Consider the following 72,089-nt stretch of genomic DNA (forward strand, 5'->3'; position numbering starts at 1 on the left):
AAAAATAAATATTAGATAAAGCTGATATCTATTAAGAAAGTTGTAGTGGTCGTGACAAGGATTACGGATATATGAAGAATACCAAAATCCGAGTTATAACGAAGAAGTTATGACCTGTCGAAGTTTCACGACAAAACCGGCATGGTGCAGAATGTCGTAAAAAGTGAGCTTTTGATAAACAACTTTTTAGCCTTAGTGATCTAAACGAAACTCGTAGTGTTCGTTAAGCCGAGAGTATGTATAAAAAGAACGCCCAAATCTGACTTCGTATGAGGAAGTTATGATTTTTCGAAGTTTCAGCTTAGCAATAGACAGCTAAAAACTCGAATTTTAGATCGAGTGATTTTTAGCCGACACGACCTAAACGAGAATCGAAGGTCACGTTAATTGTAGTACAACGGTAAAAAGTCTGACGAAAACGGACGTCGGATGAAGAAGTTATGAATTTTTAACGGATTTCCTGTCCCGATCTGTTAAAAATAATAATATAAAAATTAACGTCAAAATTAGCCGACGAAGTCTAACCAAAAGTTGTAGAGCGTAATTTTACCTATGCGTGCATATAAAGAACGTCAAAAACGGAGCTCGTATGCGAAAGTTATGGATTTTAGAAGTTTTAGCGCGAAAACCGAGAAATTTCGCATAGGTGGACTTCGGCCACGTGTCCTCGCCTCGCATGTGCCACGTGTCCGAAATTGTGCTGAGTCATCCGAGCTGCTGAGCTGATCCGAAGCGGTCCAATAGAAGTGCGACGCGTGCCCTTTATCACGTGTCCGAGCCTCGCAATGAGCCACGAACCCCCCCTACTTCGGACCCTAGACCTCGGTCCAATCAGGAGCTGCCAGCAGCCACTTCGCATGCGCAGCCACGTGCGAGCCCATGTGCGAGCAGGTGCTGTGAGCCCTCGGATCTGCGCCACCTGGAGCCTTCTCAGCCATTGGATCAGGAGGCTCGCGCCTATAAATAGGAGGGTGCGAGACCTCCCGGGTATATTTTGGAAAATTGTCACTTTTAGCCCCTAAACTCATATTTCTTTCATTCTAACTTCCCCCAAAGCCCCGGTATCAATTATAAGCCCCGGAATACGCCACGAAGTGCCCGAGAAGCCCGGAAAATTTATCTTTTCGGTTTCGAAGCCCGACCTTCGCAGAGCCCGGTTTCTGAATAAAACTCCCGGTTTTATTAGAAACGATCGTTTTAGGAAACGAATTGCTGCCCGATTTTCATCAAATCATGTGAGTGTGTAGTTACTTTCACTTACACATAGATATGAAATATTTACCTTAAAATACATGTTATGTGTAAATATATTAATTGTTTATTTGAGGTGACTGTTGAACAGATGTTTTATACAAGTTTTAAACTGTATATGTATTTTATCTACAAATATGTTGGGTAGAACATGGGTAGACGAAATAGTTGGTGTGTGTTAAAATGGTGAGAGGCCTCGGTGTCGGTGTTGGTGTTGTTGTTGTTGTTCTTGGCGAAGTCGTCTAACGGAGTATATATGACAACCACAGACTTTTCTAGACAGTCCAGTGGCACACTAGCAGGTTCGCAACTTGTAGGTGTTGGTGAACTAAATGTTCGCTGGCGTACTCCAATCCCCCTCATGGTTGCCTTTAGGACAATAATGGCTGAGGAAACCCCTTAGCAGTAGTGTCCATCCCGATGATATTCCTTAGGCTAGGTCCCTTGTGATAGGTGTTTAGGGACGTAAAGTGAGGACAACGGGAATGGGTAATCAGGGTTATTGTTGATTAGTGAACTTAATAAGTTTATTATTATTGTCGGTTGAAAACCTTATATGCTCACCAGGCTCCCAAGCCTGACCCACTCAGCTTTTTATGTTACAGTTAGTGGACCCCGAGCATATTCGGAGGACGATGAGAGATTTTTTTATTATAGGCCAGTAGTTGTAAATAACTCTTGAAAGGCTTATAATGTCTTGTTTATGCTTTTGATCTGTATCGGAACATGACATCCCGAGGTTTTGATATGAAATGAAACTATACATTTCTTAAAGAAAGTGTTTGATAAACGTTTATCATGTTTTGTTTTGGGGACCAATTCCGCAACATCTTTTAAAAAGATTTCTCTGATTTTATTTTAAAAAGCATAAATTAAATCGGTCTTTTCTGGCCGAGAAATTAGGGGATGTCCCAGTAAGAAAGTCAATAAGTATTGATTTCTAGACGTCCAGCTGATGTCTGGGTACATGTCAAAGCTAGTTGGAGCACAAGTGTTATGCTAGTAAGATAATAATGATTATGCTAGTGGGAGCATAATTATTATGGTAAGCGTTGCGAGTTTGCAATATTTATTATAGAAACAAAGGTTTCAATTCACAAAGTTGTAGGGTTTGAAAAACTGTTTTGCTATAATTAAGGGAGAGGAATTCATACTTCATTTCAATTCTAAAAGCTTAAATTGAGATTTAATCAAGTTTAGTCAAAGATATATATGAATGTTATGCTGAAAAGATTCGACATAAGGAAATTCTATATATGAATGTTATGTTGAAAAGATTCGACATAAGGAAATTCTATATGTGGAAATATTATAGCAAAAGACTGATAAAGTATCAGGTCTTTATGTGAGACATTATGAATTATATTCCATATGCTTCGGATAAAGGATCGATTACATATGCTATAATATGAATTTGTTCTAAATTTTCCAAATGCCTAGGGCATTAAGAGGGAAAAGGGACTATGACAAGATATGACTATAATGGTTAAGCAATTGTCGAGGACAATCTGAGGTTTACCAAAGATTGGTTGCTTATGGACAGTTGGAAGTATGGTATAAGTTTTGGAAGGTCCATATTGACAAGTTCTGAGAAGAGGTAACTCTTGTTCGGAAGTGCTTGCTATATGGAATTATGGAAATGTTCCATAAGTGGAAGTTAATTGAAAAATCTGTTTAAGATTAGAAACCTTAATGCAAGACGGATGTTCAAAGGAATGTACTTTGAATATGAGACTTCGCTTCCATGGAATTGGTTCAATAACCAATGTCCAAAGGGAATACTTTATAATATTATTGGCATAGTTTTTGTGACTTTGTGCATTGACATTACAAAAGGATTATTGCATTTAAGTTTAGAATCGAACAGATTATAGAAAAAGGCAAGAATCTGGTATTCTTACACTTACTATAAGGATTTGGTATTGTGAAATGAGAATCATTGAAATGTTTTCAATTGATCTATTTCACAAAGGAAGGACCATAGGTAAACATAGTGTGCATGCTTGGAGCGTGGTATAACTATTGTTTTAATTCAAGTATAAAGTTGATAATTCGAAACATTATACAATGAATAATGAGTAATCAATATGGCGATTAAATAAAAGGTGTTTTATTTACTCTGTAACATCCCGGAATTCAGGTGCGTTTCTTTAACTCTTCTTCTTTTCCAAGTTGTCAAGTTTAACCCCTTAAAGGAAATATTAAGGAAAATGAGTATGCTGGGTGTACGGAAGAGTACGTTGCGCGTACTCATGCGCTTAAGTTGGACGCGGACCCCACCCGGTACGCTGGGCGTACCTTGGGCTACGCTGGGCGTAGCTATTCTAGACTCAAAACCCTAATTCAAACTTGAGCCCTATATAAAGAAGGCTATGGCCTTATCCTCAGCCACCATTTGAGAGAGTGAAACCCTAAAAGAGAGCCAACCTTCGTTCTAAGCTTGTGTGAGTGTTTTTGGAGCTAAAAGTGCCTTTGTGTGTTAGTAAAGAAGAAGAGGAGATTCTTGTGAAGGCTAGAAGTTGGAGTGCAAGCTTGGATCTAAGTTCTACAGAGGGAGAAGCTCCACTTTGAGGTAAAAAGCTCAGAACGTTCTTTGTTATTATTGTTGTGTGCTTCTTGGACCAATTTTTAGGGTTTTTGGTCCCAAGGTGGAGACTTTATGAGCAAAAGGTCTCCATAAGCTTAGATCTTCTATATTTCAGAGTGTTATGAGTTGTGGGTTCATAAAAATCCAAACTTGGACGTGGATCTTAAGTCATGCATGAGATCTAAGCTTTATGAGGAAAGAGGAGAGGTGTTAGAGTGATTACTGACCTTTACAGCCATGCAAAGGCTTAAAGGTTCTGACTTTATGGAATAAGAGGCTTAGAGGAAGTCAGATCTGATAGTTGGATGAATGTCTGAACTGTTTAAGACCCAAAATCAAAAGGAGTATGAAACTGGGAATTACGCGAGGCGTAATCCCAGTACGCGCAGCGTAGGGGGTCGCGTTCCCCGATTCTGTGAAGTCGCCGGGTACGCCCAGCGTACAATCTTGGTACGTGCAGCGTAACCCGGAGGGTTGACTTTCGTTGACTTTTAGGGTTTTAGTCAACATGTGGACTTTTGGGTCAAGGAGGGGTAAAATGGTCTTTTACCCTTCTGTGGGGTTGTGGAAAGGGATTTAATCTAGCCTTTGAGAGCCATTATTTATTTGAGGATATTGTTTATGTGATTAGGCGGGGGCTAGATCAGTATATCCGTGTGCGAGATTATCCAAGTTACCCGAGGTGAGTCTTCTCACTATACTGTACCTGGAAAGGTACCTATGTGTGACCGGAAGGTCATGTATGCTATGAGGTGTATGTACTGTATGCTGTTATGTGATATGTATGTGTTATGTATATTATGATGTGGGCCGGAAGGTCAAGAGGATATGTACCGGAAGGTCAGAGTGATATGGACCGGAAGGTCACTACAGGTAGGGCCGGAATGTCTACCAGGGTTATGGGACGGAAGTCCCCTGAGACACAGAGACCGGAAGGTCTTATAGCCTGGAGTGGCGTATGTGCGTATGTGGTATTTTGGGGAACTCACTAAGCATTTATGCTTACCGTGTTGTGTCTTATGTGTTTCAGGTACCACTGAGGATCGCGGGAAGGCGCCGGCATGATCAGTACACACTCATAGAGATTATGTTGAGATTCTGGGAATTGTTTTGTAATGATGACAATGGATACATTATGTTTTGATATTGTTTTATGATTTAAAGTATGATTTAAAAATGAAAAATTGTTTTGGAAATTTCACGTTGTTACAAGTTGGTATCAGAGCCTTGGTTTGAGGGATTCGGATGCACCTTCGGGCGTATCTGAACTCAAACTGAGGGTTTGAGGAAGTTTTTCACAAAATAAACAATTTTTCTAAGGAAGTAAAAGAATTTGAGAAAAGCAAAAGGAAGCAATGGGTACGATCAGCCAGCGCCCGAACGGTGATTTCCTAAAATACCCTTACATTATGTGTTATGAGATATGTTATGATATGTTATGCATGCTAGAGTAGGCTAGGTATTCATATTAGGACTAGAGTGGCCTGATTTGTGATGCCTTAGCCTAGGAAGGTTTCTGCTGCCATGAGATGCTTGAGAGTGAGTAGGTAGCAGTGAGGAGATTATGAGAGGTCTACCGAAGGGTAGCCTATGCTAGCGAGATGTAGAGTACTTATGATCTGGGATCCAAGGAGGAGGACTTGGGGTGAATACTGATGCGGTGTGGACGGTAGTATAGGGCCCGTACTACTGTAGACACCGGATCAGTGCGCATTCCAAGTAAGAATCCTTAGGGTACTAGGAAACAAGTAGGGTTGAGTTATCGAGTGCGAGTATGCTTGAGCGAGTCTCTGATATTTTTATGTTGTATTTCAGAGACATCATGGTTGGGACACGCCACAGACCAGAGACGAGCGGCGTGAGTGATGAGGAGCTTCATCAGATGATCCACGACGAGGTGGCTGCGGCGATCCGGGCCGAGATTCCGGAGATGTTTGGGTCTATCAAGACCACATTGATTGAGACCTTTGATGAGCGGTACGCAGCGGTTACTGAGGTTGCGGCTGCTGCAGCTACTGCGGCTGTGGCTGCTGCTAGACCTCAGGGGGTGACTCATTGCTGTTTCGGGAGTTCAGCAACACGAAGCCACCAGAGTTTGATGGGACGCGAGATCTGATTGCTGCGATGAGATGGATCTCTGATATCGAGGGATGCTTCTACACCTGTTCGTGTCTGGAGCATCTGAGGGTTCGGTTCGCGCTGAACCAGCTTCGCTTGGGGGCGAAGGATTGGTGGAAGTTCATGACGGCGAGCTTCACTCTTGCGGAGATTTCAGAGGTGACCTGGGAGAGGTTCACCACCATGTTGAGAGATGAGTATGTTCCCCCGGTGGAGAGGGAACGGTTGGCACAGGAGTTTTTGTCCCTCAAGCAGGGGACGGAGTCAATGACCGTGATCACACGGATGTTCCATGAGAGGGCGATGTTTTGCCCTGAGCACGTGTCGTCTGAGCAGGCATGCATGAGTCGGTACTTGAGCATTTTGAGTAGGGATATCAGGGAGTTCGTGTCGAACTCGTCATACCGGACATTTGCTGAGCTCCAGGAAAATTCTCGTAAGAGGGAGATTGAGCTGGAGACTCAGGCCAGGGAGGAGGCCGAGTCTCAGAGTAGGGACAGGACACCGATGCAGGCGCAGCCGGCTACCAAGCGGATAAAGTCTGCTAATATGAGATCTGGAGGCCAGAAGGGCCGCACTTGTGGGAAGTGCGGCAAGGGACATGATGGAGTCTGTCGATCAGGTGCTTGCTATAAATGTGGCAAGGAGAGGCATATCGCCAAGGATTGCCCCAAGGGATTTATGGTTTGCTTTCATTGCAACCAGACTGGCCATCGGAAGGCCGAGTGCCCGCAGTTACATCAGGGATCAGCACAAGGATCTTCACCTGCGGCTAGGGCTACCGAGGTTCAGCCAGTGAAGGCCGAGGCACAGAAGGCTCGCGGGAGAGCTTTCCAGTTGACACCGGAGGAGGTCCGCGCAGCGCCCGATGTTGTGGCAGGTATGTATTCTTTATTTATTTATGCTGAGATGAGATATTGTGCTTATATTATGATGTGCGTAGGTACTTTTCTTGTGAGTTATGTACCTGCTTTGGTGTTATTTGACTCGGGTGCGAGTCGGTCATTTGTGTCTCTAGCGTTTAGTCAGCACATCAGTATCCAGCGGGAGGCGTTGAGTCGACCGCTACGGGTTTCCATAGCTAACGAACGAGCGGTATATGCTACGGATGTGATTCGAGGTTGTGTACTCGAGATCTTCGGTGTTGAGTTCCCGATAGATCTGGTCCCGATAGCGATGGGGGACGTGTATGTCATAGTGGGCATGGATTGGTTGAGCCGGTTTGGGGCTGTTATAGACTGCGAGCGACAGTTGGTGACGATACGAGACCCTAGTGGGGGAGTACTGGTGTACGACGAGGGTACCCGTTCTGGGTCAGCATTTTGTTCAGCTGCTAGAGCGAGGCGGAGTCTACAGCAGGGCTGTAGCGGGTTTGTGGCATATGTGATGGATTCACGAGTGGCCGCCGAGGGGCCAAGTTCGATTGATGATGTGCCGATAGTGTGTGAGTTCCCGGATGTGTTTCCTGAGGAGTTGTCGGGTGTGCCTCCCGAGAGGCAGGTGGAGTTTCGCATTGATTTGATTCTGGGGGCAGCGCCTATCGCCAAGGCGCCTTATCGCCTTGCGCCGCCAGAGATGCAGGAGTTATCCTCACAGCTTCAGGAGCTGCTGGGGAAGGGGTTTATTCGACCGAGTAGCTCGCCATGGGGAGCGCCGATCCTTTTTGTCAAGAAAAAGGATGGTTCACACCGGATGTGTATTGATTACCGGGAGTTGAAAAAGTTGACGGTCAAGAACCGTTACCCCTTACCGAGGATCGATGATCTGTTCGATCAGTTGCAGGGCGCGTCTTGGTTCTCCAAGATAGATTTGAGGTCTGGATATCATCAGATGAGAGTGCGGGATGAGGATATCCAGAAGACGGCGTTCACGACTCGTTATGGGCATTACGAGTTCGTGGTGATGCCTTTTGGGCTCACCAATGCACCGGCAGCGTTCATGGATCTCATGAACAGGGCGTGCAGACCGATGTTGGACCGATTGGTAATTGTGTTCATTGATGATATTCTGGTGTATTCGAGGTCCCGAGAGCATCACGAGGAGCATTTAAGGGAGATCCTCGAAGTTTTGAGATCGGAGAGGCTGTACGCCAAATTCTCCAAATGTGATTTCTGGTTGCGAGAGGTCCAGTTCTTGGGGCATCTCGTCAATCAGAAGGGGATATTGGTCGATTCGGCCAAGATTGAGGTGGTGATGAGTTGGGAGGTGCCGAGATCCCCCACCAAGATCAGGAGTTTTCTGGGGTTAGCCGGCTACTATCGGAGATTTATCAAGGATTTCTCCAAGATCGTCGTGCCTCTCACCAGGTTGACCCGGAAGGGCGTTGCTTTTTCATGGGGTCAGGAGCAGCAGACCTTGTTTGAGACTCTTCGCCAGAGGTTGTGCGAGGCCCCGGTGTTATCCCTTCCAGACGGAATGGAGGACTTTGTGGTGTACTGCGACGCATCGATATCGGGGTTGGGTGTGGTGCTTATGCAGAGGGGGCATGTGATAGCGTATGCATCGAGGCAGCTGAAGCCTCATGAGATGAGGTATCCCACCCATGATCTGGAGTTGGGGGCAGTGGTGTTCGCCCTCAAGATCTGGCGTCATTATCTGTATGGGGTTCGGTGTACCATATACACGGACCACAAGAGTTTGAAGTATCTGATGGATCAGCCCAACCTGAATATGCGCCAAAGGAGATGGTTGGATGTGGTAAAGGATTACGACTGTGAGATCCTGTACCACCCGGGCAAAGCTAATGTTGTGGCTGATGCTCTGAGCCGTAGGGCAGGGATTGCCCCGATTCGAGACCTTTGTATGCGATTAACGGTGATGAATCCGGTGTTGGACACCATTCGGGAGGCCCAGGCAGAGGCCGTGATGCCAGAGAACCGCAAAAGGGAGCGGGTGATCGGGCAGGTGTCCGAGTTCGTTACCGATAGCCGAGGGCTGATGACATTTCAAGGACGGATTTGGGTGCCATATGCAGGCGGGGCACGTACCATTCTGATGGAGGAGGCGCACAGATCGAGGTTCTCGATCCATCCCGGGGCCACTAAGATGTATTTGGACCTGAAGAGACAGTATTGGTGGCCCTGCATGAAGAGGGATGTAGCGTGGTTTATTGAGAGGTGCTTGACCTGTCGCAGGGTTAAGGCCGAGCACCAACGTCCGCATGGCAAGTTGCAGCCACTTGAGGTTCCCCAGTGGAAATGGGAGCAGATTTTTATGGATTTTATCACCAAATTGCCGAGGACCGCGAGGGGCGTCGATGCAATTTGGGTGATAGTCGACCGGCTGACGAAGAGCGCCCACTTCCTTGCTATCAGTGAGAGCTCTTCCGCAGAGAGGTTGGCCGAGTTGTATGTGAGAGAGGTGGTATCGCGTCACGGAGTGTCGATCTCGATTGTATCAGATCGGGATGTGCGATTCACTTCCAGGTTCTGGAAGAAGTTCCATGAGGAGTTGGGTACGAGGTTGCATTTCAGTACCACCTACCACCCACAGACGGACGGGCAGAGTGAGCGGACGATTCAGACGCTCGAGGACATGCTTCGGGCATGTGTGTTGGACTTCGGAGGAAGTTGGGACACGTATTTGCCGTTGGCTGAGTTTTCCTATAACAACAGCCTCCATTCGAGTATCGGTATGCCTCCCTTCGAGTTGTTGAATGGGAGGAGGTGTCGGACTCCCATTTACTGGGGAGAGGTAGGGCAGCGCGTGATGGGCAGCACTGAGATAGTGCTTCAGACGACTGAGCAGATACAACAGGTCCGACAGAGGTTGTTGACAGCCCAGAGTCGCCAGAAGAGTTATTCGGATAGGCGACGGTCCGAGCTTGAGTTCCAGGTGGGAGACTTCGTACTCCTAAAGGTATCTCGTTGGAAAGGAGTGATCCGTTTCCGGAAGAGGGGCAAGCTGGGAACGCGGTACATTGGTGCTTTCAGGGTGACCGCTAGGGTAGGCAGGGTAGCCTACCGTTTGGATCAACCTGCAGAGCTGAGCCAGATCCATGATACCTTCCACGTGTCTCAGTTGAGGAAGTGTATTGCCGATGAGACTGCAGTTGTACCACTTGAGGACATTCAGGTAGATGCGAGCCTGAATTTCATTGAGAGGCCAATCGCGATTGTGGATCGGAAGATCAAGGTTCTGAGGAACAAGGAGGTGCCCCTGGTTCAGGTCCAGTGGTAACATCGGAGAGGGTCTGAGCTGACTTGGGAGTCGGAGTCAGAGATGCGGGAGCAGCATCCGGAGTTGTTTGCGGCATGAGACTTCGAGGGCGAAGTCTGGTTCTAGTGGGGGAGAATTGTAACATCCCGGAATTCAGGTGCGTTTCTTTAACCCTTCTTCTTTTCCAAGTTGTCAAGTTTAACCCCTTAAAGGAAATATTAAGGCAAATGAGTACGCTGGGCGTACTGAAGAGTACGTTGTGCGTACTCATACGCTTAAGTTGGATGCGGACTCCACCCGGTACGCTGGACGTAGCTGGTCCAAACTCAAAACCCTAATTCAGACTTGAGCCCTATATAAAGAAGGCTATGGCCTTATCCTCAGCCACCATTTGAGAGAGTGAAACCCTAAAAGAGATCCAACCTTCGTTCTAAGCTTGTGTGAGTGTTTTTGGAGCTAAAAGTGCCTTTGTGTGTTAGTAAAGAAGAACAAGAGGAGATTCTTGTGAAGGCTAGAAGTTGGAGTGCAAGCTTGGATCTGAGTTCTACAGAGCGAGAAGCTCCACTTTGAGGTAAAAAGATCAGAACTTTCTTTGTTATTATTGTTGTGTGCTTCTTGGACCAATTTTTAGGGTTTTTGGTCCCAAGGTGGAGACTTTATGAGCAAAAGGTCTCCATAAGCTTAGATCTTCTATATTTCAGAGTGTTATGAGTTGTGGGTTCATAAAAATCCAAACTTGGACATGGATCTTAAGTCATGCATGAGATCTAAGCTTTATCAGGAAAGAGGAGAGGTGTTAGACTGATTAGTGACCTTTACAGCCATGCAAAGGCTTAAAGGTTCTGACTTTATGGAATAAGAGGCTTAGAGGAAGTCAGATCTGATAGTTGGATGAATGTCTGAACCGTTTAAAACCCAAAATCAAAAGGAGTATGAAACTGGGAATTACGCGGGGCGTAATCCCAGTACACGCAGCGTAGGGGGTCGCGTTCCCAGATTTTGTGAAGTCGCTGGGTACGGCCAGCGTACAGTCTTGGTACGCGCAGCGTAACCCGGAGGGTTGACTTTCGTTGACTTTTAGGGTTTTTGTCAACATGTGGACTTTTGGGTCAAGGAGGGGTAAAATGGTCTTTTACCCTTCTGTGGGGTTGTAGAAAGGGATTTAATCTAGCCTTTGAGAGCCATTATTTATTTGAGGATATTGTTTATGCGATTAGGCGGGGGCTAGATCAGTATATCCGTGTGCGAGATTATCCGAGTTACCCGATGTGAGTCTTCTCACTATACTGTACCTGGAAAGGTACCTATGTGTGACCGGAAGGTCTTGTATGCTATGAGGTGTATGTAATGTATGTTGTTATGTGATATGTATGTGTTATGTATGTTATGATGTGGGCCGGAAGGTCAAGAGGATATGGACCGGAAGGTCAGAGTGATATGGACTTGAAGGTCATTACAGGTAGGGCCGGAAGGTCTACTAGGGTTATGGGACGGAAGTCCCCTGAGACACAGAGACCGAAAGGTCTTATAGCCTTGAGTGGCGTATGTGGTATTTTGGGGAACTCACTAAGCATTTATGCTTACCGTGTTGTGTGTTATGTGTTTCAGGTACCATTGAGGATCGCGGGAAGGCGCTGGCATGATCAGTACACACTCATAGAGATTATGTTGAGATTCTGGGAATTGTTTTGTAATGATGACAATGGATACATTATGTTTTGATATTGTTTTATGATTTAAAGTATGATTTAAAAATGAAAAATTGTTTTGGAAATTTCACGTTGTTACATACTCTCAAAAGTTTTGGGGCCATATAGGATTAGTATTATTCTTGTGTTTCACTTTGCATGTTTTGACTTCCAGAATAATAAGATTATTCAAACTATCCACAGTCAATCATACTTTGGAAGTAGGTATGAAGAAAGACTGTCATGAGTTGGCTTGTAAGATTGTCTAAGGTGTTAGACATAGCAAAAGTCTGCTACACCATTCATGAGTGCTTGTGAAATAAGATTTGAGCATTGGATCAACCCGCACTCACCTGAATCACTTTATGGAATTTATCACGAGTGATTGTGAGATGATAATATCATATAGTCTTCAAACCAAGATATATGAGTTATTAACTACAAATTGGTTGTGCATTGATGATATGAAAACGCATCAGTAACTTGATGTTATAAAACGTATCGTTGTACATAATTCAACGAGTAGTTAGTACAAGCATATAATGTCGAAGTTTATCTGTTCCTTTTATCGTAAGAAGATTAAAAGTGATATCTAGGCCCCTCAATGATTTGTTTTGACTTATGTGTCGGGCCCGGTCAGAACTAAGTTGATGTGTTCAATTATGTTCTATGTCAAACATATCGGAAATTGGGAAACAAACTGTTGGGAAATAAGTATGACATTGTTCCATGTATTTGTCCGGCTGATATCTTGTAGAACAGAGGAATATATGATCCCTTATCTAAGTACGCATCACTGACTGGGTCAGAGGTCGACAACGGTTTTTCAAAGCTACGATTGCTAATCGGTCCTTGAAGTCGTACTTGCATTTATAATTATTAGACTTATCCAAGTGAGAGACTGTTGGATTAGGTGTCTAAGCCCATAACTATAATTGGCATGTACTTGAACCGATAGTAGCATGGTCCTTTTGGGTTGCCTTCACCAGTGCAATTTGATAGGATGGACTTTTGAGAATAAGGCTATTTATGATTTATTAATATATTATAAGTATAATATATTAATTGAGGAATCATATTATTTAATTAGTATTGATCAAGAATTAATTTGGAATTAATTTAGTGATCAAAAGAGATTGATTAAATATACGGGGACCGGTTAAGTAAATCAATGATTCTTATAGTGTGGGCCAATGGTTATTTAGGATGGGCTAAACCAATATGGTAGTCCATGGATAGTCATGGAGGTTTAACCCATGGAGCCTAAGTAATATTAAAGGTCATGGGCATTAGGGTTTGCATGGATGTAACCCTAGTTTTTCCGCACTATAAAAGGAGTCCCTTAGGCACTAAAATCAGCCCTATGTGTTCTTTAGAAGGATACAACCGATTTTGTGATAGGTAGATTATTCTTTCAATCCTCTTCTTGCATATGGTGTTTGTGACACATTAGAGCCATCACATTTGAGGTGATAAAGCTTTTGAAGGCCAAGAACTACAAGTCCTACTAAGAGGTAAGTCATATAACTAGTAGTATTGTTCAATTGTCATATTGTATGCTAGTTAGGATGTATGCTTTGGAAAATTGAAATTGCATGTATAGTTAGAGAAAAAAATAGATCCAAAGCATCTAGGGTTGCATATGCACCATAAGTGTGTTATAGTGCTCAAAACCCAATAGTTTCGAATGTCGAATCAGTTAAGAGGAGGTTCAAACTTCAGGCATCCCTGCGAATATATTTAATATGGAGACACATGTCAACACGGGTGATGGACTGTCGACCAACGAGGCCCAAGGTACATCTACTCTTATCATTTCCTCATCTTTCGAAACATCAACCATTAACACTGCCACTTTTCTACCACCATTTCACTCACTAACTTCAACAACATTACTGCAATCCACACAATCACCCACATTCGAAAACATCATAAATCAACCCATCACTTCCTTATTTCCATCACAATCCATCGAAGTCCCCAAAACAATTCCAGATGATGATACCACTAAAGATGGTGAATTTATAGGATCTTTTGCTAACATCCAGTTTGATCCATAAGAGGAAAACATACCAAATCACATGTTAATTTCTGGTAAATAATTCAAGATTCTCAACAGGAAGCACAACTCGTTATTGCAGCTTCAGGCGATGCAGGGGGTCGAAATGCGGTGTTTGGGATTGAAGTCGATGTTATGCTTAAGGCCCAAGAGATTCTGTTGCAAAACAAAATGGATTAGATGGATAAGTGTAATGAGTTACGAGTGAAGGCACAATTTAGTTCTTTTGATCTTGAGCTCAAAGAGTTGAAAATGTGAATTTTATGATTGAGGAACTCAGAACTGATATGGCGAAGGAGATTGCAGCTTTAGATCACAATTATTCCTCTCTTCACACAAAAGTGGATATAATTGTTGATGTTGTAACAAAGGTGGTCGAATGGTACACTTCTTTTGTTCCTAAGTTTGATAAGAAGTCTAAGTCTGATACTCATGAAGTTGCGAACTTACATGAACTTATGGTTACTCTCACGGAGTCGGTTTCAAAGCTTGGTTCTTCCTCATCCTTGCTTACTCCTGAATTCTTGACTCAGAAGTTTCTTTTATTGGAGACTACTATTCATACCGATTTAGCACTACTTGCGAAGTTGGTTAACTTGATTCCAACAGATGTCCCGCCTATTCACACAGGGGTGAAAGGGGGAGAAAAGGTAAGTGTTGGCATGGGTTCGAAAGTATGTATGGGAGAAGATGGTTCAGGAAAAAGTGGTGGTGATGCGAAAGTGGTTGGAAAGGTCATGTCTACTTAGATTCCCACTACATTGCCAAAGACTTCATTTACAACGGCTTCAACAACAGTTACAACGAAGCCTGTAACGAAAGGAATTTTGATTGGTTCTAGTGTTGGAGGATTAAGTTCATCGAAGCCTCCTCCATCAACAGAATCTGTTGAACCTACTATCGAAGAGAAGAAGGCAGCTATTGAGAAAGAGATGGAGAAGCAGAGGCAAATCCAAAGTATACTTCGTCAATGACAAAGTGATCCACCTGGTTTGGAAAAAGGTGATCCGACGAAGCATTACAGTTATGAAAACATTGAAGCCCTAGTTATAAGTGAGGAGATGCATGATTTTGAAAAGATTCCCAAGAAGAGTTTTTCTATAGAGAATACTGACTTTAATCAGTTGGATTTCCCAATCAACAAAATGATGTTCATCTCTGCCCAATATCAAATTGTTGATAAATTAGAAGACAAAGATGAGTATAAACGGTTGAAGATTCATATTCATGCAGTGCTTGGAAAGAGGGAGAGGAAATTTGGTACTTAGTGAATATTTTAAGAGTTTTGCATGTTTCCAAGGATATCTTGTTTGAAGGCATGTTACAAAATTTTCGGTTCCAAGCAGTTCGAGCAAACAATGTGGTTTTCAATTTCTTTATGGCTGACTTCCTATTGATGAATATTCACGATCTCATCACTGTAGCAAAAATCATGAAAGGAGTGGATGTATCGAAACTTGAAATGACTACCAAGGAAGATTTTTTGATTGGTTTTGCTCACATCAAATTGTTCATTGACAATTACTATGATTTTCTAGCGATAACGGATGTGGAGTTAGCATTGGCAATTGGAAAACAAATCAATATACCTTAATCTTTATTGAAGAGTCAAGCAGATTTGAAATCATATGTTGATGGTGAAATTTGTTTGAAGCCATTGGGTATAGTATTCGTTGGGAAGAATAAGAAAGGAAAGAATACTAAGTTTTTGTTTCAAGCTTGTGACGTGGAAAGATATACTACTTCTCATTATACTAATCTTCTTGTTCGTATGAATAGATGTAAGAAAAATAATGATGGTGACAAGGCAGAGATTAAGAAGATAATCAATTGGTATGCAGAAATTCGAAGGGTGTTACATCAAGCTGCTCAGATGATGATGAGTTAGATTTGACACTTCTCACAAAGGGGGAGAATGTTGAGGTCGAAAGTAGTTGTGAGGTGTCGAAGTTTGTCTGAGTCTGTATTAGTATCGAAGTGTGTTTGTTTGTTTATTATAAGGGCATAGTTGTATCGAAGCTTAAATATTGTAGTACCTTGTATCTTTTGTACGCTTTTCTTATCCCTATAAATATGGGATGGATACTAGAGTTAGAGAATATACTTTTTGCTTACTTCGACTTGTACTCTCTAAAACTTCTTTGTATTCCTGAAAGCATAATTGAGCCAACCAGATTATATTACATCTTGTGTTCATGATTCTTTCTATACTCTGATCTCATTTCTTATACTCGATTAATCACAACTACAGAATCCCACATGGTTCAACCACTGATACCTTGGCTCAAGTCTTAATTAACCATCATTTCCCTACAAAAGGGCTTAAAAACCATGAAGAATGGACCTTCAATAATAATAATAATAATAATAATAATAATAATAATAATAATAATAATAATAAAACTCAACTCGGTATTATGTACTGAAAAAAATGAAGAGTGTTAACTCTAATTGTAAAAAATGTCAACGAGTCATCCATCATAAACTATTAAAATATTAATTTGGTATATCTATGAGCTATCCATCAATAAGATTGAGTTCCAATCTTTATCAAAAAGTTCATCATTTATCGGATTTTTCTTTCCAGAATAGACTAAAATGTAATATTGACAACCACCGGCAAGTATTTCCTTGGTGCATTATTAATATTCAAATGAAAAGGAAGTCATTCACGTACTATAGCATACGATGGTAGTTTATCAACCCCCACCAATGACCAACGTAATGCTAAATGGAAGAAATCAAGTCACGCTCATAATCAAGGAACATGTTCAATACACTCTGGTTGCATACTATAAATCAAACACAAAAATGTGTTAACATCAATTGCAATTTTGCCACAACTATTAGGGAATGAATTTTTAAGGTGGTGTGGTATCCCAACTGGGCAATTTTCTAGAGTTGTGAATTTCATTGACTATGCTGCAAAGTGAGGCAATTGCCTAAGAAAATGCAAGATCATTACTTCCATCTTATATTTTCTACTTTGGTGTATATGGATGGCAAGAAATAACAAAGTGTTTACACAGAGTTTTGTTGGATTAGGTGTCTAAGCCCATAACTATAATTGGTATGTACTTGATTTGATATGTAGCATGGTCCTTTTGGGTTGCCTTAACTCATCCAACTTGACAGGATGACAAGTGGAGAGAGAGAGAGAGCAGGATTTATTATATGAATAATAAATTGGTACTCAGAATGATTTTATTAATATATTACAAGATTAATATATTATTTGGAAATCATATTATTAATTAGTAATTAATCAGAAATTAATTTGATATTAATTTTGGGATTAAAGGAACTGATTACTACTTGAGGGACTGTTTTGTAAATCATTGATAGTTGCAAAATTGGGCTGATGGACTCCATAGAGTGGAGTGGACGAAATCTATGGGTAAGACCATAAGGATTTCGTCCAAGGGCTCTAAAGAAGGATTCCATGGGCCGCTTAAGCCTTAAGCAAGGAATTAGGGTTTCCACCTAAAAACCCTAGCAGCCACAGCTATATAAGGAACCCCTCTATATGGAATTTTCGGCCCCATGCTATTCTAAGAGAATCCTAGCCAAAAATCCTACCTCTCCTACTTATCCTTTGCATTGGGTGTTTGTGACTCCATTAAAGGTGCAACACTTGGTGCACTAGGCTTTCAGAAGTCAAGATCAAGCAAGGATTGTTCTTGTTATTACAATATAACAAGTGAGGTAATCTTCTAACTGTAATTTACATATGAATTTTGAAATTGTATGCTAGTCATAGGGTTATTGCTTTGGAATTTGTATTTGCATTTTCAATAGAGAAAACCTTACATCCAAAGCATTAGTATTGCATGTGCACCATAGGAATGATGTAATGCTCAAAACCCGTCAATAGTATCAGAGCCTAGGATGTTTTCCAATTGAATTGATGCAAGAGTAAACTACCAAAAGAATAAGAAATCAAGTTTTCTGCAATCTACAACATGAACTCGACGAATTCAACATAGAACTCAACGAGTTGGGTGAACTCGACAAGTTCAGAGCCCAACTCGACGAGTTGATTCGTCTGGCACCTAAGATTTCGATTTTTTGATCAGATTTTGATTTGGATAATTACCATAATTCGTTTTTAATGCCTAAAATCGATTTTTCTGATTAGTGTAATCATATCCTTATCAAAATTAATGGATTTGGTTAAGTATGGATAATATAAGATTATTATGATTCAAAGATTTAACCTAGATTTTGAAAAAGTTTCAAATTACACCTTTTGGTTTTATAGTTTAAAGTTGAAATTAAAATTTTTGATTTTTGGTAATTTAAATAGTTAAAACCTTAGTATTTTAATTAGTTTAAAAATACACCCTCATGGTTTTGTAATTTAAAATTTGATTAAATAATGTTAATTTTGAAATCTTAAATTTAGAACCTTGGTATTTTTAATAGTTTAAATTACACCCTCATGGATTTTATTAATTAATTAATTAAGTGTTTTAATTAAAAGACAATTAATAAATCCATAGATAGGTTTAAGTCTAACTGAATTAAAAGTTTAATTTATTAAAAGATTAAACCTTAGTATTTTAAAAGTATAAAACACACCCTTATATTATATAGAATTAAAAGTTTAATATTATATATGTATAAGTAAAAAGTCAATCTTACCATTAGTAGGCCTCATTCATGAAGTTGGTCTATAAGGGGTGTTTAAGGAAATGGCCTATAAAATGACCGCCATTGGGTATCCACTCTTACCCACCGCACCCTTGACCAGTAAAGGGTCGTTAGCCGAACGGGTTTAATAGGACACTTAATCCTCATTATAAGTATAATGAATATATAAAGTAACTAAATCCTTTTATAAAATTCTCAATCTTAGTTACTTTAAGAAAATCTGAATTTGGTGCTAATCCATGAAATTGCACATTGCACCTTATTGGTCGTTAGTGGAGCGTGAGTGGTTAACCGGCACACTAATATGGGACTAATGAAGGATGGCAATGGGTAGCTCATAAATTATTGTTGATCGATGGAGCGTGTGTGGTTAACCAACACATTGATTAGATGATAAATGACATCGAGAGTATCAAGCTAATTTGCATGGTTATTCACACCGTATTTGTGATTCTCGGCATCCTAGTCACAAACTTGAAGGGCATAATCGAGATTAAATGTGACATTGAAAAGTTCAATGAATCTCAAAAGATCTAGGAGTTTCGCCTAACAATCTAATTCGTTAAAATTTTGTTTTCGTGGTGGAATTGGTAAATCATCATTTACCTACCTTCAAATAATTTGCAATTAGATTACGGCATCCCTCTTCTTAATTGTGAATTATTGTGAAGGGTCCTAGCCTTGTGTGACAACTGTTAAAATTCGATTCGGTTCTAGAATTGATAAACATAGTTGCAGGTGTAGGCACGACACATTCTAGACTTTGTAACTAGAAGCTAAGTTATAACCTACTAGAAACTTAGAAACAATTAGAAACAATGGATAGTATACTTAGGTTTTACATTGTTATGTGAATTCTACAACTACTTAACTGCAGTGACTATCCATATTCGGGTCACTCTTTGACTCGAACACCTTTTCATGAATCATACACACACATCATGCACTTGACCTAGTAGTAGAAATTAGGTCGAATCCTCATAGAAAATTAAGTCAAGGTTGAAGACTAGGATTAGTATACTTGATTCCTCAATTTCGCTTGAATCTTGGAATCACTACATAGAATGCCAATAAACCGATAAAATAAATTACAAACATTATTTATAACTATTAAAGAGTTATAATATCATAATATAATTTGAAGTCTCAAAGATTCTATTTATTTTGATATCCAAAGATTTACAAACTCTCAAAAAACCCTAAATGCCCTAAAAACCTAAATTTATAGAATTTGACCTCTAACATTCAATTAAAATAATTATGAACCTTATAATATCACTTTAAGATAATTAATTTCAGGAATATATCACCAAGAAGAAATAAAATTTAAGTCACTAGTATTTAATCTTATTTTCTAAGCCAAAATTTAGGGTTTATAAATAAAAATTTGATTAAAATGCATTTTATAAAAATTTGGTATTTTTATAATGGAAATTTAATTTAATAAAGATAAAAGAGAATGGGAGCCTCTCTCTTACTTAGAAATTCGGCCCCCTTCTCCTAAGAAAGACCATTCCCCAAAATTTGAATCATTTCTCTCTTCTCCACACTCCACCTCCCACTTCTCTCTCTAAAAACTTCTCTCCTACTTCTCTCTAGAAATGACGAACTTAGAATAACAATTTGTGGGAGAGATTTAGCCATACCATTATTCATAAGTTGAAATACGTGTCTGTAGCTTGGTGGCTGATTTTGGTTATGATTAACCCCAAAGAGATGACGAGGGAGATGAGCTATCCAGAGAGATAGAATCTCTCTTTTCTCTCTTTTCTTCTCTCTAAAACCCCCACACATTTTCTCTCTTCCTTTCTCTATGAACCACGAAATTTTTCCAGAAAATGAAGCCAAAAACACACCTTAAACTCTAAATCTTCATCATCTAGGGTTGTTCTTCAAGGTAATCACGAAAATCCTTCAATCTTCCTTCCAAATCTCAAGTTTTCTTACATATCTTCTTCTTCTACACCATTCTATGGATGGATTATGAATCATATGTTCATAACCACTATTTTTATAATGTTAGAGGTAGTATTTCACCCAAAAAACAACATGCAGGTGATGATCTTCAAGCTTAGAGGCTTGATCATCAAAGTATGTTGTTAAAAAGCTTTCAAATAGGTTTATAAAGAAATTATTCCCAAATAAATATCTAAAACAACTTTTCTGATCAAATCCTATTTTTCCCAGTATTCCTCCTACAAAATGAGATGTTCTGCAAATTTTCAGAAAATAATTCATTTTTCTCGAATTATTATAATTATTGCAAGAAAATAGGGCAATAAATCATATAAAATATTTTCTGAGGTCTATAAATCCTAGGTAAATTCGTGGATGACCCCTAAAATAAATGATGACATCTCAGTAAGTTTCATCGATTTTGGTAACCTTTTAGTATGGTTTTGAATTTTCTTTTTGTTTAATTCAAATAAACCATAAAACCACTTTAGGGAAATTTGAAAAGGCTATCTAAGATTTTTCACAGATCCTAACTCCTTTGGAATACCCAGAAAAAATATTTTTAGAATTTTTCATAATGAATACCTATTTTTCCCCCATTTTTGTATATATAATAAACTAATAATGGGAAAAATAGTTCTGCTCATCAAAAATTAATGAAAATTCACCAAAAGACCTTAAAGTATATTAGACCGCTAAATAATAATTTGGATGATTTTTATATTCATTATGCTATTTTTTCTAATTTCTAAGATTAAATACACTTAAATCCACAAAATCGGATTACACTATATAAAAATCAACATCGGTATTTTTCCCAGATTATGTACAGTGTAAATGAAGTTGACAAAAAATTTGGTAATTTACCCTAACTGTTTGATAATTATTCACTAATTAATGATTATTCAAGAGAATAAAACAAAGAAAAATAGCAAAACTAATTGCAAAATATCTTTTATATTTTTCACAGCTTCTATATGTATAATAACAGTGTTACGAAAAGTTTGGGCAATTTTGAAAACTGTCTTGTATTTATTTCCATTTTGGTTAGAATAAATGCACAAAAATTATAAAATCGGGTTAAACTATTTAGAAACCCATTTTTATATTTTTCCCAGCTTAAGTATGTTTAATGGCAGTATTATAAAATGCTTGGGGAATTTTATTAACTGATTGCTATTTTTCATGAATTTCTATCTATTTAGAGAATTAAATATAAGAAAAATGGTTATACATATCTATAATCCATGATAATCTATCTGGAAGTCTTCTAATGTAGTTAGAACCAAAATCTGAAGTTTGTTAATTTTTATTAACTGTTTAGTATTTTTCATGATTTTATGGTTATTCAAGAAACTAAAATGGTGAAAAACAGTTAGACAAATCAAAAATTCAATAAAATCTATCTTAAGATCTTTGACTTCAATTAAAACTAAAATGCAAAGTTTGGGAAATTTTAGAACTAAATTGATTTAGTTTTTGAATATTTAATCATTGGAACACCTCTTAAAATGTTAAATATCAACAGTTCAATAATGAGAATTTTCCACTTAAATTGTTATATAACAATTGATCCTTTGAAATTTAATTTCCTCATAAAAATGTTTGTAAATTATCAATATTAAAGTGTGACACAATATTGGCATAATTCTATTGTAGTAGTAAGTATACTAGTGTTAGATTTCGATTAGAGACTCACTAGCGAATACCATTATTGTAGGAATCGGTAGTGGTGCAAGTGGAGCGTAGTTCAAGGCATCATTTGCATCATCTCAATGTATTGTGAGTATTCATGCATCCCCCTATTTTCGGTTTTTATGTTTTGGGGTGGAAAAGCATGTCCGGAAAACTATTTATTGTTCGTTGTATTTGAATTTATTTGCATCAAACTTGATTGCTATATATTTCTATGTATGTCTATGCAACTTGAAACATAAGGCCTTATCGTCTTAAGTCCCTTCTCTTACACTTTAATCCAACCATTAACTCTTTGAGCTAATGGTCATTATCGATAGCGCTATTAGGAATTGACAACTCATCACTCGCCCGATTGCTTGAGTGCATGATACCCTATAATCTATGGAACAATAAGCATAGATCTTGATAGGGCATCAGTCATAGGCTTGGTTGTGAACTCATTGTTTGCTCATACACATACAAACTTGTTACTTATTATAGTAACAAACTTGTTTATTAATTATAGCAATGAACTTTGTTTCTCATTATAGCAATGAACTTTGTTTCTCATTATACCAATGAACTTTGTTTCTCATTATAGCAATGAACTTTGTTTCTCATTATAACAACGAACTTTTATTACTGGAAACTTATATACATGTTTTAGCAATGAAATTGTTTGCTCCTTGTAGCAACGAAATTGATTGCTCATTTTAGCAATGAAACTTGTTTACTCGTTTGAGTAACGAACTTTATCTTCCATTAGAATATGAACGTTGCATCTCATTTGGGCAACATACTTTATCTCTCATGATGACAAAGAACTTTGTTTTTACAAACTTATTTACTCATTTTAATAATATACTTTTATTATTGGAAACTTTTATCAAAACTTTGATTTCAATTCATGGAACCAATAATATTTTGTTTATCTGTGAGTACTCACCAACTATTTTTATACTTGACGCTCGTTTTACATGCTTTTTCAGGAATCATCGAGTAAGTGACACTTAGGGACACATCACTGTTAGGAGCATTCGCATGTGTTGTATTTCAATTTACATTGTAATTTCTTTTCAAATTTGTTCAAACCTATTGTAAATTTGTAATGATTTTTAATACTATGGTTGGTGTTGTCTTTTAACTTTTGCTATGAAACCCTTTATACTGCCACGCCTCGTGTTTCCGCTTTAGCGGGGTGTGACACCTTGATATTTCATTTGGGTGTTATATTAAGGATTAAATCAACTCGCTTGAATTTCTCTCTTTTGTAGATGTCTAGTTCTGACAACTATGGTCTACCTTATCCTTTTGGAAAAAGCTTTCCTCATGAAGATGATATTCCACATGTCGATCGAGGTGAAAGATCAATCCCTTTGTCGTGCATTGGTAGATCTAGAAATCATACTTCTCTTCCTCCTCCAGTGATTCTTCCTGAACCACGTTTTTTTTGATTTGAAAAGTTCAAGGTTACTCAAGCCCTATTGGCATGTAAGCATCGAGATGGAACTTCTGTGTATGCACATGTTTTGAACATGAAGCTGCACGACAGACTGAGAATGTTGGGTGTCGCTTTGCCAAGGAAGTTGGCTCTTGACTTGGTTCTTCAATCACTTTCTGATTCGTATAGTGAGTTCATAAAAGACTACTATATGACAGAATACGACGTGACCGTTATTGATCTGACATATTTGCTCATTGTTGCTGAATCAGAAATGATTTGGCGCACTGGTAAAGCAAAATTGATTGTAAGATCTACCTCCCAAATTTCCATGGACGTAGGTAATGACAATGATAGTCCAGAAATGATTTCTTCTCCTAAGGGAAAGAAATTAGCCATGATCTAAAGGTTTGACCATAAGTGAAAGGCAAGTTCTGAGATAGTTCCACATGTCACTCCTAAAGAGTCCACCTGTTTCTACTACCAATTGAAGGGACATTGGAAGCGAAGCTTCCCTGACTACCTAAGAGATCTAAGAGATGGTAAAGTCAAATTGTATGGCTCTACTTCAGGTACATCCACTATCTAACTCAATTAAGTTCCTATTTATAGATTCTTAATACATGATGTGATAAGATTGCATTTTGATGTTTTGCAGAATCCAAGAAAAGAAGGAAGCTTAGAAGAAGAACCGAGTTGAGTCTGATCGTGAAGAGATGGATTTCGATCACATGGTTTGATGATCAGATTTTTGAGCTGGTACTTAGGAGTTATGATAGATTGCTTAGGAATATTTAGAAACATAGTTTTCATATGTATTTGCGTTGTAAGGACAAGTTTTTCCACATTTTATAAATAAATAAAAATTTTGATTTTGTCTTATTTTATGTTTCCTTGCAATTGCACTTGTGAAAATTGGTGTTTATATATTATTAGCAATATTGAAAATGAATTTGATTCTAGGTTATATCGATTGTGGTAGTGCCATAATTTACCAAGTGAGGAAGGATTCTCATCTCCCAAGTTTCAGTTGGACATAAACTTGGAGTCATGCGATATGAATTGTGTGATGTATGAGAATCTTGATCTTTGGAAAATTGAGACTGGTTCCTTGTTCACATATGTATGTGAGTCATGTGAAGGACTAAAGGATCTAGTACACATTGATTTGAACTGGTCAGATCCACCACAAAGGGCGATAAAGTCTATTCGTCATGATTTACTAATGGTTCGGTAAACATGGTTATACTTACAAGATTAAGTGTAATTCTGATACCTTGAAAAGATTCAAAGTATAGCAGAATGAATAAGAAGAATCAAATTGGGCAGAAAGATAAAAGTTTCTCCAAGTTCAGTCCATATGAGTTGAATTTTTCATAAACCTTGTCTTATGATAGTGGTTGGAAATGACGAATTCACATGGTTAGGAACACATACACCATAAAATCTAAGTGGCAAGAGGTTTCTCTCTACTTCATGAAAATGATTGTGAGGAAACGCTTTCACTTGTAGATTTTAAAGGTTTGAGTTAGCAGTTGTGACAATTGCGTTCTCAAATTCGAGTATGATTACGACATCCCTTTTCATAGTTCGAATTATGAGAAATGGAAAATAGTTTGAACATTCGGGACTTCTTGCTTTAAGTTCTGAAAAGGTTTAAACACACACTTATGCTATTTAATCTGAAAGGTGTATGAGCTTGATAAGTCTAGACAAAGACTTATCAAAGCACCACGTATCAAAAATCTGAACTTTGGTATGAAAGTCAATAAGTATTGATTTCTAGAAGTGCGGCTGATTTCTGGGTACATGTGAACGCTAGTGGGAGCATAATTGTTATGTTGGCAAGAGTATATTTGTTATACTAGTAGGAGCGTAATTATACATAGTGTTGCAAGTAGGCAATCCTATTTATAGGAAACAAAAGTTACAAATTTCCAAGGTTACAATTTTGGATGTTGTTTTGCTATAAAAAGTTATAGGGGGAAAATACTCGTACTTCATTTCGAATATAAAAGCTTACATTGAGATTTTAATGGAACTTAGTCATGGACATATATGAATATCGTGTTGAAATGATTCAACATAAGGAAATTTTACATATGGAAATATTATAGCAGGAGAATGATAAAATATCATGTCTTTATGTAAGACATTGTGTATCAAATCCCATATGCTTGGTATATAGGATTGATTACATATGCTATAATATTAATCTATTCTGATTTTTCAAATGCCTAGGGCATTAAGAGGGAAAAAGGACTAGAACGATATATGACTAAAGTTGTTAAACAATTGTCTAGGACAATCTGAGGTTTACCAAAGATTGGTCGCTCGTGGACAGTTGGAAGTGTAGTACAATTTTGGAAGGACCATATTGACAAGTTCTGAGAAGAGGTAACTCTTGTTCAAAATTGATAGTCATATGGGCATATGGGAATGTTTCCATATTGGAAGTTGGTTATAAGAATCTATGTAAGATTAGTAACTTTAATACAAGAAGGATCTTCAAGGAATGCTCTTTGAATTTGAGACTTTATTTCCATGGAATCGGTTTTGTAACCAATCTCCAATGGAATGTTTTGTAATATCATTGGCAAAGTCTTTGTGACTTTGGTGCCTTGACATTACAAAATGATCATTGCATATAAGTTTAGATCTAACAAATTCTAGTAGTGACAAGAATTTGGTATTCTTACACTTGTGACAAGGATTTGGAATTGTGAAATGAGCATGATTGGAAAAATGTTCAATTGATCTATTTTACAAAGGGAAGGACCATAGAAAAACATAGTGTACATGCTTGGAGCATGGGATAACTGTTGTTTTAATTCAAGTATTAAGTTTATTAGTCGAAACATTATACAATGAATAATGTCTAGTTAATATTGTGATTAAATAATAAGTGTTTTATTTATATTCAAAAGTTTTGAGACCATATTGGATTAGGTTATTCTTGTCTTTCACTTCGCATGTTTTACTTCCCGAATAACTTGGTTATTCAAACATCCACAGTCGGTCATACTTTGGAAGTAAGTAGTGAATTAAGACTATCATGAATTCTAATATAGATGTTTAAGTGCTTAGACATATGTAACGCCCGCAGATCCGGGCTAGTCAATTTAGAGACGATGAGCATCAAAAATGAGTTTTTGATGGAATATTATTTAGAATAAGTAATCTTAACCAATTTGTAGAATATTTCACAAGGGTTCCGTACAGATAACGAACGCCGAAATCCGAGTTATAACGAAGAAGTTATGACCCGTTGAAGTTTCGCGACGGAACCGGTACGGCACTACGCGACGTAAATAGTGAAATTATGATAGAGGACTTTTTATCCTTGGTAATCTAAATGAAAGTTGTAGCATACATTAAACCGAGAGCGTGCATAAAAAGAACGCCCAAATCTGACTTCGTATGAGGAAGTTATGATTTTTCTAAGATTTGGCTTAGCAGTGCACGACCTGAAACTCGAATTTTAGATCGAGCGGTTTTTTGCCAACGCGACCTAAATGATAATTGAAGATCTAATTAATAGGAACTCAACGGTAAAAAGACAGACGAAAACGGAGTCCGTATGTAGAAGTTATGAATTTTATGTGGACATTTAACAGTATAATCTCCTCGTACTATTAAATTTCATAACGGTCGAGAATTAGCCGACAGAGTCAAGAAGAGAGTTGTAGATCTTATTTTTACCTACGCGTGGATATAAAGAACATCGAAAACGGAGCTCGTATGCGAACGTTATGATTTTTTGAAAATCGGCTGATTTACACACTATATGTGATGCCACGTGTCAGCACCAGGCTGTGACTTGGTGCCCAAGCCAGTTCACGACGTGAATTTAAGGTTCACGACGTAAATTGACCCCAATTCAGCCTATAAATAGAGATCAAGGTTTGCCGAGTTATTCACACCTTTCAAGCCATCTCTCTCTCTCTCTAAAACCTCTCTTTAGCCTCTAAAACCCCCCCTAAAGCCTAGGTAAACCCCCCTTGCACCCGAAGGAAGCCCCGAGGCTCCCGGAGCCCCGAGAAAAGAGACTTTCGGCTCGGGAACGCTACTCCAGCGAAGCCCGGTTTTGAGAAAAACCCTCTGTAAGTGAGCTACGCCTACCCTAACTTTAGTATAGCTTATGTTTCAATATAGTAATGTTATTAGGACCGTATAATGAGTATTTGGGCTTTTATTATGAGTTATATAAGTGTCGTTATAATATCTTTTTAACCACTCGCGGTACGCCGAATCTGGTTTGGAGGGCCGCTTGGGTTGCTGGATTTCAGAAGTGCTATATGCCAAAATGATCTTGCCCTCTGGTGTTTCATGTCTAGCCCCTATCTGTACATAGTGGGTGAAAAGTATTGTGTTAACGCTTATATAATAGTAATAATAGTTAGACTATTAATTAGTCTCGTTGAACATTAGACTAAACTCTAGTGGTAATGATATTAGGTTTTGTCGAAGGAAATTATTTTAAGAGTAACGAAGTGTTGTCCGAGTGCCGAGTCACCACCTTATCAGGTGAGTGCATAGTTACTTTCATCTTACACATAGATATGAAGTATTTATATAAAATACGTGCTATGTGTGCATATTATCTGTATACTTGCTATCTATGCTATATGAACGATTTTATACGTGTTTTAAATGATTTAAACTGTATATGTTTTTTATATCTACAAAATATGTTGGGTAAAACATGGGTATATGAAATATGAGTTGGATGATGAGATGAGAGGTGATATAGACCATGAGATAAGGGTGGGAGGTGAACAATGAGAGAAGCCTTTTACCTAAATGATGGCCCCGTCATCTAGCAGAGTATGGATGACAACCAGGGACTATTCTAGACAGTCCAGTGGAACACTAGCAGGCTCGCAACCTGTAGGTGTTGTGAACGATGTGTTCACCGGTGTACTCTAAAAACTCATTGACATGTATTGTGAGTGGACTCTCGAAAACGATACTGTCAATAAACGAGATAAACCCCGGCGACTATGGAGTTAGCGCCTGTTGAGTAAACCCCGGCGACTATGGAGTTAGCGCCTGTTGAGTAAACCCTGGCAACTATGGATTTAGTTGAGTAAACCCTGGCAACGATGGATTCCGTGCCTATTCCTTAGGATAACCCTTAGGAATGAATGAACGAGGAATAGTTGATTCTTAGGGTAGAATAAAGAAGATAATGGGGATGGGTAATTGGGTTGATTGTTTTGATGTTTAAGCATAATAATTATATTATTATGGGTTGAAAACCCTATGTACTCACCAGGTTTCCCAACTTGACCCACTCAAGCTTATTTTTATCACAGGTGTCGATATGAAGTCACATTACACTGAGAGATTAAGGAGATATAAATCACTAGTGATAATGAATGTAAGTTTTGTTTATGCTTATGTTTCTGTACAGACAATGACATCCCAAATTATTTAAAATGAATAAAAATACATTTCTTCGGAAATGCTTTGATAACGCATTTATCGTGTTTTTCTGGGAACAAATTCCGCAACATTTTTATTAAAAGAAGTACTCTGATTTTTATAAAGCATAAACAAAATCGGTCTTTTCTGGCCGTGAAAATGGGGATGTCACAGTTGGTATCAAAGCATTAGTTTAAGCGAACTAGGAATAAGGATTTATTTCTAGACTTAAACTTAGAATGTTAAGCAATGATTGTGAGGAGTGTGTCTAATATAGTCAGATAATACACCTAGATAGACACAAGCACTAGCTTATTTAGGGAAAGATGCCTAAACTGCTTTTATGTGCTAACTGATTTATGATGCTATACGATCGGATCTATGGTATGTTGCCTACCGGATCTAGAACATTTATGTGTTCAGATTTCTAAACGTTTAAATACAGTATTAGAACTGGCATGTAATTTTTCGGAGTAATAAGGAGGATTACACGTCTAAACCTTCTCTATCTATATTCTCGTCTCGATACACTAAACGCATGCTTCCGTGAACATACCATCATGGTGAGGACTCATAGAGAATTGAGTAAATGGAGGAAATGAAAAGGCTTATGATAGTGAATGACACCTATCAGAAGACACCGTAAGAGTGGTATCTTGCCTTTAGAATACGTCAGGTAAAATAACAGTACATCTAGAGGAGTAGTACGTCCGAAGAACACCTTCGATTGGCGGGATGATGGAACGATTGATGTAATTCCCGAAGTTGTCCTATCGTATGGCATTTCCACCACCAACCGAGTTGAAGTAGAATTGATGATTGAAGATACGCGTGGAAGAAGTCCTAGTAGAGTCTAAGGAAAATTTTATGATTGTTTGGACACATTTATATGTGTTAACATTTTTTGTGATAATGACTTGGAAAACTGCGAGACAATACTTGGGACGAGTATGAGTAGGTGTGAATGGTAGTAGAGGCCTATACTACCGGAAGCACAGGACTCACACTTGGATCAGGGAAAGTCACAAGGTTACCAAGAAGCTAGTAATTGATACCGTTTTATTCAAGTATGTCTTTACCATTGTTTCGGTAATGACTAAGAAGATGATTATTATTCCGGCCCTAGTGGTAATATCAAATTGAGTCCGACTACGATGAGTATGTTACGTGGTTCAGAGAACCAAGTTCGATGTAGCATCTGACTTAAGCGGAAAGATTGAAATAAAAGATAGTCAAAGCGATCATTAGACGTATCGCGATAGTTGCCTGTAACTAGAAATTCTACCTTTTAATATGTGATCAGAACATGAAGGAACGTATATTCCATTCCGGAATTTGACTCTAAGAGACCTGATTCTGAGCGTTGCAACATACGATGGTAGGTCATTAGAATATGATACATCGGTCCATTATAGTAAGGATTTATTTCTAGACTTAAACTTAGAATGCTAAGCAATGATTGTGAGGAGTGTGTCTATGTAACATCCCAAAAATACAACCCAAACATTTTTGTTTGAAAACTTTACTAAACCATAATATCAAATATTAAAAGATAAAAACCATGAATCGTGTATCTCAAAATGTCATAATAAATTTATCAAATCGAAACTAGTGTCAAGATCATATCAAAATATCAGAGTCTAACTCCCAGGCTAAACTGTGGTATGTGCCATGCCATCATCCCGAGCCCTTCCCTTTGCTAGCTGAAGTACCTGAAACCAAAATTGAAACTGTAAGCACGAAGCTTAGTGAGCTCCCCCAAACTACCACATACCATACAATAACATATAAAGCACATACTGGGCCTTGCCCACTACATCGGACCGAAGTCCAGAACTAACTAGGGCCTTGCCCACTGCATCGGACCAAAGTCCGGAACTGCATCAGACCGAAGTCCGGAACTGACTAGGGCCTTTCCCACTGCATCGGACCGAAGTCCGGAACTGCATCGGACCGAAGTCCGGAACTGACTAGGGCCTTGCCCACTGCATCGGACCGAAGTCCGGAACTGACTGAACATAGCATAACATAATCATAGCATATAATATGAACACATATACTGCATATTGCATCGGACCATAGTTCGTAACACATAACACATACCATGCATGTATCACAAAGACACCAAGCATACTGAACTACTGCATCAGACTTTAGTCCGGAACTACTGCTAACTAAACGGGCCGGCATTGTGGCCGTAGACACGTTCTTACTGGAAGGAAAACTCACCTCGTAAGGCTGGCTGCTGAAATGCTGCTCGGGAACTGTCTGACTGCTGCTCCGGTAACTCCCCGGCTACAATTCCCAAAAGACACTTAATCAGACACTGATAACTAATCTTAGGGTAAAATGACTATTTTAACCCTTGGCCAAAGTCAACAATCTGTTGACCTGACTCGCCGAGTTGGGCCGCCAACTCGTCGAGTCCCTATCTTTCCTTCTACTCCCTTTCCCGACTCTACTCGTCGTGTTTAACGAAAACTCGACGAGTTCTCCTTCTTTACTGATATCCTGCCAACCTTCGTCCGAATCGCCGAGTTGTATGATCAACTCGTCGAGTTCACCTTCAACATAAGAACACGTCCAGTCTGTGACTCCTCGAGTTGTATGAACAACTCGTCGAGTCTGTTCTAAGGGGAAAGGAGATTGCCTTGGACTCGCCGAGTCAGGGCGTAGACTCGCCGAGTCCCTCTACACTCAGATCCATGCCTTAACTCACTGAGTCTTTACTCCACTCACTAAACAGACTCGCTACTACTGAACAGGGAATCTACGATTCGCGACCTGACTCGCCGAGTCAAAATAACGACTCGCCGAGTCCTTTGCATGCAGTTTCTATTCAGTCGATTCTAATCAGTTTTAGTGCATCCAATTCATAGATCTGGGTTTCTGGGACTATCTGAACACGTAAAGTTGCTAACTTTACATGTATCTATGATGCAATGAAGCAATAACACTCAAACTTGGCTATTATGGGGGTTACTTGTCTAGAACAAAGCCATGGCTGCCAAAAGGTGGCCTTCTTGAGCTCCTGGAACTCAAGAGAGGCTAGATCCGAGATATGCCTTGATTACAAAGCTTCATCACTAGGGATTTGGGGTTTTTGAGCTCAAAACCATCAATTTGGGGACAAACTAGATCTAGCAATACAATAACCAAGATGAAAGCTTTATTACCAGAAAGGATGGCCAAAGAGGAGTATAATCTGGATCTACTTCTTCTTCCTTGAGTTCTTCTACCTTCTCCTTCTTCGTCTTGCTCAACAATGCACCAATATTCCTTCACAAGGACAAAGATCACTCACACACACTTCAAGGAGGATAGGGTTTCGGGAATAAGTCTCTGAGAGGTGAAGGAGGCTGGTTTGGGGCTATAATGGTGTTTAAATAGGGTACACTCCTTGAAAATTAGGGCTTCATCCAGACTGGTGGACTCGCCGAGTCCGGAATATGGACTCGTGGAGTCGCCACGCCAACTCCACGTGCTGACCGTTGCTACTCGACGAGTTAGGGCCACTGACTCATCGAGTAGCTTCTAAAATAAGAAGAAAAATAATGTTTTAAATGCATACCAGGAACGGGGCGTTACAACTCTCCCCCACTTATCTTAGACTTCATCCTCGAAGTCTGCTGCTACTGAATCTGAAAATAACTCCGGATAATGCTCCCTCATCTCCTCGTCGGTCTCCCATGTCCACTCCGAACCCTTCCGGTGTTGCCACTGCACCTTCACTAGCTGAACCACCTTGTTCCTCAAGGTCTTCGTCTTCCGATCCAAGATCGCAACTGGTCTCTCGATGTAATTCAGGCTGCTGTCAACCTGAATATCCTCCAGCGGTACAACTACTGACTCATCCACCAAACACTTCCGTAACTGAGACACATGGAAAGTGTTGTGGATCTGGCTAAGCTCTGCTGGAAGATCTAACCGATAAGCAACCCGACCCACCCTGGCCAAAACCCTAAAGGGACCAATGAACCTGGGGCCCAGCTTGCCCCTCTTTCGGAACCTGATGACACCCTTCCAGGGTGACACTTTTAGGAGGACCATATCGCCTACCTAAAACTCCAAATCAGAACGCCTTCTATCGGCGTAACTCTTCTGTCGACTCTGAGAAGTCTGGAGTCGGCTACGAACCTGTTGAATCAACTTTGTGGTCTTAAGCACCACCTCAGTGCTCCCCATGACTCTCTGACCGACCTCGCCCCAACAGATTTGGGGTCCTACACTTCCTCCCATGGAGCATCTCAAAGAGGGGCCGGTCTATACTGGAGTGGTAACTGTTGTTATACGAAAATTCCGCTAATGGAAGGTATGTATCGCAACTGCCACCAAAATCTAGGACACATGCCCGAAGCATGTCCTCGAGAGTCTGAATCGTCCTCTCGCTCTGTCCGTCCGTCTGAGGGTGGAAAGCGGTGCTGAAAAGGAGACGAGTCCCCATCTCGTCATGGAACCGCTTCCAAAACCTGGAAGTGAACCGGACGTCTCGATCTGATACTACCGAAACAGACACTCCATGACGTGCCACAACCTCTCGCACATAAATATCGGCTAACTTCTCGGCCGATATACTCTCCTGGATCGGTACGAAATGCGCGCTCTTGGTCAACCGATCCACTATGACCCAAATCGAGTCAACTCCACGTGCAGTCCTGGGAAGCTTAGTAACGAAATCCATGGTGATATCCTCACATTTCCACACGGGAATGTTTAATGGCTACATCTTGCCTTGGGGTCTCTGGTACTTTTCCTTGACCTTCCTGCAAGTCAGGCATCTCTCCACGTACCAAGCTACGTCCTGCTTCATGCAGGGCCACCAATAATCGGGTCGAAGATCTTTGTACATCTTCGTCGCCCCTGGGTGGATGGAGAACCGAGACTTGTGGGCCTCATCCATCAACACATGCCGTACTCCTCCCCAGTACGGCACCCAAACTCTCCCATGAAGGGTTAACAATCCTCGACTGTCATAATCGAAAGAAGCTACTCAGCCCATGATCCTCTCGCACTTCTGTCTTTCCTCTTTTAGGCCCTCAACATGTGCCTCTCTAATCTGCTCCAACAATGGAGTAATCACTGTCATCCTCAGACATATATCTCTGATCGGGGCCGTCATCGCCTTGCGGTTCGGGCGTCGGCCACTACATTGGCCTTGCCCGGATGATAAAGGATCTCACAATCATAGTCCTTAACCACATCTAACCACCGACGTTGCCTCATGTTTAGATTCGGCTTATCCATGAGGTACCTCATACTCTTGTGATCCGTGTAAATGGTACAACGGACCCCATAGAGGTAATGTCTCTAAATCTTGAGGGCGAACACCACTGTCCCCAGCTCTAAATCGTGCGTCGGATAGTTAGCCTCGTGAGGCTTCAACTGTCTAGAGGCATAAGCTATCACATGCCCTCGCTGCATCAACACTGCTCCCATACCTATGATCGAAGCATCACAGTAGACTACGAAGTCATCCACTCCCTCTAGCAGGGTAAGAATCGGTGCCTCACATAATCTCTGCATGAGGGTCTCAAATGCTGCCTGCTGCTCAGGCCCCCAGCGAAATGCCACCGACTTCCTGGTCAGTCGAGTGAGCGGAACTGCTATCTTGGAGAAATCCTGGATGAATCTCCTGTAGTACCCTGCCAAACCTAGGAAGCTCCGAATCTCAGATGGAGACCTCGGGACCTCCCACTGCATCATGGCCTCTATCTTGGCCGGATCTACTAGTATACCCTTCTAGTTGACGAGGTGTCCAAGGAACTGCACCTCGCGCAACCAGAACTCATACTTGGAGAACTTTGCGAAAAGTTTCTCCCTCCTCAGTGTCTCTAGCACCTCCCTCGGGTGCTCCTCGTGCTGCTCCTGAGTCTTGGAATAGACCAAGATGTCATCGATTAACACTATCACAGACCGATCCAACATCGGTCTGCATACGCGGTTCATGAGATCCATGAACGCGGTTGGTGCGTTGGTGAGCCCAAATGGCATCACCACGAACTCATAATGACCATAGCGGGTCCTAAAAGCGGTCTTCTGTACGTCCTCACCTCTGACCCGCATATGATGATAACCGGAGCGCAAATCAATCTTGGAGAACCAAGATGCTCCCTAGAGCTGATCAAACAAGTCATCTATCCTCGGAAGTGGGTAACGTTTCTTCACCGTCACCTTGTTCAACTCCCGGTAATCTATACACATACGGTGTGACCCGTCCTTCTTCTTCACAAACAGGATCGGGGATCCCCATGGTGAACTGCTCAGTCTGATAAAACCCTTGTCTAGCAGCTCCTGCAGCTACGTAGACAACTCCTGCATCTCGGGAGGAGCCAACCGGTACGGTGCCTTGGCTATTGGAGCCGCACCAGGAACCAGGTCAATCCTGAACTCAACCTGTCTCTCAGGAGGTATCCTAGGAAAATCCTCTGGAAATACATCCGGGTACTCGCGTACTACCAGTACATCGCCAACTGTCGCCTTGCCCTTCTCCCGGGCATCTAAAACAAAGGCGACGTACCCCGCGCAACCCTGCTGAAAGTAGCGCCTCGGTCTCGCTGTTGAACACAGAATCGGTCCGCGTTGTGGCCTCTCGCCCTGAATCACTAACTCTCCCCCATTAGGAGTGCGAACCCTCACTACTGCAGTTCACAATCAATCACTACCCCATTGGGGCTCAACCAATCCATACCCACTATCACCTTATTGTTGGATTAGATGTCTAAGCCCATAACTATTATTGGTATGTACTTGACCCGAGAGTAGCATGGTCCATTTGGGTTGCATATCATCAGGACAATTTGTTAGGATGGACTTTTGAGAGAAGGTTATTTATGGTTTATTAATATATTATAAGTTATAATATATTAATATGAAATCATATGTTTTAATTAGTATCGATCAAGAATTAATTTGGAATTAATTTAGTGATCAAAAGAGACTAATTAAATCTATGGGGACTAATTATGATAATTAGTTATATTTATATGTGTTGGGCTTATGATCCATGTTGGACCAAGTTTATGTATGGATACATAAAGAGTTGGGCCACATGAACCATGGATCATAAAACCCATGGGTATGGATTATGGGTTATACCCATGACCCTTGGAATCCTACATATAAATAGGTTACTCCATAGCCAAAATCACCACTTCTTTTCTTAGAGAAATATGGAGGTGTTTTGGTGCATGGAATTCTCTCTCAAGAGCCACCTTTGTCCTAGGTGTGTTGTGATTCCATTTGAGGCATTTCATACTATTGGTGCTAAGCTCTTAAGGCCAAATACATCAAGACTTCAAGCCACATAAAAAGGTATGTTTCCCTAACTAGTATATTATATGGTTTATGTCAAATGCATGCTAGTTATAGGTTTAATGCCTTGGAAACCATTTGCAAGTATAATAGAGAAAACATAGATCCAAGGTATTTAGGGTTGTATGTGCACCATAGGATGTTGTAGTATACTAAAACCCAACAGTGGTATCAAAGCCATGGGTTGTTTTCTATTATATTTGATGCAAATGTATTTTTTTTTTCAAGTTGAAGGAAAAAAAAAGAAAAAAAAACATGAAGTTTGTCAAATTTTATGATAATTACTTGATTTTATGAAAAACTAATTATTTATAAAATTTGAGTCACTTTACTACAAGAGTTGAATTAGGTCAATTTATTAAAAGATAGAATGATATGATTATTTTATTTGTTTTAAAAGTTTGATCTAAATGGTTTTAAGGAGTTACAAATTTTGTCATAAAATTTTGGAACTCAAAAGTTTTTTTTAAAGTTATGATCTTAAGAGTTTTGAAACTTCCATAAGTTATGGATGTGAAATGTCTCATTTATTAACTCTTTAGGTTATGAATTCCAAGAGTCTTCAAAGGATAATTGTCAAAGTTTCAAGATTTGTATTAGTTTATATGATTATCTAATTTCTTGAAAATTGTTGATGTGAATTATCTTTACTTATGAGTTTAATCTAGATCATAGAAAAATTATTTGATTATTATGTTAATTGGAATATTTGATCTTAATGGTTTTTATGAACTCCATAACTTGTCCTCAAGTTATGGAAAGTGAAGAGTTTTTCTTTTTAAAGTGTCATTAAGTCTCATAGGTTATGAAAATAGAAGAGTCACTATTTTTAATGTCATCATTAAATGATTTAATGTCTTCCATAACTTGTCCTCAAGTTATGGAACTTGAATTTTTTTTTTCATTAAACCTTAATTAAACTCATAAGTTATGAAAAATCCAAGAGTTTTGAAAGGTTTCAAAACTTGTCCTCAAGTTTTGGAATTTGTAAAATTACCCCCCATGTATACTTTAATTCCAAACTAGACCTTAGAATTTTAAATTTTTAAAATTCAACCCTTATACTATTATTATAATTTTAATTATATAGATATGTATAAGATAAAGTCGTCTTACCATTAGTAGGCCTCATTCACGAAGCCGGTCTATAAGGGGGGTATAAGGTTACTGCCTATAAAATGGCAGTTTAATGGGTGTCCACTCTCACTCACCGCTTCCTTGACCGGTGGAGGGTCGTTAGCCGAACAGGTAGGACAAGGACTATAATTCTCCCTTCATTATAAGTATAATGATAAATACTAAGTAACTAAACACTTATAAATTCTCAATCTTAGTTACTTAGGAAATGTGAATAAGGTGCTAATCCATGAAATTACACTTTGCACTTTGTTTAAGCTGTTAGTGGAGCGTGTGTGGTTAACCGGCACACTAACCTGGACTTAACAAGGTAGGCAAAGGGTAACTTAATGTTTATCATAGTATCGTTGGAGCGTGTGTGGTTAACCGGCACATCGATTGAGGGGTAAATATTAAGGGTACCAAGTATATTTGCATGGTTACTTCACACCTTGTTTTGTGATCCTCGGCATCCCAGTCACAAAACCTGAAGGGCACACTCGAGATTGAAACATGCTATTGAAAAGTTCAATGAATCTCAAAAGAATCTAGGAGTTTCAAAACCAATTAAAACCTAATAATACATTTCGTTTATCTTGGTGGAAATTGGTGAATCGTCATTCACCTACCTTCAAATATTTTATAGCTTGGATTACGGCATCCCTCTTCCAAGTTATAAAATAGTTTGTTGGGTCCTAGCCTTAATATATCATATTGGGTGTTATATTAAGGACTTAAATCAACTTTACGTGAATTTCTCCCATTGTTGATGTCTGGTTTAGACAACAATGATCTTCCCAAACCAAGCTTTCCTAATGAATATGACTTCCCGAGTTTGGCTCATGGAAGTCATACTTCTCTTCCTCCACCTCCTCCAATCATTCTCCCTAACCCACAAGTTCAAGGTCACTCAAGCCCTAATTGCAAGGAAGGTCTATGTGTGATCACATCTTAGAGATGAAGTCACATATTGACAAGCCGGGAGAGTTGGGTGTCAAAGTCTTGAGAAAGTTGGATGTTCAATCACTTTCTAAGTCACATAGTGAGTTCCTTTGGGACTACTAAGAAACAGACAATGACATGAACCTTAATGATCATATCTATTTGCTTGGTGCTGCTGAATCAGCAATGATTTGGAACGATAGTAAAGCAAATTTGATTAGAAGATCAACTTCCAAAAGAATTTATAGACAGTGACAATGGTGACACTGGAAATCCAGAAAAAGCATTCTCTTCCTAATGGAAAGGGATTGGCCATAGTCAACCCGGTTGACCAAATGGTAAAGAGAAAGGCTAAGTTTGAGATAGTCCCATTACCAAAGGGTCCATATGTTTATTTTGCCAAAGGAAGGGGCGTTGATTGCAAAGCTGCCAAATTTACCTAAGGATGTTAAAGTCAATAAGTTTGACTCTACATCAGGTAGAGCCCATTATCTAACTTTATTAAGTTCTATTCTGAGATCCTCATTACATGATGTGACTGGGTCACATGTTGATGTTTTAAGAACCAAAGAATAGAGAGAAATCTTAAAGGAAGTATATGATAATTCTGATCGCGAAGGTGGATTTCGATCGCATCAGAATTTTGAGCAGTTGCTTAAGAAGTTATGATATATTGCTAAGGAATAGATAACAACAATTTTCCATGTGGATTGTAAGGATAAGTTTTTCCGCAAAGTTTTAAAATAAAAGAAAATTGTTTAATTTTATTTATTTGAAGTATCCTTACAATGGCATTTATGGAAAATTGTTGCTTATATGATTCCACTGACAGCAATATTGGAAAATGGATTTGATTCTTTCATTTGTGGTAGTGTCTAAATTTACCAAATCAGGAAAGTTCCTCATCACCCAAGTTTCAATTGGACCGAAACTTGGAATCATGCAAGTTGAATAGTATGATGAATGAGAACTTTCAAGCATTGGAAAATCAAGACTAATTACTTGTTCACATGGATGTGTGAGTCAAGTGAAGGACTAAAGGGATCGAGTACACATTCTTGTGCACTGGTCATGTCCACCACAAAGCTCGTTAAGACTATTTGATTTACTAAAGTTTAGTAAATATTGTTATACTTACAAGTTTAAGTATAATTCTGAAACATTGGAAAAGTCTCAATGTATGGCAGAACGAATGGGAAGAATCAAATTAGGCAGAAAGATAAAAATTCTCAAATCTGAAAAGATGGGAGAGTAATTTAGTATCATGTTTGTGATCGTCTTAATGATTTAGAAATCATATCACAATTAGTCCTCTAAAGGTCATCTTAGTGCATTCTTATGACTAAGAAGAGGAGTCATGAATTGTTGAAATGGTTAGATCAGGAAGATGAGTCACACTTCGTTCCAAAACAATTCTTAGAGTCATACTCCAAGATTGTAACTTGAGTGACATATCTTAAAGAAAGGTTTAAAACACTTGTCAAATGTAAGAGTAAAAGTCTCCTACTCTTGTACATTTGAAATTGGTAAGTTGTGATGTTTTGGATAAAACAAAGACCAACTAAGGCCAATTGTGTGAAGTGTTTGTCTTGATAAAGAATCCGCACTATCTGTTGAATATTTGGCAAGATAGTCTTATATGTCAAGAGGATAGTGGGAGTCTTAAAGATCCTAAAAAGAATTTCAAGAACTAATCAAGAATAAAACCTGAGGTTCTTCACTAGCACACGACTTGAGGTTTATAACCTATCGTGTTGACATATTCTGTGCCCATTCCAGTTAAAGTTGGCTTTGCATAAGAGTTCTGAAAGTTCTCAATTGGTTGCATAACAACTTGGAAGCAATGGCAGGCCCTGTACTGCCAGGTGGCAAGAAGTTAAGATTGCATAAGTTCAGTCCATATGAGTTTGGATTTGTCATTATCCTTGTCTTGTGACTATGGTTTTGACGATTCACATGGATAAGAACACATACACCATAAAATCTAAGGTTCATAAGGTTTCTCTCCGATTCATGAAAATGATGGTGAGGAAACACTTCCACCAAGTAGATTTGAAGCAGATGGCAAAAGGTCTAAACAATTGAGACTATGATTACGGCATCCCTTTTCATAGTTCTGAAATTGTTTAGACACACATGCATGCTATCTAAGGAAAGGTGTATGATTTTGATAAAGTTTTATCAAAACATCTTGTATCAGAAATCTGAACTTTGGTAAGAAAGTCAATAAAGTATTGATTTCTAGAAGTCCAGCTGATTTATGAGTACATGTCAAAGCTAGTGGGAGCATAAGTGTTATGCTAATAATCATCATGTTAGTGGGAGCATGATAATTATTGTTAGTGTTGCAAGTTAGCAATGTTAATTATAGAAAACTAAAGTTTCAATTCGTGAGGCTGCAGGGATTGAAAAAGTTGTTTTGCTATAATTAAGGGAGAGGATATACTTCATTTCAGTTCTAAAGGCTTAGATTGAGACCTTAATCATCTTTAGTCAAGAATATATATATGAATTTCATGTTGGATTGGTTCAACTTAAGGAAATTCTATATATTGCGTTCTCAAAATTCGATTATGATTACGGCATCCCTCTTCATAGTCAAATTTTGAAAACATGGCAAATAAAAATATTGTAGCAAAAGACTGGTCTAGAATCATGTCTTTATGTGAGACATCATGAATCGTGTACCATTTGCTTTGGGTACAGGATCGATTGCATGTGCTATAATATTTGTCATTTCTAAATTTTTCCAAATGCCCAGAGGCATTAAGAAGGGAAAAGGTCTATAATTGGATATGACTAAAATGATTAAGCAATTGTCGAGGACAATCTGAGGTTTACCAAAGATTGGTTGCTCAGGGACAGTTGGAAGTATAGTGCTAATTTTGGAAGGACAATATTGACATATTCTGAAAAGAGGCATCTCTTATTCAGAAGTGATAGTCAAAATGAGAATATGGAGTTGTCTCCATAGGTGGAAGTTATCATGCAAGAAGCATGTCTAAAGCAATGTACTTTGAATATGAGACTTAGTTTCCATGGAGTTGATCTCCATTGGAATACCTTATAATGACTATTGACAAGTCTTTGTGACTTTGTACATATTTATTACAGGAGGGTTAGTGCATATAAGTTTAAAATCTAAACAGATTTCGATAAATGATAGGAATTTCAAATTCTCACATTTTTCGATAAGGATTTGGGAGTGTGAAATTAGAATCATTGAAATTATGTTAAATTGGTTTATTTCACAAAGTAAGGATCATAGACAAACATAGAGTGCATACTTGGTGTATGGCAAAGCTATTGTTTAAGAAAAACATAGTGTACATGCTTGGAGCATAGGACAACTAGTGTTTTTAATTCAAGCATAAAGTTGATAAAACCGAAACAATGAATAATGAGTAATCAGTATGGTGATAAATAAAAGTGTTTATTTATATTCATAGGGTTTGATACCATATTTGATTCATTTATTCTTGTGTTTCACTTTGCATGTTTTGACTTCCAGAATAACTAAGTCGCTCTTCCTGAATGATTAAATTATTCAAACCATCCACAGTCGGTCATATGTTGGAAGTAGATATGAATCAAGACTGTCATGGGTTGGTTTGTAGAGGTCCAAGTTGGTGGACAAAGTGGTGCTACAACACTCATGAGTGCTCATAAGTTCTGAGTATTGGATTCAACCCGCGCTCATTTGAATCACTTCATGGATTTTATCACGAGTGATCATGAGACGATAATATCTTATATTCTTCAAACCTAGAGATATGAGTTGTTACTATGAGTTGGTTATACATTGATTGCACGAAACGCATTTGGTAACTCGATGTTATAAAACGTGCATTTGTGTATGATTCAACAAGTAGTAGAACAAGCCATATGAGTCGAAGTTTATCCACTCCTTTTACCTTCGGGATAAAAGCGATATATGTAGGCCCCTCGATGATTTAGCGATGACACATGTGAGTGCTTGGCCAAGCCAGGACTGATTTGATTTGCTCAATCAGTCAGTCATCATCAATCAAAAATCGGGAAACAACAAATGGACAGAGAGAATGATTATAATCCATGTCTCAGTCTATATGATATCTATATGGAGGAATATATGATCCCTTATCTAATGGACACGTCATTGATTTGTTCAGAGTTCGACAGCGGCTTTAAGAGCTACGATTGCTAGTCGGGTTATGAAGTCGTACTTGCAATAATAGTTTTAGACTTATCCAAGTGGGAGACTGTTGGATTAGATGTCTAAGCCCATAACTATTATTGGTATGTACTTGACCCGAGAGTAGCATGGTCCATTTGGGTTGCATATCATCAGGACAATTTGTTAGGATGGACTTTTGAGAGAAGGTTATTTATGGTTTATTAATATATTATAAGTTATAATATATTAATATGAAATCATATGTTTTAATTAGTATCGATCAAGAATTAATTTGGAATTAATTTAGTGATCAAAAGAGACTAATTAAATCTATGGGGACTAATTATGATAATTAGTTATATTTATATGTGTTGGGCTTATGATCCATGTTGGACCAAGTTTATGTATGGATACATAAAGAGTTGGGCCACATGAACCATGGATCATAAAACCCATGGATATGGATTATGAGTTATACCCATGACCCTTGGAATCCTACATATAAATAGGTTACTCCATAGCCAAAATCACCACTTCTTTTCTTAGAGAAATATGGAGGTGTTTTGGTGCATGGAATTCTCTCTCAAGAGCCACCTTTGTCCTAGGTGTGTTGTGATTCCATTTGAGGCATTTCATACTATTGGTGCTAAGCTCTTAAGGCCAAATACATCAAGACTTCAAGCCACATAAAAAGGTATGTTTCCCTAACTAGTATATTATATGGTTTATGTCAAATGCATGCTAGTTATAGGTTTAATGCCTTGGAAACCATTTGCAAGTATAATAGAGAAAACATAGATCCAAGGTATTTAGGGTTGTATGTGCACCATAGGATGTTGTAGTATACTAAAACCCAACAGTGGTATCAAAGCCATGGGTTGTTTTCTATTATATTTGATGCAAATGTATTTTTTTTTTTCAATTTGAAGGAAAAAAAAAAAGAAAAAAAAAACATGAAGTTTGTCAAATTTTATGATAATTACTTGATTTTATGAAAAACTAATTATTTATAAAATTTGAGTCACTTTACTACAAGAGTTGAATTAGGTCAATTTATTAAAAGATAGAATGATATGATTATTTTATTTGTTTTAAAAGTTTGATCTAAATGGTTTTAAGGAGTTACAAATTTTGTCATAAAATTTTGGAACTCAAAAGTTTTTTTTAAAGTTATGATCTTAAGAGTTTTGAAACTTCCATAAGTTATGGATGTGAAATGTCTCATTTATTAACTCTTTAGGTTATGAATTCCAAGAGTCTTCAAAGGATAATTGTCAAAGTTTCAAGATTTGTATTAGTTTATATGATTATCTAATTTCTTGAAAATTGTTGATGTGAATTATCTTTACTTATGAGTTTAATCTAGATCATAGAAAAATTATTTGATTATTGTGTTAATTGGAATATTTGATCTTAATGGTTTTTATGAACTCCATAACTTGTCCTCAAGTTATGGAAAGTGAAGAGGTTTTCTTTTTAAAGTGTCATTAAGTCTCATAGGTTATGAAAATAGAAGAGTCACTATTTTTAATGTCATCATTAAATGATTTAATGTCTTCCATAACTTGTCCTCAAGTTATGGATCTTGAATTTTTTTTTCATTAAACCTTAATTAAACTCATAAGTTATGAAAAATCCAAGAGTTTTGAAAGGTTTCAAAACTTGTCCTCAAGTTTTGGAATTTGTAAAGTTACCCCCCATGTATACTTTAATTCCAAACTAGACCTTAGAATTTTAAATTTTTAAAATTCAACCCTTATACTATTATTATAATTTTAATTATATAGATATGTATAAGATAAAGTCGTCTTACCATTAGTAGGCCTCATTCACGAAGCCGGTCTATAAGGGGGGTATAAGGTTACTGCCTATAAAATGGCAGTTTAATGGGTGTCCACTCTCACTCACCGCTTCCTTGACCGGTGGAGGGTCGTTAGCCGAACAGGTAGGACAAGGACTATAATTCTCCCTTCATTATAATTATAATGATAAATACTAAGTAACTAAACACTTATAAATTCCCAATCTTAGTTACTTAGGAAAATATGAATAAGGTGCTAATCCATGAAATTACACTTTGCACTTTGTTTAAGCTGTTAGTGGAGCGTGTGTGGTTAACCGGCACACTAACCTGGACTTAACAAGGTAGGAAAAGGGTAACTTAATGTTTATCATAGTATCGTTGGAGCGTGTGTGGTTAACCGGCACATCGATTGAGGGGTAAATATTAAGGGTACCAAGTATATTTGCATGGTTACTTCACATTTTGTTTTGTGATCCTCGGCATCCCAGTCACAAAACATGAAGGGCACACTCGAGATTGAAACATGCCATTGAAAAGTTCAATGAATCTCAAAAGAATCTAGGAGTTTCAAAACCAATTAAAACCTAATAATACATTTCGTTTATCTTGGTGGAAATTGGTGAATCGTCATTCACCTACCTTCAAATATTTTATAGCTTGGATTACGGCATCCCTCTTCCAAGTTATAAAATAGTTTGTTGGGTCCTAGCCTTAATATATCATATTGGGTGTTATATTAAGGACTTAAATCAACTTTACGTGAATTTCTCCCATTGTTGATGTCTGGTTTAGACAACAATGATCTTCCCAAACCAAGCTTTCCTAATGAATATGACTTCCCGAGTTTGGCTCATGGAAGTCATACTTCTCTTCCTCCACCTCCTCCAATCATTCTCCCTAACCCACAAGTTCAAGGTCACTCAAGCCCTAATTGCAAGGAAGGTCTATGTGTGATCACATCTTAGAGATGAAGTCACATATTGACAAGCCGGGAGAGTTGGGTGTCAAAGTCTTGAGAAAGTTGGATGTTCAATCACTTTCTAAGTCACATAGTGAGTTCCTTTGGGACTACTAAGAAACAGACAATGACATGAACCTTAATGATCATATCTATTTGCTTGGTGCTGCTGAATCAGCAATGATTTGGAACGATAGTAAAGCAAATTTGATTAGAAGATCAACTTCCAAAAGAATTTATAGACAGTGACAATGGTGACACTGGAAATCCAGAAAAAGCATTCTCTTCCTAATGGAAAGGGATTGGCCATAGTCAACCTGGTTGACCAAATGGTAAAGAGAAAGGCTAAGTTTGAGATAGTCCCATTACCAAAGGGTCCATATGTTTATTTTGCCAAAGGAAGGGGCGTTGATTGCAAAGCTGCCAAATTTACCTAAGGATGTTAAAGTTAATAAGTTTGACTCTACATCAGGTAGAGCCCATTATCTAACTTTGTTAAGTTCTATTCTGAGATCCTCATTACATGATGTGACTGGGTCACATGTTGATGTTTTAAGAATCAAAGAATAGAGAGAAATCTTAAAGGAAGTATATGATAATTTTGATCGTGAAGGTGGATTTCGATCGCATCAGAATTTTGAGCAGTTGCTTAAGAAGTTATGATATATTGCTAAGGAATAGATAACAACAATTGAAATTCTCACATTTTTCGATAAGGATTTGGGAGTGTGAAATTAAAATCATTGAAATTATGTTAAATTGGTTTATTTCACAAAGTAAGGATCATAGACAAACATAGAGTGCATACTTGGTGTATGGCAAAGCTATTGTTTAAGAAAAACATAGTGTACATGCTTGGAGCATAGGACAACTAGTGTTTTTAATTCAAGCATAAAGTTGATAAAACCGAAACAATGAATAATGAGTAATCAGTATGGTGATAAATAAAAGTGTTTATTTATATTCATAGGGTTTGATACCATATTTGATTCATTTATTCTTGTGTTTCACTTTGCATGTTTTGACTTCCAGAATAACTAAGTCGCTCTTCCTGAATGATTAAATTATTCAAACCATCCACAGTCGGTCATATGTTGGAAGTAGATATGAATCAAGACTGTATTGGGTTGGTTTGTAGAGGTCCAAGTTGGTGGACAAAGTGGTGCTACAACACTCATGAGTGCTCATAAGTTCTGAGTATTGGATTCAACCCGCGCTCATTTGAATCACTTCATGGATTTTATCACGAGTGATCATGAGACGATAATATCTTATATTCTTCAAACATAGAGATATGAGTTGTTACTATGAGTTGGTTATACATTGATTGCACGAAACGCATTTGGTAACTCGATGTTATAAAACGTGCCTTTGTGTATGATTCAACAAGTAGTAGAACAAGCCATATGAGTCGAAGTTTATCCATTCCTTTTACCTTCGAGATAAAAGCGATATCTGTAGGCCCCTCGATGATTTAGCGATGACACATGTGAGTGCTTGGCCAAGCCAGGACGGATTTGATTTGTTCAATCAGTCAGTCATCATAAATCAAAAATCGGGAAACAACAAATGGACAGAGAGAATGATTATAATCCATGTCTCAGTCCATATGATATCTATATGGAGGAATATATGATCCCTTATCTAATGGACACTTCATTGATTTGTTCAGAGTTCGACAGCGGCTTTAAGAGCTACGATTGCTAGTCGGGTTATGAAGTCGTACTTGCAATAATAGTTTTAGACTTATCCAAGTGGGAGACTGTTGGATTAGATGTCTAAGCCCATAACTATTATTGGTATGTACTTGACCCGAGAGTAGCATGGTCCATTTGGGTTGCATATCATCAGGACAATTTGTTAGGATGGACTTTTGAGAGAAGGTTATTTATGGTTTATTAATATATTATAAGTTATAATATATTAATATGAAATCATATGTTTTAATTAGTATCGATCAAGAATTAATTTGGAATTAATTTAGTGATCAAAAGAGAATAATTAAATCTATAGGGACTAATTATGATAATTAGTTATATTTATATGTGTTGGGCTTATGATCCATGTTGGACCAAGTTTATGTATGGATACATAAAGAGTTGGGCCACATGAACCATGGATCATAAAATCCATAGGTATGGATTATGGGTTATACCCATGACCCTTGGAATCCTACATATAAATAGGTTACTCCATAGCCAAAATCACCACTTCTTTTCTTAGAGAAATATGGATGTGTTTTGGTGCATGGAATTCTCTCTCAAGAGCCACCTTTGTCCTAGGTGTGTTGTGATTCCATTTGAGGCATTTCATACTATTGGTGCTAAGCTCTTAAGGCCAAATACATCAAGACTTCAAGCCACATAAAAGGTATGTTTCCCTAACTAGTATATTATATGGTTTATGTCAAATGCATGCTAGTTATAGGTTTAATGCCTTGGAAAACATTTGCAAGTATAATAGAGAAAACATAGATCCAAGGTATTTAGGGTTGTATGTGCACCATAGGATGTTGTAGTATACTAAAACCCAACACTTATTCCCTCGCAGGGGAATAGGAACCAGATCTACTGAAAACTGCTCATCAAATAACCACAGCGAACACCCCCTATGTACGCTCGCAACCCTGACGGTCCTGTCATCAGCTATCTCAACCTCAAGTGGACTTTCCAGCTCCCCCAGAGCTCTGCTAAACCGCTTGCTAAGCGCAAGCGAGACAAACGATCGGGTGGCCCCCGAATCAAACAATACTGTAGCTGAAATGTTGTTCACTAAGAACGACCCCGTCACCACATTAGGAGTCGCCTGCGCCTCCTCTGCTGTCATCTGGAAAGCTCTACTCTTCGCCACTGGCGCCTCAGCCCGACCCTGACGGCCGTCTGTAATCCTTAAAGTAGCAGGGGCAGGTGTTGTCTCCTTCCCTGCTGCTGCTAAACTCGGGCACAGGGACTTTTTATGTCCCCTCTGATTGCAATGGAAGCAAATCAGATTAGTTGTTGTGGTGGTGGTGGTGGCTGTACAATCCCTACTCATATGCCCGATCCGACCGCACTTGTAGCAGCCGGAGATCCCTGCCTTACACGCCCCATCGTGCAATCTCCCACACTTGCCACACCTACTGTGGATCTGCTGTCTTCTGGATCTGTGATCCGATACCTTGGGCTTTTTTCCCGAACTCCCTGTGCCAGATGCTGCCTCTGGCTTCCTCTTCTTCTCCATCTCCAAATCTATCTCTCTCTCACGAGCCCTCGCAATCATGTCATCCTGCGTTTTACAGCTGGACCGGCTCACAAACTGTCTGATATCACTCCTCAACATCTCATGATAACGAGCCTTCTTCATCTCCTCATCAGCCGCATACTGAGGAACGAGAAGAGCCCACTCCCTAAACTTGGCGGTAATCTCCGCCACAGTCTCAGTAGTCTGAGTAAGATCCTGAAACTCCCTCAATACCTGTTGCACCTCGATAACCGGTGCAAACTCGGCTTTGAACCTGGTAGTGAAATCAGTCCAGGTCATCGCATCGAGAGATGCGTCATCTCCCATGACATGTCCGATCTCCTCCCACCAATCTCGTGCCCTGTCCTTCAGGAGACAGGATGCTAGTCTGACCTTGTCCCCCTCGGGACATCTGCTGGTGCGGAATGCATTAGCGACATCCGCCAACCACCTGGTACTCGCAATGGGATCCCGCGCCCCATGGTAGTCAGGAGCTCCACATGCTCTGAACTCCCTGAAAGTGAGGGTGCGCGACCCCATCATGGCCGCCACCTCAGCACGAAATGTGCTCAACTTCTCGTCCATCAGCTCCAAAATACCCTCCTTGATCGAACCGAAGATCACAGGAGTCTGCTCGAGTATGATGCGAGTAACCTCTGAGGAGAGAAACTCCCTAGTCTGCTCATCCAAATGCTCGGCCCCCGAGCCTGATCTCGATCCCTCACCGGCACCTGAACTGCCGACTGCTGGTCTAGGGCGTAAAACCACCATTCTGAAAACACATAATGACAACGTCAGGAATACAGATATATCTTGAGGGATCGCTACTACTACAAGTTTCCTGGTCTCATCTCAGCCTTCCTTGATTCGAGTACGGATCCTCTACTTTCAGTAGTACGGGCCCATACTACCTTCCACATCTATCTGTACTTTCCTCAAGAACCGCCTTGACTCCACCAAGTCCCTTCTACTACCACTGCTCTCTGCTAATCTCATCCTAGGCTTGCCCTAAGGTAATCACTAACCCACTCTCCGCTATCAGTTGCACAAGGTCCCGGCTACCTCCCCCTAACTAGCTCGTGAATACTATTACATATCACTAAGACTAGATAATTCTTCGAATGAGAGATCCTTCCCTACAACGGTTGGACTCAGACAAGAGCTGCACAATAGAGCTAGACCTAACCTTCTGAAATTATTTAATCCTCACAATATGTAACGTAACATATTCATTTACTAGTTAGTGAAAGATAACTAAGACTCCTAAAAGCACAAAGCAAGCAGCATTCGAGCGTCGAGTACACATAATCAAGCATATACTACTCTGGCTATCATACTGACAATTCTGTACTAGCATGAAGTTTTCATAGAGCTGAAACACATATAACAGGCACATAAGGCATCCTTCCTAGATCCTTAGTCCTAATCTAGCATGTTGTTCTAATAAAGATGATAATCATAACATAGCATAAACTTGTATGGATAATTTGGGAGTACTTACTTGAGCTCGGCTGATTGCATGCACCACACCCTTTTTGTCTTTTCAAAGTTCTTTTCTTTCTGAAAATTCTTTTTGCTTTTCTAAAACTCTTTTCTTTTTAAGCTTTTTTTTTCTTTTCTAAAACTCTTTTCTTTTGAAAACTTTATACCAGTTCCTTAGTTTGAGTTCAGATACACTCGGGAGTGCGCCCGAATCCCTCAAACCAAGGCTCTGATACCAACTTGTAACATCCCAAAAATACAACCCAAAAATTTTTGTTTGAAAACTTTACTAAACCATAATATCAAATATTAAAAGATAAAAACCATGAATCGTGTATCTCAAAATGTCATAATAAATTTATCAAATCGAAACTAGTGTCAAGATCATATCAAAATATCAGAGTCTAACTCCCAGGCTAAACTGTGGTATGTGTCATCCCATCATCCCGAGCCCTTCCCTTTGCTAGCTGAAGTACCTGAAACCAAAACTGAAACTGTAAGCACGAAGCTTAGTGAGCTCCCCCAAACTACCACATACCATACAATAACATATAAAGCACATACTGGGCCTTGCCCACTGCATCGGACCGAAGTCCGGAACTAACTAGGGCCTTGCCCACTGCATCGGACCAAAGTCCAGAACTGCATCAGACCGAAGTCCGGAACTGACTAGGGCCTTTCCCACTGCATCGGACCGAAGTCCGGAACTGACTAGGGCCTTTCCCACTGCATCGGACCGAAGTCTGGAACTGCATCGGACCGAAGTCCGGAACTGACTGAACATAGCATAACATAATCATAGCATATAATATGAACACATATACTGCATACTGCATCGGACCATAGTCCGGAACACATAACACATACCATGCATGTATCACAAAGACACCAAGCATACTGAACTACTGCATCGGACTGTAGTCCGGAACTACTGCTAACTAAACGGGCCGGCATTGTGGCCGTAGACACGTTCTTACTGGAAGGAAAACTCACCTCGTACGGCTGGCTGCTGAAATGCTGCTCGGGAACTGTCTGACTGCTGCTCCGGTAACTCCCCGGCTACAATTCCCAAAAGACACTTAATCAGACACTGATAACTAATCTTAGGGTAAAATGACTATTTTACCCCCTGGCCAAAGTCAACAATCCGTTGACCTGACTCGCCGAGTTGGGCCGCCAACTCGTCGAGTCCCTATCTTTCCTTCTACTCCCTTTCCCGACTCTACTCGTCGAGTTTAACCAAAACTCGACGAGTTCTCCTTCTTTACTGATATCCTGCCAACCTTCATCCGACTCGCCGAGTTGTATGATCAACTCGTCGAGTTCACCTTCAACATAAGAACACGTCCAGTCTGTGACTCGCCGAGTTGTATGAACAACTCGTCGAGTCTGTTCTTACGGGTAAGGAGATTGCCTTGGACTCGTCGAGTCCCTCTACACTCAGATCCATGCCTTAACTCACTGAGTCTTTACTCCACTCACTAAATAGACTCGCTACTACTAAACAGGGAATCTAAGATTCGTAACCTGACTCGCCGAGTCAGAAGAACGACTCGTCGAGTCCTTTGCATGCATTTTCTATTCAGTCGATTCTAATCAGTTTTAGTGCATCCAATTCATAGATCTGGGTTTCTGGGACTATCTGAACATGTAAAGTTGCTAACTTTACATGTATCTATGATGCAATGAAGCAATAACACTCAAACTTGGCTATTATGGGGGTTACTTGTCTAGAACAAAGCCATGGCTGCCAAAAGGTGGCCTTCTTGAGCTCCTGGAACTCAAGAGAGGCTAAATCTGAGATATGGCTTGATTACAAAGCTTCATCACTAGGGATTTGGGGTTTTTGAGCTCAAAACCATCAATTTGGGGACAAACTAGATCTAGCAATACAATAACCAAGATGAAAGATTTATTACCAGAAAGGATGGCCAAAGAGGAGTATAATCTGGATCTACTTCTTCTTCCTTGAGTTCTTTTACCTTCTCCTTCTTCTTCTTGCTCAACAATGCACCAAGATTCCTTCACAAGGGCAAAGATCACTCACACACACATCAAGGAGGCTAGGGTTTCGAGAATAAGTCTCTGAGAGGTGAAGGAGGCTGGTTTGGGGCTATAATGGTGTTTAAATAGGGTGCACTCCTTGAAAATTAGGGCTTCATCCAGACTGGTGGACTCGCCGAGTTCGGAATATGGACTCGTCGAGTCGCCACGCCAACTCCACGTGCTGACCCGCTGCTACTTGACGAGTTAGGGCCACTGACTTGTCGAGTAGCTTCTAAAATAAGAAGAAAAATAATGTTTTAAATGCATACCAGGAACGGGGCGTTACAACTCTCCCCCACTTATCTTAGACTTCGTCCTCAAAGTCTGCTGCTACTGAATCTGAAAATAACTCCAGATAATGCACCCCCATCTCCTCCTCGGTCTCCCATGTCCACTCTGAACCCTTCCGGTGCTGCCACGACACCTTCACTAGCTAAACAACCTTGTTCCTCAAGTTCTTCGTCTTCCGATCCAAGATCGCAACTGGTCTCTCGATGTAATTCAAACCTGAATAACCTCCAACGGTACAACTGCTGACTCATCCACCAAACACTTCTGTATTGAGACACATGGAAAGTGTTGTGGTGTAACATCCCAACCGTCAGGTATTATTAATATTTTTCCTTTAAGACTTCACGTTGAAGGTCTACTCGACGAGTTGGCGCTATGACTCGTCGAGTAGCAGCGGGTTGGTCCGCGTGTTTAAGTGACCTACTCGCCGAGTCCAATAGGGGACTCGACGAGTAGGAGCTGGCAGATGAAACCCTAAATTTTGGGGGTTTGCACCCTATTTTAGGATCACTTATCCCCCCTTAGCCTCTCTTACTGCTCCCCTCGAATTCAGAAACCCTAATTCGTGTTGTTCTCTATATTGGTATGCTTCTTAGCTTGGAAGGGGGATTTGGTGAGGAAAGGTTTGAAGACCAAGAAGTTTTGAACAAGGAACAGTTGGGGATCTGAAGTCTACCTTAGTTTATCATCCATTTGGAGGTATCAAGTCATCACCTTGAGCTTCTTCTAGTTAAACCCCCTTTCTATATTGAGTTTTGGGACCATTATGGGCATTTGGTGATGCATTTTGAGTGATGAACCAAGATCTGAAGTTGCAACTTCAGATCTAGGCTCATCTTGGCCCTTATCATCATAAAGTCTCAGTCTTTAGCATGTTGGTGAAGCCCTTTTGCCTATAGCCCCATTCTTTAGCTTGTTTTAGGTCATTATCACCATGCATGCACGTAAAGTTTGCAACTTTACGTGATAAACATGCCTTGGGAAGCTGGATCTACAATTTGGAGCCTCAACATGGCTTAAAAAGCATCTGTATGGATGAAGGATTGAAGGGACTCGGTGAGTCGTAAGGTCGACTCGGCGAGTCATATGAAGATAGGCATGAACTCGACGAGTTGATGAACAACTTTGCGAGTCCGTTGAAGATTGCCTTGAACTCGGCGAGTCGTTCGAAGACTCGGCGAGTCGGCTAGGGTTTCTCCCAATTCTTGGACACGTATGAACTCGGCGAGTTAAAGGGGAACTCGACGAGCCAATCAAGGATTTCACGACTTCTCGAGTTTAGGAAGGACTCGACGAGTCGGTGAATTGCACTCGACGAGTCGAGTCAACATGGACTGTTGACTTTGACTGTGGACTTTGACTTTAACCAAGAGTTGACCAGTTGACTTCTGAGGGTATTCTGGTAATATGGAGATTTATGAAAAAGGGTTTTATGGTAACTATAGGTGGTGGAGTTCGTGTTGGTGATCCGGGAGTTGAGCTTTCTAGTTTCAGACGTCAGTTGCAAGGTGAGTTATCCTCACTATATCAACAGGGTCTAAGGCACCAAGGCCGGCCCTTATGGATTTGTATTTGGATTATTACATAATATGTGCATTGTTTCGCATCCTGTTAGTTAGGATGGTGATATGCTTATGTTTAGTGATCGGGTTCGGTCGATATCCTAGTTACAAGATTATTCTATGATATGAATTGGGTAGGTCGGTGTCCTGGTTTAGGACGTTGCTATGCTATGTGATCTGTTAGATCGGTTTGTCTGTTATTATGATAGCCTATGAATGTATATGCACATGTTGTTTGATTTGGGTGTTGGGTTGAGGCGGTCCTGCTTTGTGCTGAAGGCCAACATACCCAGGGCGGTCCAGATAGACTACAAAACCCAAGAGGGTATGATAGTCAGACCGAAGGCCCGGCGAGCGGTCCGGATAGGCTGAAGGCCCCGCGAGGCGGTCCAGACGTGCCGAAGGCTCGGAGAGCGGTCCAGATAGACTGAAGGCCTGCGAGGCGGTCCAGTCAGGCTGAAGGCTCATTATGCTTGCTGTTTGGTTATATGTTTATATGGCATGGTTATGTGGTTGGTATTTTGGGGGATAGCTCACTAAGCTTTCAGGCTTACAGTTTCAGTTGTTTTTTCAGGTACCTCTGGTGATCGCGGGAAGGCGAAGGCATGATCGTACCGCTCCTCTCGCTGTTATGATTTTTATGATTTGGTACTGGGATACTCTGATAACTGTATTTTGAAAACAAACTATGTAATGACTTAATGGATTAAAATGTTTTTAAAAGTTTAAATTGGCTTGAATTTTTGGGTGTCATAAGTTGGTATCAGAGCCTTGGTTTGAGTGAATTGGAGGAACATGCATGTGAATCCAGTCTCAAATCAAGGAAAGGTTTTCAAAATGATTTCTAAACGATTTTCAAAATAAGCGAATGAGGATGCAGGATGTACGATCAGCCGGAGCCATAAGAATCCCCAAAATACCATACAGTTATTTGATCATGTGATATGTTAAAACAGCATGTTAGTACTAGGCTAGGGATCTTCAGGAATTTCATGATAGAATTGCCTGATTACTTGATGCCTGCTAGCCTAGGGTTATCTTTATATGGGATTGACATCATTACTGTAGTTGCTTAGTGTATGCATCACGGCTATACATAACTAAGATCTTATAGTCTGAGAATGTTGATTTGGCCTTATGTTCTGTTCTTGCTTGATTGGGAGCTTAGGGTAGGATTGTATATTCGAAAGTCTATAGGGTCCAACGTTATGTATAACTAGCATACACTAGTGCTGCAGGGTTGGTGGAAGTTCCATGGACGGGTGGGTTGTGTGAGGCTGGGAGGCCAGTTGTGAGATATTTAGAATTTCCTCTAAGAGTGAGGATTGAGTGCTTGCCATGTTGAGTATTCAGTTAGGGCATTAGGGTGATGCTTGAGGTAAATATGGGTAGGTGTGGAAGGTAGTATGGGCCCGTACTACTGAAAGCACAGGACCCATACGCGTGTCAAGTAAATCACAATCCCTAGGGATTAGTAGGGAGTTGACTACCAGTTATTTATATGGATTATCTGATATCTTGTGCTATGTTTCAGAATGGTGATGACGAGGCGCTTTGTGGCTGGATCCGGTTCGGGATCAGGATCAGGGGACGGAGGGCAGGAGGGGCCAACAGCACCTGAGCCGGTGGTACAGATGGGTACGGACGAGTTGGATGCCAGGATTCGGGAGATTCTCCATGATGAGGTGGCTGCTATGTTCCGGGCACAGCTGTCGGAGATGTTCGGGTCGATTAAGACCGCCATGGTTAAGTACTTTGATGAGCACTACGCGGCTCTTGCAGAGACAGCTGCCACAGCAGCTGCTTCAGCTGTATCCGCGGCAGGGGGAGGAGTCAGTAGGGGTTTCCAGTACCGGGACTTTGATAACACGAAGCCCCCGACATTCGACGGTACACAGGACCCTATTCGAGCCATGAGTTGGTTATCCGACGTGGAGGGTTGTTTCTTCACGTGTTCATGTCCTACTGACCAGAAGGTCAAGTGCGCCCTGAACATGCTGAGGCTCGGGGCCAAGGACTGGTGGAGACTGACGACGGGGTCATACACGGATAAGCAGAGAACTGCGGTTACTTGGGAGCAGTTCCGGGACATGTTCCGCGCCCGTTACATTCTGCGGGTCGAGCGGGAACGTTTGGCATAGGAATTTTTGAGTTTGAGACAGGATGGAGAGACGGTGACGGAGATCACCTTCATGTTCATTGAGAGGGTGATGTTCTGCCATGAGTTTGCGTCTGAGCAGGCCCAGATGACACGTTATCTGAGTAAGCTCAAGACTGATATTCGACAGTTTGTTGCCACGCAGCGATGTGATACTCTATTGGAGTTACAGGAGGCCGCTAGGCGGCGTGAGTTGGAGATCGAGTTGCAGTTGAGGGAGCAGCGGCCGGCCCCGGTGCAGTCACAGTCGGTGCCGAAGCGGTCTAAGACCGCTGATTCTAGGACTGGGGGTCAGCAGGGCCGCACTTGTGGAAAGTGCGGCAAGGGTCATACTGGAGCTTGTCGATCTAGTAGTGGGTGCCACAGGTGTGGCAAGGAGGGGCATTTTGCTAGGGACTGCCGTCATTCTGCCCCTGCCTCGGATATGAGGATATGTTATCATTGTCATCAGGTTGGTCACGTGAAGACCAATTGTCCACAGCTGGCGGCCAAGCCGGCGCAGGCTCCAGCGCCAGCTACACTGAGGATTACCGATGGGAGACAGGGTAGGGCAGAGCCCCCGAAGGCTTAGGGGCGTGCCTTTCAGCTTACGGCCGAGGAGGCCAAGGCAGCACCGAACGTGGTTGCTGGTATGTTTCTGTCCTTATTCTCATTTACTATATCTGATGTATGCTTATCTGTTGTGCCTGTGATTAGGTACGGTTTTAGTGAACTCTTTGCCTGCTTTGGTCTTATTCGACTCAGGGGCGAGTCGGTCCTGTTGGATTAGGTGTCTAAGCCCATAACTATTATTGGTATGTTTTCGACCCGAGAGTGGCATGGTCCATTTGGGTTGCATATCATCAGGACAATTTGTTAGGATGGACTTTTGAGAGAAGGTTATTTATGGTTTATTAATATATTATAAGTAATAATATATTAATATGAAATCATATGTTTTAATTAGTAGTGATCAAGAATTAATTTGGAATTAATTTAGTGGTCGAAAGAGACTAATTAAATCTATGGGGACTAATTATGATAATTAGTTATATTTATATGTGTTGGGCTTATGATCCATGTTGGACCAAGTTTATGTATGGATACATAAAGAGTTGGTCCACATGAACCATGGATCATAAAACCCATGGGTATGGATTTGGGTTATATCCATGACCCTAGAAATCCCACATATAAATAGATACTTCATTGCCCAAAATCGCCACTTGTATCTTTTTAGAGTTCATGGTGTCTTTTGTGTGCATGGAATTCTCTCTCAAGTTCATCCTTTGTCCATGGTGTGTTGTGATTCCATTTGAGGCTTCCACACTATTGGGGCTAAGCTCTTTAAGGCCAAATACACCAAGAATTCAAGCTCCATCAAAAGGTATGTCATGCTAACTAGTATATTATAATTTTATGTTAAATGCATGCTAGTTGTAAGATTAATACCTTGGAAACCATTTGCATGTATAATTAGTGAAAACATAGATCCAAGGTATTTAGGGTTGTATGTGCACCATAGGATGTTGTAGTATACCAAAACCCAACAGTGGTATCAGAGCCATGGGTTGTTTTCAATTATACTTGATGCAAGTTGCTGAAAAAAAAACTGAAAAAAATCGACTTTTTTTGCTGTCGGGACAGCAGACTCGACGAGTCCAGTGATGGACTCGACGAGTCCATGAACAAATTCATCCAACTCGTCGAGTTGGTTCATGCACTCGACGAGTTGGACCCCCTGACAGCTTATCTTCGAGTTTTTTGGCCTGTTTTGGATTAGAATCATTACCGCAAAGTGTTTTTGTTCATGAAATTTGTTTTTTGATACTATGGTAATGTTTATTCTTATCCAAATAAAGGATAATAATCAAAGTTTCAAGTTTTATACATGTTTATATGATGCTTGAAAAATGTTGATTATGAATGTTCATGTTTATGAGTTTGTTTAGATTAATAGGAAAAATTATGAGATAGTTGTTTTCAATCCAAATTAATCTTGAAGTTGTTCATAATATGTGTTTTTGTAACTTGTCCTCAAGTTACATGAAAAGTCACATTTATGAATTTTAAAACCCATAAAAATTCCATAAGTTATGAAAAAATGAAGAGTCACATTTTTAATGCATTTAAAGTCTTCCATAACTTGTCTACAAGTTATGGAACTTGAAGGGTTTTTTCCATTAAACCACTTTAAAATTCATAAGTTATGGAAACCATAAGTTTTTTGAATTGTTCAAAACTTGTCCTCAAGTTTTGTAATTTGTAAAGTCAAACCCCATATACACTTTAATTCCAAACCCAAGAATTTTAAAAGTTAAAGTTCAAACTTTATGGACTTCATTAAATTAGTTAAAGTGTCTAATTAAAAGAGTTAATAATTCCATAAAGACATGGTTTAAGTTTAATTAAATTAAGAGTATAGTTTAATTAATAGATTAAACCACCAAGTATTTTAAATGTTTAAAATACACCCTTATACTATTATAATATTAATAGTTAATACTTATATATATATATATATATATATATATATATATATATATATATATATATATATATGTGTGTGTGTGTGTGTATAAGAACAAAGTCAGTCTTACCGTTAGTAGGCCTCATTCACGAAGCCGGTCTATAAGGGGGTATAAGGTTACTGCCTATAAAATGGCAGTTTAATGGGTGTCCACTCTCACCCACCGCTTCCTTGACCGGTGGAGGGTCGTTAGCCGAACGGGTAGGACAAGGACTATAATTCTCCCTTCATTAAAAGTATTAATGATAAATACTAAGTAACTAAACCTTTTATAAATACCCAATCTTAGTTACTTAGGAAAAAGTGAATAAGGTGCTAATCCATGAAATTACGCTTTGCACTTTGTTTAAGTCGGTTAGTGGAGCGTGTGTGGTTAACCGGCACACTAACTCGTATTTAAAAAGGTAGGCAAAGGGTAACCTAATGTTTATCATAGTATCGATGGAGCGTGTGTGGTTAACCGGCACATCGATTGAGGGGTAAACACTTAAGGGTACCAAGTAATTTGCATGGTTACTTCACACCTTGTTTTGTGATCCTCGGCATCCCAGTCACAAAACCTGAAGGGCACACTCGAGATTGAAACATGCCATTGAACAGTTCAATGAATCTCAAAGATCTAGGAGTTTCAAAAACCAATTAAAACCTAATAATATATATTTCGTTTTCATGGTGGAAATTGGTGAATCGTCATTCGCCTTCCTTCAAATATTTTATAGCTTGGATTACGGCATCCCTCTTCCAAGTTATAAAAGTATTGTGTTGGGTCCTAGCCTTAATATTTCATATTGGGTGTTATATTAAGGACTTTAAATCAACTATCTTGAGTATCTCCCAAAATATGTCTGGTTTAGACATTTATGATCTTCCCAGATCTCTTGAAACAAGCTTTCCTAAATGAAGATGATGTCCCATGGAAATCATACTTCTTTCACCTCCTCCAATTATTCTCCCTAACCCACAAGTTCCTGAAAATTTTAAGGTCACTCAAGCCCTATTGGCAAGCAAAGGTCTATGTGTGATCACATCTTGGAGATGTAGTCACATATTGACAAGCCGGGAGAGTTGGGTGTCAAAGTCTTGAGAAAGTTGGTGGCTCAACTACTTTCTAAGTCACATAGTGAGTTCTTTTGGAACACCTATGAAACAGACTATGACAAGACCCTTAATGATCTTATCTATTTGCTAAGATCAACTTCCTAAAAACTTTATGGACATTGACAATTATGACACTGGGAATCCAAAAAAGCATTCTCTTCCCAATGGAAATGGATCGGCCATAGTCAACTCGGTTGACCAAATGGTAAAGAGAAAAGCTAAGTCTGAGATAGTCCCATTACCAAAGGGTCCATATGTTTATATTGCCAAAGAAAGGGGCATTGGTTGCGAAGCTGCCAAATTTACCTAAGGATGTTAAAGTCAATAAGTTTGACTTTACTTCAGGTAAAATCCACTATCTAACTCTGCTAAGTTTCTATTATGAGATTCTTGATACATGATGTGACTGGGTCACATGTTGATGTTTTAAGAATCAAAGAAAAGTGAAGAAACTTAAAGAAAGAATATGTTGAATCTGATCGCGTAGATGGATTTCTATCGCATAGTTTGAAGATCGGATTCTTGAGCTACTTCTTAGGAGTTATGATATTTTTCTTAGGAATAGATAACAACAAGTTTTCATATGGATTGTAAGGATAAGTTTTTCCGTAAAGTTTTAAAATAAAAGGTAAATCTTTTGATTTTATTTATTTTAAAATATCCTTACAATGGCATTTGTGAAAATCTGTGTTGCTTATAAGATTCCATTAAGAGCAAGAGTGGAAATATGAATTTGATTCTTTCATTTGTGGTAGTGTCTAAATTTACCAAATAAGGAAAGATTCTCATCACCCAAGTTTCAGTTGGATAGAAACTTGGAATCATGCAAGTTGTATAGCATGATGAATGAGAACTTTCGAGCATTGGAAAAATTAAGACTAACTACTTGTTCACATGGGTGTGTGAGTCAAGTGAAGGACTAAGGGATCGGGTACACATTCTTGTGCACTGGTCAAAGTCCACCACAAAAGATCGATAAGACTATTCGTCATAATTTACTATAGCTCAGTAAATATGGTTATACTTACAAGCTAAAGTGTAATTCTGAGACATTGGAAAAGGTTCCAATGTATGGCAGAGCGAATAAGAAGAATCAATTTAGGCAGAAAGATAAAAGTTTCTCAAATCTGAAAAGATGGGAGAGTACTTTAGTATCATGTTTTAAGACCATCTTAATGATTTTGAGACTTTATCACAATTCATCCTCTAAGTGCATTCTGATAGTTAAGAAGAGGAGTTATGAATTATTGAAGTGGTTAAATCAAGAAGATTATTCATACTTCGTTCCAAAAACAATTCTTAGAGTTATACTCTAAGATTGTAACTTGAGTGACATGTCTTAAAGAAGGTTTAAAACACTTATCAAATGTAAGAGTAAAAGTTTTCTACTCTTGTACATTTGAAATTGGTAAGTTGTGATGTTTTGGATAAAACAAAGACCAACTAAGGCCAATTGTGTGAATTGTTTGTCTTGATTAGAATCCACACTATCTCTTGAATATCTGACAAGAAAGTCTTATATGTCAAGAGTACAGTGGGAGTCTTAAAGGTCTTGAAAGTCTCAAGAACTAATCAAGAATAAAACCTGAAGTTCTTCACTAGCCCACGACTTGAGGTTTATAACCTATCGTGTTGACATATTTTGTGCCCATTCCAGTTAAAGTTGGCTTTGCATATGAGTTCTTAGAGTTCTCAATTGGTTGCACAACAACTTGGAAGCAATGGCAGGCCCTTGAGCTGCCAGGTGGCAAGAAATTAAGATTGAGTTCAGTCCATATGAGTTTGGATTTGTCATTATCCTTGTCTTGTGACTATGGTTTTGACAATTCACATGGATAAGAACACATACACCATTAAATCTAAGGGTCATAACGTTTCTCTCCGATTCATGAAAATGATGGTGAGGAAACACTTCCACCAAGTAGATTTGAAGTAGATAGCAATTGTGATATTTGCATTCTCAAAGTCGTTAGTGGAGCTGTGTGGTTAACCGACACACTAACATGGACTTGTGAGAAGTGGCAAAGGTCTAAACAATTGAGACTATGATTATGGCATCCCTTTTCATAGTTTTGAAATTGTTTAGACACACCTGTGAGCTATCTAAGATAAGGTGTATGATATTGATAAAGTTTTATCAAAGCAATCTAGTATCAGAAATCTGAACTTTGGTAAGAAAGTCAATAAAGTATTGTTTTTTCTAGAAGTTCAACTGATTTCTGAGTGCATGTCAAAGCTAGTGGGAGCATAAGTGTTATGCTAATAATCATCATGTTAGTGGGAGCATGATAATTATGATAAAGGTTGCAAGTTAGCAATGTTAATTATAGAAAACAAAAGGTTTCAATTGGGAAAAATTTGTTTTGCTATAATTAAGGGAGAGGAAATTATACTTCATCTCAAATCTAAAAGCTTAGATTGAGGTTTTAATCGTATTTAGTCAAGTATATATGTGAATGTTATGTTGGAATGGCTCAACATAAGAAAATTCTAATATAGGGTCCATTATTTGCGTTCTAAAATTCGATTATGATTACGACATCCCTTTTCATAATCTGAATTATGAGAACTTGGCAAATTGAAATGGAAATATTATAGCAAAAGACTGGTTTAGTCTTTATGTGATACATCATGAATCGTGTCCCATATGCTTCGGATATAGGATCGATTGCATGTGCTATATTCATCCTTTCTAAAATTTTCCAAATGCCTGGGGCACTAAGAAGGGAAAAGGTCTAGAATTGGATATGACTAAAAGGATTAAACAATTGTCGAGGACAATCTAAGGTTTACCAAAGATTGGTTGCTCAAGGACAGTTGGAAGTATAATGATAATTCTGGAAGGACCATATTGACATAATCTGTAAGGAGGAAACTCTTGTTCAGAAGTGATAGTCAAAATGGAATATGGAAATGTTTCAAAGTTAGAAATTATTCAATCTGTGTAAGATTAGGAAACTTAATGCAAGAAGGATGTTTCCAAGGAGTTGATCTCTTTTGTAATGCTCTGTAATGTTTGTTGTCAAGTCTATCTGACTTTGTGCATAATCATTACAAGAGGATCAATGCATATAAGTTTAGAATCTAACAGATTTCAGTAAATGGCATGAATTTGGAATTCTTGCATTTGCAGTAAGGATTTGGGACTATGAAAAGAGGATCATTGGAGTTATGTTCAATTGACCTATTTCACAAAGTAAAGATCATAGACAAACATAGTATGCATACTTGGTGTATGGCATGACTAGTGTTTAGAAAACATAGTATACATGCTTGGAGCATGGGACAACTATTGTTTTAAATTCAAGAATAAAGTTGATAGCTGAAACAGTATACAATGAATAATGTGTAATCATATGGTGATAAATAAAAGGTGTTTTATTTATGTTCATAGGTTTTGATACCATATTCGATTCAATTATTCTTGTGTTTCATTTTGCATGTTTTGACTTCCAGAATAAACTAGGTCATTGTTCTGGATGACTAAGTTATTCAGACCATCCACAGTCGGTCATATGTTGGAAGTAGATATGAATTAAGACTGTCATGGGTTGGCTTGTAGAGGTCTAAGATGTTGGACAAAGGGCTACAACACTCATGAGTGCTCATAAGTTCTGAGTATTGGATTCAACCCGCGCTCATTGGAATCACTTCATGGATTTTATCACGAGTGATCATGAGACGATAATATCTTATATTCTTCAAACCTAGAGATATGAGTTGTTACTATGAGTTGGTTATACATTGATTGCACGAAAACGCATTGGTAACTCGATGTTATAAAACGTGCCTTTGTGTATGATTCAACAAGTAGTAGAACAAGCCATATGAGTCGAAGTTTATCCATTCCTTTTACCTTCGGGATAAAAGCGATATCTGTGGGCCCCTCGATGATTTGGTGATGACAAACGTAAGTGCTCGGCCGAGCCTGGACTGATTTGATTTGTTTAATTAGTCAGTCGTCATAAATCGGAAATCGGGAAACAACAAATGGACAGAGAGAATGATTATAATCCATGTCTCAGTCCATATGATATCTAGAATGGAGGAATATATGATCCCTTATCTAATGGACATGTCATTTGATTTGTTCAGAGTTTGACAGCGGCTTTAAGAGCTACGATTGCTAGTCGGGATCTTGGAGTCATACTTGAATAATAGTTTTAGACTTATCCAAGTGGGAGACTGTTGGATTAGGTGTCTAAGCCCATAACTATTATTGGTATGTTTTCGACCCGAGAGTAGCATGGTCCATTTGGGTTGCATATCATCAGGACAATTTGTTAGGATGGACTTTTGAGAGAAGGTTATTTATGGTTTATTAATATATTATAAGTAATAATATATTAATATGAAATCATATGTTTTAATTAGTAGTGATCAAGAATTAATTTGGAATTAATTTAGTGGTCGAAAGAGACTAATTAAATCTATGGGGACTAATTATGATAATTAGTTATATTTATATGTGTTGGGCTTATGATCCATGTTGGACCAAGTTTATGTATGGATACATAAAGAGTTGGGCCACATGAACCATGGATCATAAAACCCATGGGTATGGATTTGGGTTATATCCATGACCCTAGAAATCCCACATATAAATAGATACTTCATTGCCCAAAATCGCCACTTGTATCTTTTTAGAGTTCATGGTGTCTTTTGTGTGCATGGAATTCTCTCTCAAGTTCATCCTTTGTCCATGGTGTGTTGTGATTCCATTTGAGGCTTCCACACTATTGGGGCTAAGCTCTTTAAGGCCAAATACACCAAGAATTCAAGCTCCATCAAAAGGTATGTCATGCTAACTAGTATATTATAATTTTATGTTAAATGCATGCTAGTTGTAAGATTAATACCTTGGAAACCATTTGCATGTATAATTAGTGAAAACATAGATCCAAGGTATTTAGGGTTGTATGTGCACCATAGGATGTTGTAGTATACCAAAACCCAACAGGTCCTTCGTATCTCAGTCATTTAGTAGGGAGTTCAGTGTGCCAGTAGGCGAGTTAGAATGTCCGTTGCGAGTGTCTATCGCCAACAAACACGGGGTTTCTGCTTCTTCAGTTATCGAGGGTGTGATATGGAGATTTTCGGGGTGTCCTTTCCGATAGATTTGATTCTGATCCCCATGGGGGAGGTGTGCGTGATTGTAGGCATGGATTGGCTCAGTCGGTTCGGTGCTATGATTGATTGTGAGGGCCAGCGAGTGGTAGTTCGAACCCCAAGTGGGGGAGAACTGACTGTATATGGTGAGGCCACCAAAGTGGGATCAGGGTTTTGTTCAGCTGCCAGGGCTCGGCAGTACATTCAGCACGGGTGCGCGGGTTATCTAGCGTATGTGGTAGATACGCCGGTCAGGGATCAGATTTCGGTTTCCGGTGTATCGGTAGTCAGGGAGTTTGCAGATGTGTTTCCGAAGGAGTTGCCAGGGATACCTCTGGAGAGGCAGGTCGAGTTCAAGATCGACCTGGTGCCAGGTGCGGCCTCTACCGCTAAGGTGCCATACCGATTGGCACCGCCAGAGATGCAGGAGCTGTCGTCACAGCTACAGGAACTGCTAGGCAAGCAGTTCATCCGTCCGAGCAGTTCTCCATGGGGAGCACCGATTCTTTTCGTCCGGAAGAAGGACGGTTCACACCGAATGTGCATTGACTACCGGGAGTTGAATAAGTTAACGGTGAAGAACTGTTACCCACTCCCGAGGATAGACGATCTCTTCGATCAGTTGCAGGGTGCATCTTGGTTCTCCAAGATAGACTTGAGGTCGGGGTATCATCAAGTCAGGGTCAGAGAGGAGGACGTGGAGAAGACCGCGTTCCAGACTCGTTATGAACATTACGAGTTCGTGGTGATGCCGTTTGGGCTCATCAACGCGCCAGCAGTGTTCATGGACCTGATGAATCGGGTCTGTAGACCGATGCTCGATCGCTCGATCATAGTGTTTATAGATGATATCTTGGTGTATTCCATGACCCGTGAGTAGCATGAGGAGCATCTGCGGGAGTTGTTGGGAGTTCTGAGACGAGAACGGTTGTACGCCAAGTTCTCGAAATGTGAGTTTTGGCTACGAGAGGTCCAATTCCTCGGACATCTCGTTAACCAAGAGGGGATTTTGGTCGATCCGGCCAAAATCGAGGCGGTTATGCAGTGGGAGGTTCCGAAATCTCCCTCAGACATCAGGAGCTTTTTGGGATTGGCAGGCTACTACCGGAGATTCATACAAAACTTCTCCAAGATTGCGGTACCCCTCACTCGTATGACGAGGAAGGGGGTGGATTTCCGGTGGGGCCCTGAGCAGCAGAGGGTGTTTGAGACCCTCCGACAGCGGTTGTGCGAGGCCACAGTCTTGACACTCCCGGAGGGAGTTGAGGATTTTGTGGTGTTCTGTGATGCATCCATCACAGGGTTAGGGGCGGTCCTCATGCAGAAAGGACGAGTGATAGCTTATGCATCGCGGCAATTGAAGCCGTATGAGACAAGATACCCTACGCATGACTTGGAGTTGGGGTCGGTGGTATTCGCCCTCAAGATATGGAGACATTACCTTTATGGGGTCCGTTGTACCATTTACACGGATCACAAGAGCTTGACACATATCATGGATCAGCCGAACCTGAACATGAGGCAACGCAGGTTGCTGGATGTAGTCAAGGACTACGATTGCGAGATCCTTTACCACCCTGGTAAAGCGAACGTGGTTGCGGATGCTTTGAGCCGCAAGTCAGCTTGGTCTTCCACCCCAGCGGTATGTATGAGGTTAGTAGTGGACTCCCCGCTTGTGAGACTGATCAGAGATGCCCAGGTTGAGGGCATGCGACCGGAGAATTGGAAGCTGGAGAGGATCAAGGGTGAGAATACACGGTTTGAGCAGGATAGTCGGGGATTATTGACCCGATGCGTTCGAGTTTGGGTTCCGATGTCTGGCGGGATTAGGCAGACGGTTATGGAGGAGGCTCATAAGTCTCATTTCTCTATTCACCCGGGGGCCACCAAGATGTTCCGGGATTTGAGTTTGAGCTATTGGTGGCCGTGCATGAAGCGAGAAATCGCTTGGTACGTTGAGAGGTGCTTGACCTGTAGGATGGTCAAGGCCGAGCATCAGAGGCCGCATGTCAAGCTGAAGCCCCTGGAGATCCCCATGTGGAAATGGGAACAGATCACGATGGATTTTATTACCAAGTTGCCGAGGACGGCGAAGGGGTTTGATGCTATATGGGTCATCGTGGATCGATTGACCAAGAGTGCCCATTTCTTGGCCATACGGGAGAGCTCATCGGCCGAGAAATTGGCCGACGTGTACGTTCGCGAGATCGTGTCTCGCCATGGGGTTCCCGTTTCCATTGTCTCTGATCGGGATGTCCGATTTACCTCCCGCTTTTGGCAGAAGTTTCACGAGGAGCTGGGCACACGGTTGCACTTCAGCACAGCCTTCCATCCGCAGACTGATGGTCAGAGCGAGCGGACCATTCAGACCCTCGAGGATATGTTGAGGGCGTGTATCATCGATTTCAGTGGGAGCTGGGATTCCCACCTACCGCTTGCAGAGTTCGCCTACAACAACAACTATCATTCCAGCATTGGCGCCCCGCCATTCGAGCTGTTGTATGGGCAGAGATGTCGCACCCCGGTTTGTTGGGGTGAGGTTGGTCACAGGGTGATGGTTCGGACGGAGGTGGTCTTGCAGACTACCGAGAAGGTTCAACAGGTTAGACAGCGGTTGCAGATCGCTCAGAGTCGGCAGAAGAGTTACGCTGACCGACGTCGGTCCGAGCTAGAGTTTCAGGTCGGTGATATGGTACTCCTGAAGGCCTCGCCCTGGAAGGGTGTGATCCGCTTCAGGAAGAGGGGAAAATTGGGTCCCCGATATATTGGGCCGTTCAGGATCATTGCCAGGGTTGGCAAGGTGGCTTACAGACTAGAGCTGCCGGAGGAGCTTAGTCGGATCCACAGTACTTTCCACGTTTCGCAGTTGCGAAAGTGCATTGTGGACCCGGAGGCAGTGGTGCCACTGGATGACATTCAGGTTGATGAGCGCTTGAATTACAAGGAGAGGCCGATTGCCATTTTGGAAAGGAAAGTGAAGGTCATGCGCAACAAGGAGGTTCCGTTGGTAAAGATACAATAGGAGCATCGGAGGGGATCTGAGTGGACATGGGAGTCGGAAGCTAAGATGCGGGAGCATTACCCGGATTTATTCGCTATAGCTGACTTCGAGGACGAAGTCTAAGTCAAGTGGGGGAGAATTGTAACATCCCAACCGTCAGGTATTATTAATATTTTTCCTTTTAGACTTCACGTTGAAGGTCTACTCAACGAGTTGGCGCTATGACTCGTCGAGTAGCAGCGGGTTGGTCCGCGTGTTTAAATGACCTACTCGCCGAGTCCAATAGGGGACTCGACGAGTAGGAGCTAGCAGATGAAACCCTAAATTTCGGGGGTTTGCACCCTATTTAAGGATCACTTATCCCCCCTTAGCCTCTCGTACTGCTCCCCTCGAATTCAGAAACCCTAATTCGTGTTGTTCTCTATATTGGTGTGCTTCTTAGCTTGGAAGGGGGATTTGGTGAGGAAAGGTTTGAAGACCAAGAAGTTTTGAACAAGGAACAGCTGGGGATCTGAAGTCTACCTCAGTTTATCATCCATTTGGAGGTATCAAGTCATCACCTTGAGCTTCTTCTAGTTAAACCCCCTTTCTATATTGAGTTTTGGGACCATTATGGGCATTTGGTGATGCATTTCGAGTGATGAACCAAGATCTGAAGTTGCAACTTCAGATCTAGGCTCATCTTGGCCCTTATCATCATAAAGTCTCATTCTTTAGCATGTTGGTGAAGCCCTTTTGCCTAGAACCCCATTCTTTAGCTTGTTTTAGGTCATTATCACCATGCATGCACGTAAAGTTTGCAACTTTACGTGATAAACATGCCTTGGGAAGTTGGATCTACAATTTGGAGCCTCAGCATGGCTTAAAAAGCATCTGTATGGATGAAGGATTGAAGGGACTCGGCGAGTCGCAAGGTCGACTCGGCGAGTCATATGAAGATAGGCATGAACTCGACGAGTTGATGAACAACTTTGCGAGTCCGTTGAAGATTGCCTTGAACTCGACGAGTCGTTCGAAGACTCGGCGAGTCGGCTAGGGTTTCTCCCAATTCTTGGACACGTATGAACTCGGCGAGTTAAAGGGGAACTCGACGAGCCAATCAAGGATTTCACGACTTCTCGAGTTCAGGAAGGACTCGACGAGTCGGTGAATTGCACTCGACGAGTCGAGTCAACATGGATTGTTGACTTTGACTGTGGACTTTGACTTTAACCAAGAGTTGACCAGTTGACTTCTGAGGGTATTTTGGTAATTTGGAGATTTATGAAAAAGGGTTTTATGGTAACTATAGGTGGTGGAGTTCGTGTTGGTGATCCGGGAGTTAAGCTTTCTAGTTTCAGACGTCAGTTGCAAGGTGAGTTATCCTCACTATATCAACAGGATCTAAGGCACCAAGGTCGGTCCTTATGGATTTGTATTTTGATTATTACATAATATGTGCATTGTTTCGCATCCTGTTAGTTAGGATGGTGATATGCTTATGTTTAGTGATCGGGTTCGGTCGATATCCTAGTTACAGGATTATTCTATGATATGAACTGGGTAGGTCGGTGTCCTGGTTTAGGACGTTGCTATGCTATGTGATCTGTTAGATCGGTTTGTCTGTTATTATGATAGCCTATGAATGTATATGCACATGTTGTTTGATTTGGGTGTTGGGTTGAGGCGGTCCTGCTTTGTGCTGAAGGCCAACATACCCAGGGCGGTTCGGATAGACTACAAAACCCAAGAGGGTATGATAGTCAGACCAAAGGCCCGGTGAGTGGTCCGGATAGGCTGAAGGCCCCGCAAGGCGGTTCAGACGTGCCAAAGGCTCGGAGAGCGGTCCAGATAGACTGAAGGCCTGCGAGGCGGTCCAGTCAGGCTGAAGGCTCATTATGCTTGCTGTTTGGTTATATGTTTATATGGCATGGTTATGTGGTTGGTATTTTGGGGGATAGCTCACTAAGCTTTTGAGGCTTACAGTTTCGGTTGTTGTTTCAGGTACCTCTGGTGATCGCGGGAAGGCGAATGCATGATCGTACCGCTCCTCTCGCTGTTATGATTTTTATGATTTGGTATTGGGATACTCTGATAACTGTATTTTGAAAACAAACTATGTAATGACTTAATGGATTAAAATGTTTTTAAAAGTTTAAATTGGCTTGAATTTTTGGGTATCATATGTGGATAGTGTCATGTCTTTATCATTTTTATGGTGTAAGCATAGAGGTAACTTAGCCCCTAATAATTGGGTTTATTGGTGTTGTCCGCCCCTTTCTTTTCTAGACTTACAATTATACCTTTTGTCCCTCCCATGTTTTTAGCATCTTACCAGGTGGTTTCTAATTTATTTGTCGTTTCCAAAAAAAACCAAACCACATCTCATTCCAAAAACTAGTCAAAGAGTCGTCTACACCTTTTTCATGACAATGAATCTAAGTTTGGAGATTGAAAGATGATCGCAAAGTTGTAAATGGATGATTTTGGAAAATTGATGGAGTAACGATGGTTGTGAGTAAGCTTTTTGTTGTTGGGTTCGACGATGACGACGAAAACACACGGTGAGCCTAAGTAAGAAGACGGGAAATGGTATATATTAACTTAGATCATATAATATACATTAGTTTAAAGGTAATATTCAGAAAAATCCAAATATTTTGGTTATTAGTAAAAAATAATGAAAAAAAACCCTAAAATTTTGATCAGTTAATGAAAAAGCCCCAAATTTTGGATCAATTAACGAAAAAGACAAGATATCGACTAAATCTGTGAAACCGGCGATGAAGAGTTATTTTGAAGTTTTAGCCGATAATCTGTCTTTTTTTATAAATAAAATTTAACAAACTTACCTAAAAAATTATGAAAAAAATAAACTAAACCGTAAAAAAACAGACCCAAAATTTAATTTGAACATGTTTTCTCTTTGGTCTTATTTGTAATTTTGTTTTCCCTCTTTTACACCCAGTTTTTTCCGTTTGCTTCCTCACCGTCTTCTTCATGACACAGTCGATTTGATTTCTTCTTCCACCCCCACCAACCCCACCCTTCCTCCCGATTGTTGTTGCTCTTCTCCGACACGCTTCTCACCGTGTACTTCCCCTCACTCTCTCATCTTCCGCACCCTCTACTGCCTTCGTTTCTTCTTCTGTCAACACATTTGTTTTCTTTTAACCGGTTTGGCGTTCTTCTTTATCATTATCCACATTTCATCACCAGAGAGATAAAAGTTGACCCAAACAGAAATCGACATTGTTCCCCTTCTGTCACAGTGCAACTTCTACTACACCGATCTACACTCCACCACGTTCATTCCATTGATTCTACGGTAAATTGTTGTAGATAGAACTCAACTTCAGCATCAAGAACGATGAATTTGAAGCGGCAGAAACAAGATGAGTAACTATAATCATCACTATTAGGGTACGATTCCACGACCTTTCTTCCAATTTCCATTCGTATTTGATTTGATTTTGAAATTTGATAGCAGTCAATTCGTGTGATATCTTTCTGTTCTGTGTTATTTCTTGCTAAAATATTATCTCCTTACATGCTGGTTCTGATAATGGATTGGGTTTTTGGAAGATTAATGATACAATATGAACCAGTAAGACACTCAATTGGGGTAAGAACTCTAAAGCTTTCCATATAATATCATTTGAATTTGTAATACCCAGATGAATTCTGGATCATCATCGTTCCTAAAAGCAAGATGCATTAATTTGTGTTTTTTTTGTACAGCATCTCTTCTAATTGTATTTCTTCAACTTTTTTTGTTACAGATATTGCATTCGTGAACCGTTCATTTTCTTTCTTATTACAAGAACATAAACCTTTCATCCAAGAATTGAACATTGCAACATACTGTTAAACGCAGCATCATGGGGGATCATACGGGGGATCATCAACTGTAAGTTTTTTACTTTGTTTTGACGAGTAATAGTATTACGACTTACTGAATTCACTTTTCAGGGTGATTAGAATTATCCATCATTATATGCTTAGCCATGGGCATGATCAATCTGCATTGAGATTGTACTCAGACTCTGGGGTTTCTCCTGATATAGAAACTACGTAAGTATATATATATATATATATATATATATATATATATATATATATATATATATATATATATATATATGATCTAAGTTTAACACCATTTATAAATTATTTAAATTTAATCCTAGTTATAACGAGTTATATGGTGTTGCAGGATTCATCAGAAGGTCCTCACATGGTTATTGAACCATCATTATGATTTGACTGCTGTACAATACGCAGCAGATACAGGACTTCTTGACCTGCTGCAGCAACTAGTTGTACCTCCACC

This window comes from Lactuca virosa, chromosome 1 (genome assembly GCF_052849685.1).
Source record: "Lactuca virosa cultivar CGN04683 chromosome 1, Lactuca_virosa_CGN04683_v6, whole genome shotgun sequence".
Lineage (NCBI taxonomy): Eukaryota > Viridiplantae > Streptophyta > Magnoliopsida > Asterales > Asteraceae > Lactuca > Lactuca virosa.